The sequence below is a fragment of the Pelmatolapia mariae genome, linkage group LG2 (genome assembly GCF_036321145.2).
Source record: "Pelmatolapia mariae isolate MD_Pm_ZW linkage group LG2, Pm_UMD_F_2, whole genome shotgun sequence".
Taxonomy (NCBI): Eukaryota; Metazoa; Chordata; class Actinopteri; order Cichliformes; family Cichlidae; genus Pelmatolapia; species Pelmatolapia mariae.
The window spans coordinates 18,871,466-18,943,554 of record NC_086228.1 but is presented as its reverse complement, the minus strand read 5'-3'; the positions used below and the strand labels follow the sequence as shown (position 1 = coordinate 18,943,554).

General features: G+C 40.0%; 3 protein-coding genes and 1 gene segment (V, D, J or C); 3 read left to right on the top strand and 1 right to left on the bottom strand.

The window, feature by feature from the left end:
* Window positions 1-8,967: 8,967 nt before the first annotated feature.
* LOC134633705 (uncharacterized) lies at window positions 8,968-10,125 on the bottom strand. The gene is made up of 3 exons (XM_063482688.1): window positions 9,768-10,125; window positions 9,236-9,592; window positions 8,968-8,972 (listed from the first exon to the last, which is right to left on the bottom strand). The coding sequence occupies exons 1-3, from the start codon at window positions 10,123-10,125 to the stop codon at window positions 8,968-8,970; spliced, it is 720 nt and encodes a 239-aa protein (XP_063338758.1).
* A 15,949-nt stretch (window positions 10,126-26,074) lies between these two features.
* LOC134633697 (uncharacterized) lies at window positions 26,075-28,904 on the top strand. Its single transcript, XM_063482676.1, has 4 exons — window positions 26,075-26,126; window positions 27,300-27,695; window positions 27,822-28,166; window positions 28,813-28,904. Exons 1-4 carry the CDS (start codon window positions 26,075-26,077, stop codon window positions 28,902-28,904), a joined length of 885 nt encoding a protein of 294 aa, XP_063338746.1.
* Window positions 28,905-39,814: 10,910 nt separating this feature from the next.
* Window positions 39,815-55,293, top strand: LOC134635907 (uncharacterized). Of its 3 annotated transcripts, none has more exons than XM_063485602.1 (6): window positions 39,815-39,859; window positions 40,676-40,943; window positions 44,974-45,996; window positions 53,426-53,581; window positions 53,880-53,972; window positions 54,406-55,293. In XM_063485602.1, exons 3-6 carry the CDS (start codon window positions 44,980-44,982, stop codon window positions 54,727-54,729), a joined length of 1,590 nt encoding a protein of 529 aa, XP_063341672.1. In that variant the 5' UTR covers window positions 39,815-39,859; window positions 40,676-40,943; window positions 44,974-44,979; the 3' UTR covers window positions 54,730-55,293. The 3 variants fall into 3 exon arrangements, with proteins under 3 accessions (XP_063341672.1, XP_063341663.1, XP_063341655.1); XM_063485593.1 differs by having other exon boundaries at window positions 39,818-39,895; XM_063485585.1 differs by lacking the exon at window positions 39,815-39,859 and having other exon boundaries at window positions 40,409-40,943.
* Window positions 55,294-58,082: 2,789 nt separating this feature from the next.
* LOC134633695 (Ig kappa chain V region K29-213-like) lies at window positions 58,083-58,845 on the top strand. The segment is given in 3 exon segments: window positions 58,083-58,290; window positions 58,418-58,762; window positions 58,841-58,845. Coding segments are annotated over 3 exon segments (558 nt in total).
* Window positions 58,846-72,089: the final 13,244 nt, after the last annotated feature.

Below are 72,089 nucleotides of genomic sequence, written 5' to 3'. Positions count from 1 at the left end.
TGCTGAGAGCAACACATAGCAGAAAGACAACGGTGTTGGTCTTCTGCAAATCCCAATGATGGACAACTGAAACTATGTTGAAAAAAGCTCTTATTTAATATGAAGTAATATTAAAATGCAATACTATTTATAATTTATACATATAAATTCATCAATCAGTATTTGTTGATAGACTTCAACAAATGTCCTCTAGTCAATATTGACTAAAATATGAACATTAATTTATAGAAAAACACTTACCTTCAATATTGAGTTTTGTTCCATTTCCAAACAGTATCTCTCCACATGTGGCCACAGCACAGTAATAAGTTCCTGTATCAGAGGAGCTGACGTTCCTGGAGAAGCTGTAGACACATTTCTGTTGGGAGGGAGCCTCAGGACTCTGCTCACAATAATTACCATTGTCTCTATGACTATAAATTAAACTAGGATGAGATTCATCTGGTTTGGCTCTGTACCAGTACACACTGTGATCTTCTGTACATGTTCTGTTCTCAGAATTAGAGAGGACTGAACACTGCAGAGTTACTGGGTCTCCTGGATGGACTGGATTAGACAAAAAGTCTTGAGTGACACCAGTGATGCCTGGGTCGGGTCCTATGAAATAAAAATAAAACAAATATGTTTCATTAAATACTGTTGAATTTAAAAAAAAATTCAAATATATTAAATAGTGTACATTTAGGAACTGTGAATTGTGCAACAAAAGTACAAGAACTGCAAATAATTTTGCTGTTGTTGGCGCATTAGTGTTTCTCTTTCACTTACCTTTGACTCGAAGAAAAGTTCCTTTCAAAAATGTCATGGTTAGCTGACTTTCTTTGATGCAGTAATAAACAGCTGTATCGGTTAATTGTGCTCTGTTGATATGTAGAACAAAAGTTCCAGGCTCTTGCTTTGTTGTAATATGATGAGTCTTTTCAATAGTCGGAGCATCATGAGATATTGTTGATCCTAAAACTTCAGGAAAGCTCTGAGAAACAAGTCTGATCCAAAATAAGTTTGTTAAAAGCCAACGATGATCCCGGGAACAATTTAGAGTCACATTTTGCCCAACAGCAACATTTTTGGTGTCAAAGATCTGATGATCTGAGCATCCTGAAAATTAAAAGCAGAATCATGGTTACCAACAGTGATGTAGTCATATAATCTTTATATTAATATAAGCGGCGACAGTACAGTGAATACGAATTCTATACTTACGCCCAAAATCGATCAGGAGCAGTATATAAAAAATTGTCAGCATTTTGTTTTTTTCCTCTTGACACAGCAGGCATTTGAAGCTGCATTATGAAAGGATTTGTCTACATTTAACCGTATCGCATGGGAGGGAACAACTTTTAGAGCAATCTTATTGGCTTCTCATTGTAGTGCTGTTTCACTGCACTACCACAATGGAAATATACTATATACAAAGCTTAAACACATGAAACAACACCAGCAACACACTCATGGTATTTTATGTTTGACTCTCATATTGGTTTTCTTACAGTGGGCTGTTTACAGTAGACAACACATACTTTGTTGACAACAGTTTCCTCATATGGAAATCAAAACAAGAAAATGTGAAGACTTTGTGTAATGTTAGTTAATGTTCCAGATTCAGTGTTACCCTATTTTATTATTTATTAGTTTCACACTTAGGACATCTACATAAAATGTGCTGTAGTGCATCAGTTGTTATTGGGACTGGGAGCTGAGCAAGCTTTTTCTCATTCTCATTTCCATTTATATTCATATTTATAGTCATATATTAACCCAAACCACATCTTAGCCCAACCCTTAAAGTGCGTTTTGGTGCTAATGAATGCAAACCTCAAAACTGAGTGAAAAACAAACCAATCAGTGAGTGGAAACAAAGAGCAAAAAGTGCCAAATTTAAACTGCAGTCGACTAGTCGACAAACTTCCTGCTCCACTTCTTAATCTCCTAAAGCCCTTTGCTGAACTTTCTTTGCCTGAATTTAATAGATATTGTTGAGAACATTTTACCCTCATTCAGAAATAACTGTTATCTATTTGCAAAGTAAAATATTAGTAGACATACAGTAATTGTGAAACTTCATCGGCTGATAATTGTCTTACCTTCATAATACCTTTTGAACTCATCATGAAATAAGACAAATTTAGGTTAGATTCATGGTTCTGTGTTAACGAGCTATATATATATATATATATATCATCATGCAATTTACCTTTAATACACACACATAAAATTGCACCCAGTTCTCAGAAAACGCTCTGATTATTGGACATTTTTAACATGTCCTTTTCACCTGAAAATATGTATATGGCAGTCACTGTTTTACCATAATCACCTCTATCAAAGTGAATAAAACAGTGGATAACTGTGACTGTACACGATTAAACTTCTTTTGATTGAGTACTCAAAATTAATTTTGGTTCTCCTTACATTCAAAAAATACCTTTTTATATTAAATTAAATTAATTGAATAACAATGAATGTGAAGATCATAATGCAAGTACATGTCAGTTTTGTGTGTGTAATGATAAAATCAATTTGAGTTTGACTTTTTTCCATACTTGTTTTTAAAATGCTACAGTGGTTAATTTAGACTTAAGTGGTTGAACAAGGGACTTAAATATATGGGTGTGCACACAGACAAACACTACAAGTAATGCAAATATAATGAGTTTGATTGTGGTCAAGTTGTCAAATTTGAAAACCTATTCCATACGATAAGAGACAAGGTACAAACACAGGAGTCCAAGTTATTGCTAACATATAAATACAGATAACCATTCACGCTCACACTCACACCTACGACCAATTTGAAACCATCACTTAGTCTAAACCCACGCATGTCTTTGGACTGTGGGAGGAACCAAGTACCTGGAGAGAACCCACGCAGAGGCAAGGAGACATTCAAGTTCTACACACAAAAAGTCCCCAGGCTAGATTCAAGCCAAGGCCTTCTTACTGTGAGCAATAGTGCTAGCCAGCACTGGTGAAACATTAAGTTAAAAGTAAATAAGAGGTGACTGATCTTTTGCAAAATTGTTATCAGACATGTTTCCCTGTGGGCAGATGGAAAAAACAATTATGTGAATAATAACATGTACCTAGCTGACTGAAAATCAAATTCTTCAACTTTGCAGAGCAATGTACAGGGCATATCACAAAATAAAAGCCAGAATAGCTTTCAGTATTTTTTTGTGACTTGTCATATTTGAAATCTGTGGCTAGTGTTGGTAGCTCTCCACTAAACAGCATGTCTTCATGCATACTGCTGTTCCAGCAATAACGAACAAAAACCAGCAGCAATGCACCATTCGTGACATCAGTGGACTCGTACAGTTGCAAACAGAAAAATGAACTACTTTTTATTCTTTCCAGAGGCTGATGCTGTATGTCTAAGGCCATGATAAGGTGGTTCACAGTGTTGTTTGAAGGGGGGATGGTCAGTAGCTTCTTTGCAGCAGCCTCTCCAGTCATCTCATGCCTTTTGGTTTGATTTATATTTAATAACTAAATCAAATCTACTTCATTTCAACAACTAAAACCTTGTCAAATAAAAATGATGATAACATGATGCAATGTAATAGACATTTATTTATTATGTGTATGTGAACCTGCACATAAAACAAAATGCCAAACAGGCTAACAATTCATGGAACAAAATCAATTCCTCTGGTGTCATCGGATTGCATTAGTCCACTGACCACACATTGGGATCTCGCTCCACCTACTTTCCTCCATTCAAAAACCTTTACTTCAGGAAGTCAGTGCTGTACTTGCAGAAAAATGTTGCCTTTTGGAAGGGGGCCTTGTCACTTTTATCTTCATTTTTGCGTTTTAAGAACTTCTGCATATATTTTGTTAACTGCAAATGTCGGGGAGAGTGTTTTCTTCTGCTTGCTTATTGAGGCTGATTAAACAAATATGACCAAGTGGTGGGAAGCTGTATTGTAGCTGAGATTTTCATGGATAACAGTAGTCCCTGGTGTCTTCAATTAATAACTTATGATGTCCCGCGGCCCTCGCGGCCCACAGGTGTAAAACTAAAAAATGTTTGCGGCCTTCAAGGTGTGGCTCTTAAGAATCACTGTTCTAGACAGGTTGCCAATCTATTGCCTGGCTAACACATAAATACAGATAACCATTCATGTTCACATTCAGACCTATGACCAGTTTGGAACCATCAGTTAGTTTAAACCCACGCATGTCTTTGGACTGTGGGAGGAAGCCAAGTACCTGGAGAGAACCCATGCAAAGGCAAGGAGAACATTCAAGTTCTGCACACAAAAAGTCCCCAGGCTATAAGCCAGGACCTTCTTACTGTGAGCAATGGTGATAACAACCACTGGTGAAACATTAAGTTCAAAGTAAATAAGAGGTGACTGATCTTTTGTAAAATTGTTCTAAAAGACACAAAATGTGCCAGAAGAGTAGATTAAAAAAAACTTATTTTGTGATGGACCTAGCTGACTCAAAATGGAATTATTTTATTATGCAGTATTTATCCCAAAACCTAAGTTACAAAAAATTGGATTATGTTTTAGTGATTTAACATATTTCATAATATACAGCAGTGTGATAAATGAAGAACTGTGTAGTTTCATTCTTTTCTTTTTCATTTGAATATTTTACTTAAGATGGAATCAAAGAAATTTACTTAACCGATTCCATCAAGTTTGTACTTGATGAAAGCTGTTAATGGTTCATGCTCTTATTTAGAAAATCGAAGTAAATGATTAACTTATTCAGATACACATGTACACATATACAGCAAGCTATTTCTGAGTAAGCATGTTACTAGAGGTTTTGTGAATCCTCACTTCATATTGTAATTCACAGTTCATTTATGCAGTTTATAGTTAATTCAGGATTTAGTGTGACCTCATTTACAAAGTCTTTAAAAGTGAAACAGAAAGGTCAGCACTAACAGTCAGCTGTTGTCACAACAGAAAAAAGAAACAGACCAGTGTTGGGTAAGTTACTTTAAAAAAGTAATTAATTACTATTACTAATTACTTAGATAAGTATTTTAAATACAATATTGACTAATTACTGTGTCAGAAAAGTAACTTAAGTACTACATAAGTATTTAACTAAATACTTCTTAAAATCCATATAAACCTTGAGTGGACAAACAATAGAAATTAAACTCTTTAAATAATAAATTTTTTTAAAGACGGACACGCTACAGTACACAGCGGTAGCATCTGTTCCACAATGTAGCCTGGCAGGGCTGGACTGGGACAAAAAAAAAAAAAAAAAATCGGCCCGGGCATTTTGACTAGAGACCGGCCCACCAGGTATTATAGGAAAAGCCATAAAGCCTTTGAATGAAAACAAACGCTGTTATCACAGTGATGTACACTGTCTTGTTGGTATAAATGTATCAATCTAATAAACTTAAACCTACACCATCCTCCCTATTCTGGTATTGGTCGAGTTAACCTCCTGAACTATCTACAACACATAGTGAAAACCTGAAAGTAAGACAGAGAAGACTAGAGGTGAGACATGATCATTACTGATTACTGATGACAGATTTAGATATATTTTCATAAATCATTCATTTGCCACATCAATAAACAGCATGGCAGGGCAAAATATTTTTTCTAACATGGCAACCTTTAAAAAGTGAAAGGAGACAGAGAGACAGGTGAGAAAGAAAAACTTAACTGACTTTTTGATGGCATTTCACACACAGTACTGGTACAGAATCTAGAAAATGTGGGAAAATGCTGGCACCATAAACAGTACTTAGCTACTTCTGAAGAAATTATGATGGGACCCTAAAAAAATACTATGTACAATAATGGATTTCTATACATTTTACATCAGATGAAAACGTTTGTTGTAAGATTCAGAGCGATAAACAAACAAGAGAGAAAAGCCGATCAGCTGATCACTGATCAGTTTCATGATTGAAGTAGAAACAGAGGGAGATCACCATCGGCCCACCGGGCAAATGACCGGTATGCCCGATGGCCAGTCCAGCTATGTAGCCTGCAGTCATTTTTTAAGCTCACCTTCAGACGCTTTCTGTGCTGCTGAAGTAAAATCACGTTTTGCTGCTTAGCAGGAGTTTCCGCGGTGTTATCCATGGATGATGAACAAGGATCACTCAGAAGTGTTCGTCTATGCTCTGTGTCAGGCACTTCAGTAGATTACTCGCGCTATTAACAGCAGCCGATAGTTTTTTCTCCCCAGCACATAGCTTACATGTTGCTGTAATGTTCTTGTCTGCTTGTTTCAGAAACGTGAAGAGACGGGAATATGTCCATTTTGTAAAACAGCCACAGGCTTCAGCCGAGTCCGACGTCTTCCGCTGTAGAATACGACTATGCAGCAAACTGGCGCGAAATGACGTGCAGCTGCACTACAGCGATGTTAGAGCGGCAGAGTTTATTTTTACCTTTAGAAGATAAATTAATGAAATTAAATAATGATATTCAGCGAGTTTAGTTACTTACAATGTAACGCAAGTACATTGTAAGTAACTGTATTTAAAATACCTAAAAATGAACAGTAATTAGTTACTCTACTTATTCAGTGGAAAAGTATTTTAAATACAGTAACGCGTTACTTAGTAACGTGTTACACCCAACACTGAAACAGACAAAGCACAAAGTGACACAGGAAGATTTTGGGTTATACAAAAGTAATTTGCCTAATACAGAAAAGATGTTTGACCAGAGTCTAATTATATAATAGGGTTTAAGACAGAGAGACAGACTGAGCAGCTGCAGTCACAGTTGACTTTAATTTAAACATACTGAAACATCTTCATGTTAGAGTGAATTGTTAAATGTTTGTCATTTTTATGCTTACCATCCATTTCTACATTGTTTAACTGTAGGATGAAAAGAATTCCACAGTCCCCTCCACAGATTCTCGAGGTTCTGGGTGAGGGGCTGTAGTCTTTTATTGTAGATACATCCTATCTGAAAGATCTGTTACTTGTGTTGTAAGCTTCCTGCTTTTATGACCCTTTTGGTCAGCAGGAGGTAACACACACACACACACACACACACACACACACATTCCTACTTACATATAGAAGTTCACACATATACATACAAAGCCTTGTCTTAGAACTATGTGGGCGTTACTTTTTGTGTGAACTGTCTCTCAATAAAAGGCAGCGAGAGGAGGCCGGATTTGGGGTCATTTTCGTGCTGGACACAGATGAGGCCTCCCTTGCGCAAGTAATCGATCGATCGCTGACTGTCTTGTTTTCTTTCATGGTGAATAAGTCTCTAGAACTATCGGGGTTTGTGGGAACAGACCCAACACTTCATTTAAAATAGAACACGAATAACGTAATCACTAAACAATACCGAGTATTTCACAGAGCTTCACAAACAAGTGTAAAGATCACAAACAGTATGTATATTTAACTGATGAAAGCTTTGCTCCCTTGTCACAAGGGATCACTCAATAATGAATGGGAATGTCTGTGGGATGTTTAAGAGTTTGCAATATTTTTTTGCTTCTTCCTGTGGTTCAGCTTTCCTCTGGTTAATTGTCAGCTTATTGAAGTCAGTTAGCTAGCTTTAGTCAGACAAATCAGAAAATTAAGTCAGGCTCAGTTCCAAAGTGCACCTGAATTAAACAAATAAGTTGTTTTGTGCTGTTTTTAAAAAGGTGAACTCAGCTGAATAAAGAAAGAAAAATGTGTGTGTGATTTTAAAGTGAATATTTAAATTGTCTTATTATATGGAGTAATGATTCAATCATAACAGAATAGATGAAAATGACTTTGTCATTTTAATGTTGTACTATCAAAGTTAAAACATAATTTTGTGCTTTACTTGCATTTTATGTTGGATGTATTTAATTAAATCCATTTTCAGAGCTCTTGTGTTGCACATTAACAGACTAGCATCGCACTAGCATTACTTTGCAACAGGAAGCTGTGGACCTTATACGTAAAGTTACTTCTCATATATACAAATTAATTATAATCTATGGAGGAAATCTGAGAAACCAAGCATGCTTCAGATATCATTTGAGTGTTTTATTAAAGCTTCAGCAAGATCCTACTGAACATACATAAAAAGCATTTCATGCAGGGTGAAAAACTTGAATCACAAACCAAACAGGTCCAAAAAGGTGCCAAATAGTTGTTTTCTGAACACCTGACATAAACAGCTGAAAGATACAAAGTGCTCACACAACAAAATGGTATTTTAGAACTTTCTATGCAGTGTTTTGTATCTCTATTACAGTTGTCACAAAGCAAAACAAAAAAAGTGAAGAAAATAGGACATGAATTAAAAAAAACACTAAATACAAAGATTTGATGTTGTAGTTGTTCCAAAGCACATTTTGTTTTTGATGACTTACTGGATTTATTTTCACATAGTCATCATTTCAATGTCTTTCTCTTCTGCTTTTAATATCCAGACTCAGTGAATGAAATCTGGGCATGCCAATATTAAATATCAGTCCAAAGTGAAGAAGAAAGGGAGATGAAATACAAGCTTTGCTTAAGCATCACTTTTTCCACACTCAAAAGCTCTGACATCAGAGTAAATACAAAGTGTCTCTGTTGCTCTCGCATTTGTTCTCTCTGCTTTGCGAGTGTTTCTCTTGGTAAAGGTTGGTGCAGCATAAGTCAATGAGTCCTCATCTCTCTGAGAAATACATTAAATTTTATCAACTGAAATGCACATCTGGAGACTATCATTAAAAACTGCTGGATTTATTTTTCTATCAGGCTTTTAATTGCAAAATTTCTTACTTTATGAATTTGCCGTTCTTCCCTAGTTGTTTCTGTATTTGTTTGTAGAGAAGCAGCAGCTGGATTAAAACAATGTGAAAAGTGATCAGAAGCAAATGTTTCACTGTATTTTACTTTACAAATCAGTTGTAAATAAGTATGACTTAACCAAATACTATTCAAGAAATCGATATAGAAGTAACTCTTCTTACCCGAGGTTTTGTTTTTTTCTTTGATGGTGTAAATGAGGAAGGCTATGACAATCAGGCTTATACTGAGAGCAACACATAGCAAAATGAGAACTGTGTTGGTCAAATCCCAATGATGGACGACTGGAACTATATTGAAAAAAGCTCTTATTTAATGTGAAATAATGAAATAATGAAACTGAAATGTAATAATATTTATAATTTATACACATAAATTCATCAATTATTATGTGCTGATATACTTCATCTAAATCCATTGTAGTCAAAACTAAATAAAATATAAACTTTTATATATTTTATTTTTTATTTTAATACAAAAAACACTTACCTTCAATATTGAGTTTTGTTCCATTTCCAAACAGTATCTCTCCACACGTGGCCACAGCACAGTAATAAGTTCCAGTATCAGAGGAGCTGACGTTCCTGGAGAAGCTGTAGACACATTTCTGCTGGGAGGGAGCCTCAGGACTCCCCTTACAGTCATAACCATTGTTTCTGTGACTGTACATTAAACTTGGATGAGATTCATCTGGTTTGGCTCTGTACCAGTACACACTGTGATCTTCTGTACATGTTCTGTTCTCAGAATTAGAGAGGACTGAACACTGCAGAGTTACTGGGTCTCCTGGATGGACTGGATTAGACAAAAAGTCTTGAGTGACACCAGTGATGCCTGGGTCGGGTCCTATGAAATAAAAAAATATGTTTCATTACATTCAGTTAAATACAAATATATCATAATAATAATAATAATATATTGAAGTAGTGTGTCTTCAGGAATTGTGCAAATAAACATATGAAAACGGTAAATAATTTTGCTGTGGTTGACACATTAGTTTTGCTGTTTCTCTTTCACTTACCTTTGACTCGAAGAAAAGTTCCTTTCAAAAATGTCATGTTGCGCCTTCTTACTTTGATACAGTAATAAACAGCTGTATCAGTTAACTGTGTTCTGTTGATATGTAGAACAAAAGTTTCAGGCTCTTGTTTTGTTGTAATGTGATGAGTCTTTTCAATAGTCGGCGAATCATAAGACACTGTTGATCCTACAATTTCAGGAAAGCTCTGAGAAACAAGTCTGATCCAAAATAAGTGTGTTGAATGCCAAAGACGATCCCGGGAACAATTTACAGTCACATTTTCCCCAACAGCAACATTTTTGGTGTCAAAGATCTGATGATCTGAGCATCCTGAAAAATTAATGACAAACAGAATCATGGTTACCAAAAGTAATGTAGTCATATAATCTTTTATGTTAATACACAACGGTGACAGTGCAGTGATTAAGAATTCTGTACTTACGCCCAAAATTGTTCAGGAGCAGTATATAAAAAATTGTCAGCATTTTCTTTTTTTCCCTCTTGACACAGCAAGCATTTGAAGCTGCATTATGAAAGGATTTGTCTACATTTAACCGTATCAAATGGGAGGGAACAATTTTTAGAGCAATCTTATTGGCTTCTCACTGTAGTGCTGTTTCACTGCACTACCACAATGGAAATATACTATATACAAAGCTTAAACACATGAAACAATACGAGCAACACATTTATGTTAATTTATGTTTGACTCTCATTTGATTTTCTTACAGTGGGCTGTTTACAGTAGACAACACATACTATGTTTACAACAGTTTCCTCCGGAAATCAAAACAGGAAAGTGTATTATGGCTTTGGTGAGACTGTGTATGATGTTAGTTAATGTTCCACATTCAGTGTTACGGTAATTTATTGTTACTCATTAGTATATTAGTTTTTATGTAGCTGATACTTAGGGGATGTGTATCAGCTTTAGTCAGGAGTTAGAGAATCAAGTCAGGCTCAGTTTCAAAGTGCACCTGGATTAAAGAAAGAAGTTAAGTTGTTTTGTGCTCTGCTTTCACACAGGTGAATTCGGCTAAATAAGGAAAGAACAGGGCGTGGTCTGCTTATCTGCACAGCAAAAACTCAGATCACTTCAGGGTACGGAGGTGATCAGGTTCAGGGGTGGCTTGCCATCTCCTTCGCCCAGAAGAATCCCAAAGCTAATGGCATTTTCATGGAATCTTAATTTTATATAAAACAGAGATGTTACTGCATCAAAGAAATAAATTCAATAGCCACTACTAAATATAACATATGTGTGGATTTCGTGCTCCGACTTTATGATAAAAGTTGCGTTTATATTCATAATGGCCACTGAATCTTGGCATTTCTTGATTTAATGCAGTAACATCTCTGCTTTATACAGCCTGTGGTTTTCAGACTCCAATGATATTCCATTTGCTTTGGTTCTCCATTATGAAGTAGATAGGAAGAACATGGTCATCAACCTGATCACCTTTTTACTCTGAGGAACTGTACACAGTTTGCATTGTGCTGGTGAAGGAGACCAACCATGACTTTGTTCATTTCATCTGAGTTACTTGTACGAAAGAAATTTCAAATGCTCAAATGTTGCAAAGACATTTTGCTTCACAGTTTAATATGATGGATACTATGTAGTGTTTACACTGTATCGCTTTATGCTTTGCCTGTTTGTTGTTTTGATTTTCGTTTTTTTGTTGTGAAACCAGCTGAGACTTGTTTGTGTCTTGAGGTCCTGTTCACCTCTCAGTGTCATTTATAAATGCTTTGTTAGACATAGACTTAAAATGACTTGAATGAGGTCACACAACTAATTCACTTGTTTGGGGAAAATTGTAAAGGCAACAGAAGGGAAGAGAACCTCCAGGAAGAAGATCTCTTCTGCTGTCGTATTTTTTTTTTGTGTGTGTGTTTATTTTGGTAATATTCCAGGAGTTAATAATAACATTAACACTTAGAAATACTAGAAATAATATATACTACACGATTTAGAGACAAATGTTACTTTTAATTGTATTTTTTTTAAATCACAACAAAATTATTTTAAAATGATAAATCAAAGGAATTTATATTTAAACAGGTATCATTTGATACCATATGGTCTTGATACAATGATACCGAAACGCTACAATGACAGTCTTATCGCTTTTGCATTTCATTAAATACTTTTTAATGAAATTTGAACTCCTGTTATGGAGGTTAGACACGCTTCGTACCCGCCTATAACCATTGTTCTTACACTATACCTGGCTAAAGTAAGGTAACTACGCATTTCAGGTCTGAACTTTGACACCAGGGCACCTGCTCCACCTCACTCTTCAGCCCTTCACCTCTTCTGTTCAGGCCTGAAAAATGTTTGATTCGGTTGTTCTGCTCTGGATTTCTTTCTTTAATTGCTCGAATTAATTTTCCACACTTGGGACTCTCTGCGCAGTTCAGCTTGTTCTCTCGCTGCAGAGCAAGCAACCTAACCAGTGTGCCATGCACCACAAGTGTTGTCAAATTAATAATACCTAATGATTAAATGCAAAGTGGTCTATAAACACATAATAAGTGAAAAAGATGAAAGTGAAAAAAACACTAAGTGGATCATGGTAAACCCCTAGCAACCTAAGCACAGCCTAACTAAGGGAGGATTCAGGGTCACCTGATCCAGTCCTGACTATGAGCTTTATCAAAAAAGAACTTTTAAGCCTAATCTTAAAAGTAGAGTTGGTGTGTGTCTCGGAGCTGGTTACACAGAAGAGGGGCCTGAAAGCTAAAGGCTCTGCCTCCTAACTACTTGTTACGGCTCTAGCTGGGCCTCCTGAAACTGCCCTTGTGTGGGTGTGGTGTTTTCTCTCCACCTCTTCCTCTCTTGCTCTTCTCTCTCTCCCCTGGACACAGCTGCTGCTCATTGGCCTCATTTACCATCACCTCATATATAAGCTGGGAATGAACTGCATGTTGGAGGGTGTTTTTTCTCTGGTGTTCCCACATTATGTGTCGAAGGTGTCAGGAGAGATCCTATAGTGTGGAGTTGTGGAAGCAGTGTGCAGTGTGGCTGCTTCACGTGAGTAGTGTGGGCTTGTGGGCCTCGGCAGCAGTAAAGCTAGCTGCTGCTAGTGACAGGGTGAGCTGGTGGGCCCCTGGAAGTGCCTCCTCGTGGTGTGGAGTTTTTTGTTTGGTTGTTGTGTTCTTTGTTGTTGCAACCTTTTTCCAAGTGTTAATGGTAAAACGGCGTTGCCGGCTCTTTATGTTTATGACTATTTTATTTACTAAAAACACCTGTCTGTTCCCCTCTCATTCTGTTCTGGACCCATTTGTTACTAGTCCCCTCACTCGCATGCCTAGACCCCTTCGGGGGGACGTAACACTACTTGTCAAGGTCTGACTGTGTGACAGGCAGGATAAGGACCAAAGTGCAGGACTCTGGAGACATAACGTGGACTTAAGCAGCTGTATTGCTGTGAACTACAAACTAAAATACAAAACACTAAAGTCTTGGCATGGCAAGGCATGAATTGGGTACTAGAAACTAGACACAAGGGAGCAAAACGTGGAGTATAAAGCACAGGAGGAACATAATGGGAGTAGCATGAAGACTGATGACGTGACAAGGAACAGAGAAAAAGGACTTAAATACACAGGCTGAAGAGAGGGAAATCTGGGAAATAATCTAACTGACAAAACAGTGGAAGGAAAACTGAATGCAAACCACGCTGGACAGGGGCTATCAAAATAAAACAGGAAACACAATGAGACGCAGACTAAGACAACAACTTGATGAGGGCAGACATGAAAGAAGAAGAGGAAGCGACAGAGAGACCAAGACACATAGGCCCTTTCTCAATTCTAAGTACGCGAGTATGTACTCGTGTTCTCGTCGAGACCGGACTTGCCGAGACCGCACGGGATTACGGACTTGCCGAGAATGCGAGCACGGACTCGCGATTTGTACAATTGGAACGCCAGCGTACTTGATGATGTCACAGGTCCGGAGTTTTTACTGCCATCCCCTCTTAATTTAACTGTGAGTAATATGTTATGAAGCTTAACTTTAATCACAGCCAAACCGATTTACTCAGGAATAAATAAAACACTGAAATAAACCAAACATTAACATTTAGAAGTGATCTAAGTTACTTATATATCATGTTTAACCTCAGTAGTGAAATCTCTATTAATAAAAATAGTGTACAAGTATGTCTTAATAAAAACAAGCAAGTGAGATGTTAGAACGCTTTTATTTTAATTTAGTCGACACTCAATACAATAGCTGCTGGGAAAACACCGCCGGGGGGGGGGGTTGAAAACGATGTGCCGGGAGTCCGCTGTTCTCGCCGGCTCTACTGATCCTCGACCTCTCTGTCTGCTATGGAGCTGGCGGCTCATAGGCGTCTCCGAAAACGTCGGCGCATGTTTGGAAATATATGATATCTTGATAAATAGAGCAGATATTTGAAGTTTACACAGCTACATTTTCGCTTGAAAATAACTTAAGTTTATTTTGTGACCCAGAAAGAGTAATATTTAAAAGTTTTTAGCCCTGCTCGTTTGAGTTTTGGATGAAATGCATTCTGGGATATTTAGCTGTACCAAGTCCACACAAGTCACCACCGATGCATGCTCGATAAAACAGGCGGAGCGAGAACACATCCGGGACTTTTTCGCGTTCTCGGCTTGAGAACGCAAGTACGCATATTGAGAAAGGGCCATAAACTTTAAGATAAGATGGTAACTGACTATTCAAGAACTTGTATGTGAATAGAAGGATTTTAAATGCGAGACTAGATTTAACAGGGAGCATACGAAGAGAAATATGTCAGTACTCTTGCTGTAGCATTTTTGATCAATGGAAGGCTTTTCAGGGAGTTTTTAGGACCAGTCGCTTCAGCCTGATGATAATACATTACAACAGTCCAGGTTAAAAGTAAATAAATACAGGAACTAGATTTTCAGCATCACTCTGGGATAGGATGTTTTTAATTTTGAAGCTATTGCAAAAATGCAGAAAAGCAGTCGTCTATATTTGTTTAATATGCACACATCTTGGACATATCCTTGTCAAAAAGAACTCCAAGATTCCTCACAATATCACTGGAGGTAAAGGTAATGCCATCCTGATTAAGTACCTGGTTAGACACCGTGTTTCTTAGATTTTTTTTTCCACTTTAAGATAAACACATCAATTAGTGAGATTTAATCAGAATAAGATTACCTGATGTTTTGCATTAAAGTATGGTAGCTATTGGCTGCATTTTATGCTAAACACAATGAACTTTACATTCATTGCTTAGATGCACAGGAGATTTTCCATGTTTTAGCCAATGACTGTGATTTAAAAAAAAAAAATATATATATATATATATATATATATATGTATGTATGTATGTATGTGTGTGTGTGTGTGTGTGTGTGTATATATATATATATGTGTGTGTGTGTATATATATATATATATATATATATATATATATATATATATATATCTCACAGCTAGAGATTGACGAGGTACAACATAAATGCTACGGCAAGGAGGAGTCAGGACGCCAGGTCAGGGGGGAGATATCATCACCCCCACCCGAGATTGGGTACATAGCCCCAAGTGCGATAGGAGAAGGATCGTTGAATGCGAGAGGAACTGACCTGAAAGAAAGGATCATGGCCAAGCTTGAAACCTGGATCCCCCGTAGCCGGTTACCAAGATTACGTGAAGTACCCTCAGAAGGTCTGCTAGATGATGTTAATGCAGCACTACGGACAATACCTACGACCACGATTACCGACACTTACAAACTGATCTACACTACGGCAGCAGTGATCAGTGAGATGCTTGGCTACAAGTTGAACAGCCACAAGGGGCAGTACCCTCCATGGAGAAGGAGGCTAGAGGGCAAGATCAAAGTAGCACAGGTCAAAGCAGCACGGAGGGAGGTTAGCCAACTAACGGAGTTGCAGAAAGGCGAGACAAAGAAAGTGAGAAGGTAAGAAATACAGCAAGCTGTCCATACCTGAGGCCTTGGAAACTGCCAAGCAAAGACTCACAGCCTTGGCCAGCCGCTTGAGGAGGTACACCAGAGAGATAGAAGGCAGGAGAATAAACCAGCTGTTCTCCACAGAACCAGCAAAGGTGTACTCTCAGTGGCAAGGGAACAATAAGAGAACAGCACCACCAAGGCTGGAGACGGAGCAATACTGGAAGAGCATATGGGAGAAGGACGCAACCCATAACGGCAATGCTCAGTGGCTAGTGGATCTGAGGGCAGACCAAAGCGACCTCCCTGAACAGGGAGGGAACCATCACAGTGGCAGACATCCAAGAAAGGGTCTCCAGTATGAAGAGTTGGACAGCACCAGGGCCCGACATGGTTCACGCCTACTGGCTGAAGAAGCTGACTGCACTGGCAGCACAAATGAACCAGCTGCTAGTTAACGAGAGACACCCGGAATGGCTAACAGAAGGTCGGACGGTCCTGATCCCCAAGGACCCCAAGAAGGGACCGGTCCCATCCAACTACCGACCAATAACCTGCCTCAGGACTACATGGAAGCTCCTGTCAGGCATCATATCGGCTAAGATGAACAGGCACATGGGTCAATACATGAGCGGGGCACAGAAAGGGATTGGCAAGAATACCAGAGGCGCAAAACACCAGCTACTGGTAGACAGAACAGTCAGCCGAGACTGCAAGACCAGACTGACCAACCTGTGCACTGCCTGGATTGATTACAAGAAGGCCTATGACTCAATCCACAGCTGGATACTGGAATGCCTAGAATTGTACAAGATCAACAGGACCCTAAGAGCCTTCATCAGGAACTCAATGGGGATGTGGCATACAACACTAGAGGCCAACTCCAAGCCATCAAGTGCGGGATCTACCAAGGAGATGCTCTGTCCCCACTGCTGTTCTGCATAGGCCTGAACCCCCTCAGTGAGATCATTAACAAGACTGGCTACGGATACCGACTACGAAACGGAGCGGTTGTCAGCCACCTCCTGTATATGGATGACATCAAGCTGTATGCCAAGAGTGAACGAGACATCGATTCACTGATACACACTACCAGGCTATACAGCAATGACATTGGGATGTCATTCGGGCTGGAGAAGTGTAGTCGGATGGTAACAAAGAGAGGGAAGGTAGTCAGAACTGAGGGGATTGAACTACCAGAAGGCAACATTGCAGACATAGAGGACAGTTACAAGTACCTGGGGATCCCGCAGGCAAATGGGAACCATGAAGAGGCCGCTAGGAAAGCTGCAACCACCAAGTACCTGCAGAGGGTCAGGCAAGTCCTGAGGAGTCAGCTGAACGGTAAGAACAAGATCCGGGCTATCAACACCTAAGCCCTGCCCGTGATCAGGTACCCTGCTGGGGTAATAGGCTGGCCAAAGGAGGAGATAGAAACCACTGACATAAAGACAAGAAAGCTCCTGACCATGCATGGAGGGTTTCACCCCAAGTCCAGCACCCTGAGGCTGTACGCTAAGCGGAAGGAAGGGGGCCGGGGACTGGTGAGTGTCAGCACCACAGTCCAGGATGAGACAAGAAACATCCACGAATACATCACGAAGATGGCCCCAACTGACAGTGTGCTCAGTGAATACCTCAGGCAGCAGAAACCCAAGAAAGAGGAGGAAGGCGAGGAACCATCATGGAAGGACAGGCCCCTGCACGGTATGTACCACCGGCAGATAGAGGAGGTGGCTGATATCCAGAAATCCTACCAGTGGCTGGACAAAGCTGGACTGAAAGACAGCACAGAGGCACTAATCATGGCAGCACAAGAACAAGCTCTGAGTACAAGATCCATAGAGGCTGGGGTCTATCACACCAGGCAAGACCCCAGGTGCAGGCTGTGTAAAGATGCCCCAGAAACAATCCAGCACATAACAGCAGGGTGCAAGATGCTAGCAGGCAAGGCATACATGGAACGCCATAACCAAGTGGCCGGCATAGTGTACAGGAACATCTGTGCCGAGTATAACCTGGAAGTCCCGAGGTCAAAATGGGAGATGCCCCCAAGGGTGATGGAGAATGACCGAGCTAAGATCCTGTGGGACTTCCAGATACAGACGGACAAAATGGTGGTGGCTAACCAACCGGACATAGTGGTGGTAGACAAACAGAAGAAGACGGCCGTAGTGATCGATGTAGCGGTTCCGAATGACAGCAATATCAGGAAGAAGGAACGCGAGAAGCTGGAGAAATACCAAGGGCTCAGAGAAGAGCTCGAGAGGATGTGGAGGGTGAAGGTAACGGTGGTCCCCGTGGTAATCGGAGCACTAGGTGCGGTGACTCCCAAGCTAGGCGAGTGGCTCCAGCAGATCCCGGGAACAACATCGGAGATCTCTGTCCAGAAGAGCGCAGTCCTGGGAACAGCTAAGATACTGCGCAGGACCCTCAAGCTCCCAGGCCTCTGGTAGAGGACCCGAGCTTGAAGGATAAACCGCCCGCAAGGGCGAGATGGGTGTTTTTTATTTTAGTGGTGTCAAAATTAACGCAAATTAATCCGCCATCACGGTCAAAGCGATAACATTTTTTTACGCATCTGGAGTGCAGACTGACTCAAAATCCCTGAAATGTTTCTGTCAACGCATTTCGGGCAGTTTGTCCAAGTAGAGTTACCTTCGCACATGCGTAAAAAGGCAGTTGATCTGGTAGTCACGGGCATTATCACATTAACGCAAAGCATACATTAGTCGGGGATGCTGGTAGGACTTTGGCTAACGCGTCACCCAGCTTGCGACAAACCACTCACGAAGCATCGGGGGCTCAGTAAGTCTTTTTTTTTTTTTTTTCTTTTTTTTTTTTTTTTTAACCTGTCCCGTTTGGTTCTTTTGCCATCAGAATTATTGTCTAAAGGCGAAGAAAGATGCCCAACGGATTTACTTTACCAAATGGACCATCCCAGCCTTACCGTAATGGTCCATTTGATTTACCTTTTATTGTTTATTTTATTTTATTTGTTTATTTATTTTTTTTACTTGCTAGATACGGGACAGGGGAAAAGAAAAGGGAGAAAGAAAGAGGGGGAAGAAAGAAAAAAAAACAGCGAAGAAGAGGGACGGGGATAAAGGGCAAAAAACAAAAACCAACAAAATAAGCAGACAAAAAATACATATATCGATCACCTGGATCACCTGTTGGGAAAGAAAAAAGAAAACAAGCAGAAGAAAACGAGAGTAATAGAATAAACAACATCACAATGATATATGGCAATATAACGCTAAATACTTAATATTAAACATTATTGTGCAGCACGTAAGATCGACAGCGCACAGTGTGCTTTGAGGTAGGAGCCAAAAAGGGTGTAGTTTGTGTGTGTGATCACCTGTGTGTACACCTGTGAGCATGAGCGCGCTTGTATTTAAAAGGTTCCTTAATGTAATGATCTGCTAGAGGGTGTGGGGGGCCACAGTCCCATCCTCCAGGGCATGAAGCAGGTATGGAGGAGATCAAAACTCCAGACATCCAGAGGCCCCCAGAACACAAGAGACCAAGGAAGACCAACAGAGGGGCAGCCGCGCCACTGTCCCAGAAAGAGCTGAGGAGAGTCCCAGATGAGGGATCACTCAGCAGCCGCGGAGCAGAAGCCAGGGGGGGTTGCAGTGACGTGCCCGTGAGCTCCGCCGGCAGCCAGCTGTGCCTGAGTGACCGAGCCCCAGGCCGAGAGGCCGAGGGCACCCCACCCCCGAAGTGGCCCGAGCGAGCCCCAGGTTCCAGGCCCCGATAAGCAGCCACCAAGGAGTGAGCCGGTGGGTACCCGGACGCCCATCCCCAGACACAAAGAACCACCAACGCATCGATGTCTGAGGGCGTCTGCCACCGGCAGGGGAAGTGGTGGGGGGAGATAGGCCTCCAAACCTTGGAGGGCCTGAGATGTCCCCAGAGAGGTGGCGTCTGATACCCAACCTGACATATAGACACAGACATACAGGCACACTCAAATACAAACATCCATTCCCACCCTCATGCTCTCATAGGCAATTACTCCACACTCAACCAACGTGGAGACAGACATAAAGAGACGCTGTACACACAATCACACTCCCCAAGCGTACTCTAAGAACCGGGTCTAGGTACCCTTGCCCCTGGAGGGGGAAACTGCACCCAGACCCAGGTGGTGTTACCCTTTTCCCTGCAGTGGGGAGAAGCAGACTGCCCCGACTCCGCAGCAGCAGGGAGGCCCCACACACCAGACCCCAGTCGGACGGCCAACTCCTCCTCCTAGCCCCCCCTCTCCAGCAGGCTGCAGAGACCGGGGGTGTGAGAAGACTCCAAACCTCCCTCTACCCGCTCATATGTAGTGTTGATGTATATGTGTTCTAAGGTGCAATTAAAACCCAGGAGGGCATGGAGCTACCTGCCAGAGAGCAGCAGGTAAGCGCATAGCCCCTCCTGATAGCCCTCAATGTCTACGTGTATTTAAAATTGAGAGGTGGGCAACGACGCCAGGGGTGAGGTGTACACCCTGATGGTAATTTGGAGTCCGTGTTGTGAGCCCACCCCCAAGATCCTATATGTATGTGTTATGAGAGTGTGAGTAATGTGAATGTCTAAGTTGTGAGATAAAATTGAGGCAGAGGCAGCCAGAAGGGGACAGAGGGGGGGGATGCCTCCTCTGCACCCTGGTGACACACCCCTACCCCAAGGCCCTGCATGTGTGGGTGATTGTGGTGGAGCGGGAAGAGGGAGGCAGCTGGAGATGGGGAGGGAAGAAAGGGAGGGGCAAGTGACCCCTCCCTGGGGCCAGCTCCCCCGCTGACCCCAATAGGCACCCCCATGCTCTGCAACCCGCCAGGGAAAGGGGGCCCAGGCCCATCCGGACCAGGGCCCAGTGCAGCAGCGCCGCCCGGCCCCACAGAGCCCGGGACAGCCCACCCGACCCCACTACAGAGAAAACTGCACCCACCCCATCATCCACTCATCTTCCAGACTACACAAGACAATAGACGCCCAGGCTGAGATCTTCCTCCACCTCTCCTATATCTCCCCCTCCTGCAGAGAGTATTCCTGAGGAGAGGAAAGCTCCTGCAAGATGTGACAACCTCCCCCACCAGTTGAAGAGTCCCCCAGGTGGCTCGATGCACTGGCGGCGCCCTGCGCCAGGACTGGGCCCCCATATACCCACCCGCCCACAACCCCAGCAACACACCAACCAGGACCCGGGGGCTCAGTAAGTCTACCTCGGACATATTGACTGACACAATGCCAAGTGGACTACAACAAACTGCAGACCTATTAATATTGTTAAGAACACGTGCTTTACATAGCTTTGGTTCATCGTTTCAAGGACTTGAAGTGCCTCTCCAAGAGTGACAGAGAGAGCGTGGATAAATGTTTACAGAGTTTTTTGTTAACATGAATGTGCAAGATGTTCAATAAACATGTTTAGTGCGCATATTTTCCCTTTTTTCTCAAATCTGTTTGCTCATGCAAAATGAAATACGATTAATATAGAATAAAAATGAAAATTTAATCGTGATTAATCAAAATTAAACCACAGTAACCCTGTGATGTGTCATGATCGGACGGTCCTTCCTGGGGCGACCTGCCTGTGTGTGTTTCTCTCTCTCTCCTCCTCCCTACCCTTGCTGTCTCCACCCAGCGGCTGACACACCTGCACCTAATCTGCCACCCAGCTGTCACTAATCATCCTTCGTCGTGAGCTAAGGTAATTAACTGTGTGTCCAGACGGCAGTCGACGCTGGATTGTACTTGAAGCTCGGTAGTAAAGAGTGTTGTTACTTGCAACTTAGCTTTAGCCGGCTAGCCTTCTCACCTGTTGTTTTTCGCTCATTTGTAGGAGGAGGAAATACAGAGCAGGAGGTTGGAGAGAAGGAGCCCGTGGAATTAAGCTCTCGGAGGAGAAAACACACTCGGATAATCACTTTGGAAACTCACCTGCGCACCACTGGGAGTTGGAGGAGATCACTATTGGACTTTGCACTTCGCTTTGTGTTTTGAGACTGTTTTTTGGGCACTGTAAATAAACGCACTGTTTGCTTTGCATCCTGAGCTCTGCGACTGAGTCCATATTTTCCCATTACCCGTGACATGATGAATCAGATTAAACAATTTAATTGTTTGACAGCACTAATATATGTTATATATAAGTGTATACTTACCTATTAGTATATAGGTTTGTTTGTTTGTTTGTTTTTTAAAAAAACTTGTATTTCACAGGAGAGAACCTGTGCTAAAAGATTGAAGAAAACTATTCAAATTCCATTTGAATTTAAGCATATGTTACAGGTCCCAAGGATGAAGACCACGATGACAAATATGTTACCTGTAAAGCAGGTGAAGAGTGGAGTAAGGAAGACACGATGCGTCTCTGCTTTCCTCCAGAACTTGTCTGAGTCTGATTTATTTCACACAAATAAATGCTATATAAACACTAACATGAGCTTTCAATATACTTTTCAGCTGGTTCCTCGTTCACATAAACTACATTCACTTATTTCTCAACCTCATTAAAATATGCTCTCTTTAAACTGGTTCAGTTTCTCAGATTCACACTTCTTTCCATAAAAGTTACATTTCTTAATAAACACATCACATTGTCTTCTACAGTGTCTTACTGGCTAAACAGTTATATTCAATAACAGCATCAGTAAATACATCACATTTGTTCCCTTCAGTAATTTACTAGCAAAATCACTATTTAGTGCATCATGGAACCCAGCTTGTTTAATTAACCTGTGAATGCCTCTGTTAGCTACACAGAGTTGCTCAGAGTGCTTGTGTTACACTAGCTAATCTACTCAGTCACTTTAACGTAACTATTAACATTCACATCTCACAGATGTGATTTGATTGGAGCATTACAACACGTTTGCACAGAGCATAGAAGCGCACTGACTCTGCTTCACGAGCGCTCCACCTAACGGGCGGGGCTCGCGATGCGGCCGCGCAGGACATTCTTCTGGTTTCTCCCGTGTTTACATATCAATAACTCTGGCGGACCGCCTTAAACTCTCTCATTCACATTAACGTGGGTAACCATGGTAACAATAAACAACATTTTCGGTACGAGCACCATTTACCGACCTGTAAAGCAGGTGAAGAGCGGAGTAAGGAAGACACGATGCATCTCTGCTTTCCTCCAGAACAGCTGTGTCCCAATTGTGAGACCGCACGCTTGAAGTACGCATTTTGAGTGTGATTACGTCACCGCCACGCGACTACGGCTGTCCCAATTCGAAGTGTACTTCAAACTCATACTCCAAATGCGCTGTCGATTTCCCCAAATAGGGCTTTGGAGTTGACGTCACGCCGAAATGCATTGTGGGAGCGTGGCGCCATTTTCGGGGTCTACGAATCAAAACAAACACACTGTGTTGGAACGACGCCGACAAGAAACATGCTTAAAAGCAGCTCAAAAGAAAACGGACGGTATAGAGACTGATTGCGTCCAGAGGCGAAGCAGCGGTACTTGAAAAAAAAATAGAGTGCATCGCAAATCTGGACCCAAATGAAATACGGCAGTGGAGTAAAGACCCAGACGACTTATCGCCACTGTCCTACCCCGATATCTTCACGTATCTTGTTTGTGAAGTAAGCGCTTACACTGCGAACCAGTTTCGTAATTACAAGTCACTGGAGGCGCACATCCAATTTACAAACGGCTGGATGCAAGATTTGGCTATTTTCAAGCCGCTAAACTGTGAGTACGTCGTCATTCATACCAAGGTAAGTCAGCTGGAGTGCATGAACATAGCACATATGTCTGCAAAGTCACTCCATTCGATGTTTGATCGCAATATCTATAACTTCCGACCACCAACGATAATATTATTCAGCTATAAAGTGTGATATGAACATATTTAGAACTTACCGGAATGAAAATGTCTGGAGCACACCAACTGATATCTGGAGATGTAACAGAACTTGATATCAGCTCGTCTCACGGCTGCTATCCAGGCTAGACGCCTTCATTTGGTAACATCCGATACATAAGCTCCTTCATGTTGCTTCCAGGTTGGGAAAGCATAAAAAGACAACCCAAGATTCCCGTGCCGGTTGTAAGATCGAACATTGCAGCCGACCACACAGCAAGTACTCACTTGCGCTTTGCTTAGACCCCCAAAATGGCGGATCGGGCCAAAATCCTTTCCACGCCCACCCCCGTGACATCACGCTCCAAAGCCCTATATCAAGCGTGGTCTGATGCACGCTTCGTGGTCCCATATATCCCACAATTTATAGCACGGCGGTGGGTGTTGATAATTTTGCCGCAAAATACGGCAGACGGCAGAAGGGAGCGGCCGAAGAGTGAACTGGCAAAAGTAAGTACTGAATATTATGTCACTTATTTATGTGCGAATGTTTAATAATGAAGAACATTAAAACAGTTATGTGACATTAGTGATGTTTGTACTTTCAGCGTTAACTTGGTTTTAAAGCCTTTACTTCTAAACATATATATATATAGTCGACCTTAATCTTACAGAGAATGTGATGATTTTATGGATAATTAAAGTCATTCATATATCCACAAACACAAAAAGCTGAAAGTCAGTGATGCTGCTCGGTTTGCAGTCCTGAATATCACGGCACAAGCAGGATTCACTGCACTGTTAATGTTAGCTATGTTATATTGCTGCCTCTGTTCGGTGGTGTCGAGCCAAACGGACTTTAACGTGTGTTTGAACGAGCTGACGGTTCACCCGTTAAGCTGGAAGAAAGATGCTTTAATCACAGGAGTCACACATGTGTCCCCTGTACCATCTGGGAACTCTTCTTGTTTAGCACTCGTAATAACACAAACACTAAATCTTCCTTCTCGTGCTGTTTTGTAGCAGTGTATACACCTGAGACTGTCACCTGTCTGTCTGTCCTGCACTCTCTCTCTGTTTCTTTCTCTCTGATTGTGGAATAAAAGTATGAACATGTATTTATAAGTTACACTTGTGTTTGAATCCTGCAGCTTATCACACATTTGATTTCCATGTGTGACAACTGCAAGTGTCCAGAGTAAGGACAGACTGAGGGACCCACTGCTGCACATCATCTGTGAGGCTTTGCACCCCTGATGATCCACCAGGACAAACTCAGCAGTGTGTGAGGAAGAGGAGGAGGAAGAGCCAGCAGCAGCTGACAGATGGAGAGAATAGACAGACTGTTCCCTGTTTGTGAAGGACTGCTAGGAAAGTTTAATATAACTAATTGTCTGTCCTGAATCAGTCTTATTAGGTAATGTTCAAATAATTTTATCATTCCAGTGTTTTCAGTGTGGGAGAAAGTACTCAGGGCCTTCAAGTTAAACACTATGAAAGGCAGCAACAAGTTTAATGTTCAGAAACCTAAAGTATGTATCAGCAGCAGAATGGAGCTGAAAATAAATGTTTGTTTCAGTTCTATGAAGCTTTGAGTATTTTGGATTAGTAGTACTGCTGTGTTTGTTGCATCATATTGCTGTCATTGTTTATATGCTTTATATATTCTGAGCTAAGTTGATCTATAGTGTTACATCATATTCTATAAGGATGTTATGTGTTTGTTTACTTTCTGCCCAGTTTGACCCATTTAGCAGAAGTCAGCCTGTTTAAGGCTCTGATATCTATTCTGTATGACTTAAAGCAGTTATGACAGGGTCTGATTTTCTCACCCAATAAAGGAATATTTAATATATCAGTCTACTCTTCATTCTATCAGAAACAGTTATCACAGCTTGTACATTTTGTTTTTACACATATATGTAAGCATTGAGCCAAATGTAATAATGCCAACATATTAAACGAACAATATTTGTCTCTTATGTATAATACATCTGTATATACACTGTCAAAGATGCTTGTCTTTGAGTGAAGATTTAAGGTGATAGGACATATAAATAACTGCAACTTGAATCTTTGACCCAGAGTTCAAGCTCACTGCTGTAATATATCCTGTAATATATATGTATATATACCATAATAATCTGACAATACATATAATATTGGCCATATTATATTTACATTACCACAGTGAGATGATTTTAGTCTCATGAACAACATTAGCTGATTGTTATTTACTAACTAATCTTGAAATGACTGTTCAGTACAGAAATGAAGCCCAACAATCATGTTTTACAGTCCCGTGGACTCAGCCTCAGATACTCAACTAATCAAAGTGATGTCATAACAAAAATGAATGACCAACAAAACATTTTTTCTCCTTCATTTATGTCACACAATGCTGTATATAACGTTTGTCACGGTTAGTATCATGGTTGCTAGGCAACCTGAACAGCGCGACGAAGGCTAGACCGTCCCATTTCACAAGCCTCTCACTTCCACACTTCTCGTACTTATAGTACGCACAGTACATAGTGCGCGTACTTCAAGCATGTGGTCTCTTAATTGGGACACAGCCAACGTGTCTGAGGAAGCAGCGGAAGGTGGGCTCAACTTACTGCACCCCGAAATCCTGAAGCAACCACCAAATTTCCGCCCTCACTGCTTTCTAACATAAAATGACTCCCTTTTACATGGATTTAAAGAAACTGAAAATAAATGCATATAGTAATAAAAAATGTCCCATAACACAAATGTTTTACACAAAATAATATTAATGTGGCCATTCCCTCATAGAGGTGCCACACATACATTCTTTGTGTTTATTCTGCATTTACTTCATTATATTGCATAGTGTCAATTACAAGCTTAAATATAAAGTTGGAAAAAAAAGTAATTGCAACCAGGCTATTGATCAACTTATTGTGATTAATCGCGATTACTTACAGAAAATTGTGAGAATAATTAGTGTATCAAAGAGGCCTGAAATGGAGAAATTCATATAATTAATAGCTGGTGTATATTAATTTAAAACATACATAAAAAGTCATAAAGACAAGTGAGACCATTATGTATAAACTAAAACTACATAGGTGGTCTCTGAGAACCATGTATTTAAAGCATTTTATTGGCTATTTAAAAATGTTACAGATTACAGTTGTTGCTTTAACACTGTTTGAAACTGTAACAGGGCTTAATGGAATGCAAATAGATGTAAGTGTTGTCTGTTGCTCCTAAAAATGATGAGCTACATGATGTGATACAAGTATTACTTACAGCAGTGTGTTACTTTCAACTGATTGTTGACCTCAGACTTAGAACTAAATACTAACTTTAAGTCTAAGATCATTAGGCATTACATATAGTCAGAACAAATAATGATTAAACATTTTATTACCTGTTACTGTGCTTCATTAATCATTATAACATTATGATGACTGAACATCAGTAATAGTTTTAAACAAAAAAAATGCATTTTGAAACATCATCCAGTCAAACAACAGTAACAAAAAAAAACCACTTTCGAGGAAGTGTATTACCAGCATTTCAGCCAATCAGCGTGATTTCTACTTGCAACACTTTGATGATCTTGTGACTAAACTTTCATTTAAGTAGGAAGGCATCTGTCATGCAAGACAAAGGTGTTTCACCACAATGATTGGAGTACAGACTGCTTTGATTCTTTTTACTACAATAGGTAAGTAAAAGATGATGTGGTGTTGTTACACAGATTTTAACAGACACCATATAATGTGAAAACAATACTGTTTAAAAAGGAGGATTTTTAACCTTTACTGGTTTTATCTCTTTTTGTCCTGCGTCTTTAGCTATGATTCAAAGCGCAGATCCTGCCAGCCAGATCCTTTTGAAAGAAGTTGAAGTTGGTGGAAATGTTACTTTGCAGTGTTCGGTTACAGAGAAGGAAGGAAAATTTGTTCATTGGTTTAAGCAGTCTCCTGGATATATGATCCAGACAGTTGCTACGGGATCTTACACAAAACAAACAGTGAGCGAAGAATTTAACAACGGTCGTTTCACAGTATCAGAGGGGCAGGCTCTGTATTTTCTTACAATAAGAAACGTCCATCAAGAAGATGAAGCAACATATTTCTGTCAGTATGGATCAGCTTATTCACAGACCTTTAATACAAGCGTCTACTTGGCTGTAAATGGTAAACTATGTGATATGTTCATTTTTTTCTACCTCACTTAGTAATCACAAATGTTTTGAGGAAACCTGGTATTATATTTTTAAATATTTTAATTCCATTATCACTGCTTTTTACTGAACAACCCAGGTCACAGTGAGCAGAAATCAGTCAATGTGAAACAAACTCCGGAGGCAGTGTCAGTCCACCCAGGCAGCTCCGTGACTCTCCAGTGTTCACTTTTCTCCAATAACAAAGAGAACATAAGCAAGTGCCCAGATGAACACAGAGTGTACTGGTTCAGAGCAGGATCAGGACAATCCCATGCTACCATTATTTACACTCACAGAAGCTGCAGTCAAAAGCAAGAGGGAAGGCGTTGTGTCCACAGTCTGTCCAAAACTGTTCAGAGCTCCTCTGATGCTGCGATCTACTACTGTGCAGTGGTCTCATGTGGAGAGATCGTGTTTGGTGAAGGAACTCAAGTGGAGACAAGTATGTAGTCACCGATTTATCACTATAATTTATTCATAATTTATTTTTTAAAAATGTTGTTTACATTTATTTAAACATGTAAGGTCATTTAACCTCCTAGGACCTGGCATCCACAAAGGTGGACATCACATTTTGGGTTGTCTAGATCAAAATAGTAAATTTTGCTCTACAAGGGCCTGATATCCACTTACGAGGACATTATGCTGCCACTGTCCTATCGAAATTTAAAGCGAATGTCCTCATGTGTGGATCTCGTTTTTTTCAGAAACACAAATCAGGTAAAAAAAAAATCACGTAACTCTTTGTTTTTACATTCATCAGGTTCATAACTCCCAGCCCAAATAGCAAAGAGAAATTTAAAAAGCATGCCATGAAAGAGCACGGGTCTTAGGAGGTTAAGCTTGATTTTATTTTTTTTTTTACAACTAAACCAGAAAAACAAAAAGTTTAATTTGATCTTTGCAGCAATAATTACTTGATGTTGTTTATTATGAACTATTTAATGAGTCTTTAAAACTCACTCCTTCGGTGAAATTACTTTTTCTTGGTAAATTTACATAAAATAATGTTAAGTAAATAGTTTGCTTTCTAATTTTGCGTTTGCAGAAATACAATATAATATCATATCTGTGCTTTTTGATTCCAGGACAAAAATGGGACCCTGTTATCATTGTACTTGGGACGCTGTTGGCTCTCTGTGTAATTGTTATTGCAGTCCTTATTCTATCAAGAGATTGAAGGTTTATTTCCCTTTTCTCTTCAGTTAAGCACCCAGAATATCTTTATCTAGAACACAGAAATCATTGTAATTGACCAAAGGTAGAATTTACTAACAGCACTGCCATTAATATGTATTATTACATTTTAATATCTGCAAAAAATAAAAAACAAAAAGAACTAAATGCATGTATTTAAGCATCCTGAACAATTTCACAGCATGGGTTTTGTGTTCTTCTTCACATTGAACAGGTCAGTTATTATGTATCACTTGGCTGTGAATATCTGAATCAATGACAGTTCCATAAGAGTAGAAACATGTTTTATAACCGCAGCAAACCCTATCGCTTACCATTATTTTTATTAGATTACAATGTTTCAGTCAAGGTGACCTTAATCGCTAAGGTGAAACAATGTTTACACAGCTACTTAATTAAATAACTCCCATTTACCAATGCAAATTTACAATCAACCAACTGGGAAATAGCAACTATTAGGCACATCACAGGTGTGTAGTATTGGTCAAATAATTTAACTCAATAACAACATTAGTTTTGTAATCGACCCTCCAGAAACAAAGGAAAGAAAATGAGAACACACCTATTTTTAACATTTCATTTGTCAATAACATACAGATCCAAAGAAGGACCAAAAATATATATCACAAATTCTAAAAAAAACTTAATTAGTTAAAATTAGTTTGTATCTATGCTAAAAACTTTCTTTCATCTACTCGGTGATGTGTATGACTAAAAAGAATGCAGTTCTTTGGGTGACAACGTCTACAAAGTAAATAATGTTCAATAATAAATCATAGTCTCCTGTCCTAGATGGTGCTGGACTGTGTTCAATGCCACAAAATCGTAAGGATGTTGTATCATGTTTTATGTCATTAAAGTGGGCTGCTAATGGAAAATTTCAAGCCAGTAAAGCGCACTTGTATGTTCAGTTTTTGTTTTAATTTTTTGACAGTTTTACCTATATATTCTAGACCACAAGGACAAATATGTTGTTTTGCTAGTGTTGTGATTCTGGGCCCAATTTCCACATCTGTAATTTCCATTAAAAAGAGGACATAGAAGGGTCTGACTCAGGGATGTGTCGAGTTATCATAGGGCTTCCATGTAGCCATGTCACATTTTGTTATAGATAAAATCAGCTTGGACCAAACGGCCTCTTAAATTTTGAGGTGGGTCATCAAAAAATCTGAGACAATTCAGCATGTAGTTTCAATATATAATTTCAATGTTTCATTTATGAGGTACATATTTATTGTTATGAACAGTAGTAAAAAATTCAAATAGTCCATTCAAGTTCTAAGTGTCTCAGGAAGTTATAGTGAAACTCACATACTCAAACATTACTTTTCAATCACACCAATTAGAACACTGGAGAAAAAATGCATATATAATTCAACTTCCTGTTGTCGCAGTTAGTGTGTACATTAAAACTACATGACATTTTATGCTGACAGCATGATGATGTACATTCCAGTGTATGAAGTGCTGTGAACAGTTGATCAGATCGATAAAGCTGGATTATCATGTTTTTGCTGTTGCATGCATTTTTACATGATTTCTAAAAACCATTTAGTGGAAGGAAGCTCCTTCACTCTCTCATTTGGTGTAGTCAGTCTTGACCCATTAATTTGCACTGCTCTGGGTAGATCAGGTCAGTCATTAATGGAGTGGACGAGTTACTTATTTAGAAAAGTAAATCTGGATCCAGATTTAACATTCCAGGGGTCTGTTTTACAGACTTCACATCAGTCAGTGTGAGCTCATTCCCCCAAGTTAAGCATATAAATTTAAAACACAATAGTGCAGGTCCATGCTTATAGACAGATCTGGTGCACAAATTTTTTCAGTCTTTGTAAACTGTGTTATGGAACTGACACCAGGATCTTTCAATCTACTTCTGTAATATACATAATGTAGTCATATATCACCATTGGGCATGTTGCAGCTGATGATGCTGTTCTATGCAATATTGTGTATTGTATGAATACCTGCTTCGCTTTTAGTTTTGATAAAATTCTCATGAGTGCTAATGTTGCTTTAAAGTAATAATTATTAAAATATCTATCCATATAAAATAAGGCTATATGTTTACAGTCCACAAACTTAATGTAATTGCTATTCTTTTATTATTGTGCCTCTGCAGCAGTGTCCATCTTTACTGTTTCTATTATCAAAGATATTGCAAGAAAACAACCTCACTGGGTCATTTTTGACCCACTTATGCATATAAGGGTGTTAAGACCCAGGTCATGATGCTGTGTGTTGTTGGTGCTCCTCACACCTGAAGGTGGCGTTGTTCGTTCTCTCTGTTGTTTGTGCTCATGTAAATTCCAGGTGGCGGTGGACCATTGGCTGAGAATGGAATGAGGCTAGATATAAAGTGGGACCTGTCAAGACCAGCTGCCCTGCCTACTTCCTACTTCCAAACAAGCTGTGCATTTAGCCCTTTGTCTTGTGTTTAGTGATGTGCTTTGTATAGTGATGGGCAGTAACATGTTACAAGTAATGCATTACTGTAATCTGATTGCTTTTTTCAAGTAACAAGTAAAGTAAAGGATTACTGTTGCAAAATAGATAATTAGATTACTGTTACTTTCCCGTAAGCACGCTGCGTTACTGCATTACTAAACCGTGATTTTGTTTGCAAGAATGTCTCATGACAATGCCATAAGCACGTGTGACTTTCGTGGTAACAGACGTGTGCAGATCAACAATAGATAATATATCGAGTGTGGGAGAGAGTATGACCATGCAGCGTTTAAAGCGTGGAAGTACTGACCTTACTTTCAGTTTGATTCCGTAAAAAGTGACAAAAACATTAGCGTCTGCTTCCTGGGAAGATCCCAGACACTGACATGATCACTGCGGCACACCTGCACCAGGGCAAACCTCCGCCTGCTCCACTCCTATGGGCTCAAATTGCGGTCATAAATATTTTGTACCTGTAAAACAAATGCGTATTGGTGTACTTAGTTTTGTAACCTTGTAAACCAAAATGTCTGAAAGTTTTACATGTGTGCATCTACAGATGAGAGTTTGTGTTTGTGTAAAAAAGATTTTTGTTTGTAAAAAGCATTTACAAGAGTTAAAATTTTTTTCGTTAAGGTCTGGTTACAGATACAAAGCAAAAAAACTACATGTAAAACTCTACGCTCAGGTTCCCTAGCTCCTTGTGGATTTCAACTTACAAGTACAAATTTTGACCCGATTTTTCTTCCTTTCAGCTGATTGGTCAATGTTATGTCAATCACAAATTTAGCAATCCAGTCAGAGATGGGCTTGGCTGTTGGAGGGGTTCTTTACTGAGCTTCAGGTCCTGGAAGGGTAATACAGTTTGAACCTGGAGGATCTCTTTATAAATGTTGCATCTCCACGAAGTGGTCTAGGTGTGTGAGTGTGGAGACCAGTAACAAATGGGTCCGGAATGGAATGAAAAGGAAACCAGACAGAGGTGTTCTATAATGATGTTGATGTAGTTTTATTACAAATAACCTTAACTTGAAGTTTAAGCTACTCAGAAACACAGTGGTGTTTCTGAGTAGCTTTTCTGCTTAGCAATTTAATTAAAAACTTTTAGATACATTCCTTCTTCATAGTATAATCTTCACGTGCTTCATCTGAAGCACCCTTTCTGTGTACTCACTACCTAATTTATAGCCAAAGTATTCACTCACTGTCTCTGTACTGTTTCGCTAGCTTAGCTCGTAGCCGACTCTTTAGCACCATGGCTACTTCACCTGTCCCTCCTGCACTTTCCTGCTCATTGTGTCAGATGTTTAGCTACTCCTCGGCCTCCTTTAGCAGTAATGATACCTGTAACAAATGTAGCATATTTGCAGCTCTGGAGGCCAGGATTACTGAATTGGAGACTCGGCTTCGCACCCTTCATTCACCCGTAGCTAGCCAGGCCCCTGTAGCTGGTGCAGCCGAAAATAACGTAGGCCCCGCTAGCTGTACCCTGGCAGACCCCAAGGAGCTGGGGAAAGAGGGCAGTTGGGTGACGGTGAGGAGGAAGCATAGTCTTAAACAGAAGCCCCAGGTACACCACCAACCTGTTCATGTGTCTAACCGTTTTTCCCCACTCGGCGACACACCCACCAGGGGTCAAACTCTGGTAATTGGTGATTCTGTTCTCAGACACGTGAAGCTAGAGACACCGGCAACCATAGTCAATTGTCTTCCAGGGGCCAGAGCAGGCGACATTGAAGGAAATTTAAAACTGCTGGCTAAGGGTAAACGTAAATACAGTAAGATCATAATTCACGTCGGCAGTAATGACACCCGGTTACGCCAATCGGAGGTCACTAAAATCAATATTGAATCGGTGTGTAACTTTGCCAAAACAATGTCGGACTCTGTAGTTTTCTCTGGTCCCCTCCCCAATCAGACCAGGAGTGACATGTTTAGCCGCATGTTCTCCTTAAATTGCTGGCTGTCTGAGTGGTGTCCCAGAAATGATGTGGGCTTCATAGATAATTGGCAAACCTTCTGGAGGAAACCTGGTCTTGTTAGGAGAGACGGCACTTTGGATGGAGCAGCTCTCATTTCTAGAAATATGGACCAATTTATTAAACCCCCCAAAATCTGACTATCCAGAGTTGGGACCAGGAAGCAGAGTTGCAGTCTTACACGCCTCTCTGCAGCTTCTCTCCTCCTGCTACCCCCCCAAAAACCCATCTCCATTGAGACTGTGTCAGCTCCCAAACAGACAAAAAACAAACTAAAAACCAGCAATAAACAATTTAAACATAAAAAATCAAAAAGAAAGAACAATACAGTATCCACATCTGAACCAAAGAGTAAAACAATGAAATGTGGATTATTAAATATTAGGTCTCTCTCCTCCAAGTCTCTGTTGGTACATGACTTAATAATTGATCAACAAATCGATTTACTCTGCCTTACAGAAACCTGGTTGCAGCCGGATGATTATGTTAGTTTAAATGAATCAACACCCCCGAGTCATTCTAACTACCAGAAACCTCGAAGCACAGGCCGAGGGGGCGGTGTGGCAGCAATTTTTCACACCAGCCTATTAATTAACGAAAGACCTAGACAGACTTTTAATTCATTTGAAAGCCTGATGCTTAGCCTTGTCCACCCCAGCTGTAAAACTCAGAAACCAGTCTTACTTGTTATCATCTATCGTCCACCTGGGCCTTACACAGAGTTTCTCTCTGATTTCTCAGACTTTTTATCTGATTTAGTGCTCAGCTCAGATAAAATAATTATTGTGGGTGATTTTAACATTCATGTAGATGCTAAAAATGACAGCCTCAACATCGCATTTAATCTGTTATTAGACTCAATTGGCTTCTCTCAAAATGTAAAAGAACCCACCCACCACTTTAATCACACTCTAGATCTTGTTTTAACATATGACATAGAAACTGAACATTTAACAGTGTTTCCTGAAAACCCTCTGCTGTCTGATCATTTCCTGATAACATTTACATTTACAATAATTGATTACACAGCAGTGGAGAGTAGACTTTATCAAAGTAGATGTCTTTCTGAAAGTGCTGTAACTAAGTTTAAGAATATAATCCACCCACTGTTATCATCTTCAATGCCCTGTACCAACATAGAGCAGAGCAGCTACCTGAACGCTACTCCAACAGAGGTCGATTATCTTGTTAAAAATTTTACCTCCTCACTACGTACGACTCTGGATACTGTAGCTCCTGTGAAAACTAAGGTCTCAAATCCGAAGTCCCTGACTCCGTGGTATAATCCTCAAACACGTAGCCTAAAGCAGATAACTCGTAAACTGGAGAGGAAATGGCGTGTCACAAATTTAGAGGATCATCATTTAGCCTGGAGAAATAGTTTGCTGCTTTATAAGAAAGCCCTCCGCAAAGCCAGAACATCTTACTATTCGTCACTGATTGAAGAAAATAAGAACAACCCCAGGTTTCTCTTCAGCACTGTAGCCAGGCTGACAAAAAGTCAGAGCACTGTTGAGCCAGCCATCCCTTTAACGTTAACTAGTAATGACTTCGTGAACTTCTTCACAAATAAAATTTTTATCATTAGAGAAAAAATTACCAATAATCATCCCACAGATGTAATATCGTCTACAGCTACTCTTAATACCATCAATGTTAAGTTAGACTCTTTTTCTCCAATTGATCTTTCTGAGTTAACTTCAATAATTAATTCCTCCAAACCATCAACATGTCTTTTAGACCCCATTCCTACAAAACTGCTCAAAGAAGTCCTGCCATTAATTAATGCTTCAATCTTAAATATGATCAACCTATCTCTAATAATCGGCTATGTACCACAGGCCTTCAAGGTTGCTGTAGTTAAACCTTTACTCAAAAAGCCATCTCTAGACCCAGCTGTCTTAGCTAATTATAGGCCAATCTCCAACCTTCCTTTTATATCAAAAATCCTTGGAAGAGTAGTTGTCAAACAGCTAACAGATCATCTGCAGAGGAATGGCTTATTTGAAGAGTTTCAGTCAGGTTTCAGAGCTCATCACAGCACAGAAACAGCTTTAGTTAAGGTTACAAATGATCTTCTTATGGCCTCTGACAGTGGACTCATCTCTGTGCTTGTCCTGCTAGACCTTAGTGCAGCGTTCGATACTGTTGACCATAATATCCTATTAGAGCGATTAGAACATGCTGTAGGTATTACAGGTACTGCACTGCAGTGGTTTGTATCATATCTATCTAATAGACTCCAATTTGTACATGTAAATGGAGAGTCCTCTTCACCCACTAAGGTCAATTATGGTGTTCCACAGGGTTCAGTGCTAGGACCAATTCTATTTACATTATACATGCTTCCCCTAGGCAGCATCATTAGAAGACATAGCATAAATTTTCACTGCTATGCAGATGACACTCAGCTCTATCTATCCATGAAGCCAGGTAAAGACATAAAGACCTGGATGGCTGCTAACTTTCTGCTTCTTAATTCAAATAAAACTGAGGTTATTGTACTTGGCCCTGAAAATCTTAGAAATATGGTATCTAACCAGATTCTTACTCTGGATGGCATTACCTTGGCCTCCAGTAATGCTGTGAGGAACCTTGGAGTCATTTTTGACCAGGACATGTCCTTCAACGCACATATTAAACAAATATGTAAGACTGCTTTCTTCCATTTGAGCAACATCGCTAAAATTAGAAATATCCTGTCTCAGAGTGATGCTGAAAAACTAGTTCATGCATTTATTACTTCCAGGCTGGACTACTGTAATTCATTATTATCAGGATGTCCTAAAAACTCACTGAAAAGTCTTCAGCTAATCCAAAATGCTGCAGCAAGAGTACTGACAGGGACTAGAAAGAGAGAGCATATTTCTCCTGTTTTGGCTTCCCTTCATTGGCTTCCTGTTAAATCCAGAATTGAATTCAAAATCCTGCTCCTCACATACAAGGTCTTAAATAATCAGGCCCCATCTTATCTTAATGACCTTGTAGTGCCATATCACCCTATTAGAGCACTTCGCTCTCGCTCTGCAGGCCTACTTGCTGTTCCTAGAGTATTTAAAAGTAGAATGGGAGGGAGAGCCTTCAGTTTTCAGGCCCCTCTTCTGTGGAACCAGCTTCCAGTTTGGATTCGGGAGACAGACACTATCTCTACTTTCAAGATTAGGCTTAAAACTTTACTTTTTGCTAAAGCATATAGTTAGGGCTGGACCAGGTGACCCTGAATCCTCCCTTAGTTATGCTGCAATAGACGTAGGCTGCCGGGGACTCCCATGATGCATTGAGTTTTCCTTTCCAGTCACCTTTCTCACTCACTATGTGTTAATAGACCTCTCTGCATCGAATCATGTCTGTTATTAATCTCTGTCTCTCTTCCACAGCATGTCTTTATCCTGTTTTCCTTCTCTCACCCCAACCGGTCGCAGCAGATGGCCGCCCCTCCCTGAGCCTGGTTCTGCCGGAGGTTTCTTCCTGTTAAAAGGGAGTTTTTCCTTCCCACTGTCGCCAAAGTGCTTGCTCATAGGGGGTCATATGATATGATTGTTGGGTTTTTCTCTGTATTTATTATTGTGCGATCTACTGTACAATATAAAGCGCCTTGAGGCGACTTTTGTTGTGATTTGGCGCTATATAAATAAAATTGAATTGAATTGAATTGAACTTACAGAGCCGGCAAAGCCGTTTTACCAATAATGCCAAAGAAACAAAGGAAGCAGTCGCAGCAACAAAAGAAAAAACTGCCAAACAAATACGGGAGGCACTTCCCACTTCTCACACTTCTTACTTAACTCCTCACTATGGGGAGACACTTCTGGGGCCCACAAGCCCATCTACTCACTACTCAAAGGAGCCTTTCCAAAACCTAGTAAAAAGCGTGTAGAGCCCAAAGGGGAAAAAGAACACCTCCCACACAGTTCAACCCCATCTTAACCTTAGCGAGGTGATTGCTGACTCGGCCTAGGTGGTAAACGAGGCCAATGAACAGCAGCTGTATCCTGGAGAGAGAGAAGGGTGAGAGATCTAGCTGTGTCCCAAAACATAGGCCGCATCCTTCGGAGCACCCGGCCTTTGCGGACTATGTGGGCCGGGTCCTTCGAAGACCGAGAAGGCCGGAAGTACGAGGCTGTGAAATGGGATAGTCTAGCCTTCAGATTTGCGTCACCGCTGTCTCGGTGGAGTTTAATAAACTCAGCCATCTGCTCCTTGCTATCTAAAATATAACAGGACACTGACGTAAATTCTCACACTTCTGTTTAATCAGTTTTCTGTTTGACATTTATTCAGCTGTGTGAAAATCCTGGAGGAACCCACCCAATGGATTAATAAAGTTTTATTTAATCTAATCTAATAACTTTGATCTCAGCCAAACCGATTTACTCACGAACCAATAAAACAACAAAAAAAGCCAAACAATAAAATTTTTAAGTTACCCGAGTGACTTATATATCATGTTTAACCTGAGTAGCGAAAGACAGTGGAGGTCTGAAAACAATGAAGCCGGGAGTCCGCTGTTCTCGTCGGCTCGAGTGACCATTGAACCTCCCGGCTAACTATCGAGCGGGTGGGTAACAGACGTCTCCGAAAATGTCTGACCACTTTTGCAAATATGCAATGTCTTGATAAACCAAGCAGATATTTGAAATTTACAAGGTTACTTTCTTGCCTGAAAATATGTTAAAAGTTTATTTTGTGACCCAGAAAGATTAATAAGAGTGATATTAAAACTTAGTAGCGGCCGCAATGGTTGGAAACTGGAATTGGCTAGGCCACGCTATGAATTCTGGGATATAGTGGGCCACGAAGGACACACCTTACCCATCCTTCAAATTTGGGGAAATGAAGCACGCATTTGATGTCCACATTTGAAGGAGCCGATGAATTGGGACAGCCTTCGTCGCCTGGCTGTGACGTAATCAGCCTTCAAATGCGGCCTCCGAAGGATGCAGCCTACATTTTGGGACACAGCTAGAGACAGAGGGGTAGGAGTGGCAAGAGAGGAGGAGGCGGAGAGAGCAGGCAAACACCCGAACCAAACACTCCCACAGCCTCACAAGATGTAACAATAAATATCTCATAGAATCTAGGTCCCCTAACTTTTTGTAGCTGTTGAAAGGATAAAGTTGTGGTATATCAGTGGGTAGAAATACCATTATTACTTTAGGATTAGTTTAACACAAACTCAGGGCTGACCCGGGACCATTGCTGTGAGTCACAGTCCGCAGCATAAAGGCCCTTTCACAGCGGACGCAACATGTGCTGTTAATGCTAACTGCTAACTAAAAGCCAAGGATCCAGAATGTGTTGCGCTGGCTGCTGAGCTCTGTGGGTTTTTGTGGCAGCTCTATGCATACTAGATGCGCCTGCTCCTTGTCGTTTCTGTCTCTCGCTTTATGTCCTCTACAAGAGTTCATGTTGTTTTATTTTCAAATGATCAATAATAACATTTGAACATGTCTAACTATCCCCACTAGTTAAGACTGTGTCATTTCCACAACACTGCTTTTTTACATACACACAAATTCACAAACATAAAACATTCAGATATTTTGGTTTACAAGGTTACAAAACTCAGTACAGAAATACGCATTTCTTTTACAAGTACAAAATATTTATGACCACAATTTGAGCCCATACACTCCTGCTAAACAGGTGAAAATAGATTTAAGATTGACAGGACTTAGTGCCGCTGACTTTTTGATTTTATTTATTGTCTGCTGTGTTTTACTTTCATCTATTTGAAAGAGTGAGTCTAAACACAAAAAAATATTTTTATATGCTGGAATATGCAGAAAAAAGGTTTAAATGTTCAACAGTTTCTTCAAGTCAAAGATTGTTGCATATAATTAAATTTTTGCTTGATGCAATGTGCATAAAGTTAAAAGATTAAAACTAATAAAACAATTTTTAATTTTGTTTTAATCTTGTTATAGGTAAGTCAGTTCTGTTTCATTTATAGAGTATTTTGTTTGTTGTTTTGACCATGCCCTTAGGCTTGCTAGCTTTTGAGATTAATAAAATATCTGGTTGTTGTGAAACTGCAGTCCTTGGCAGCGTTGGTCTTTCCTTGGGAGCAGAGAGCGAGGGCGTTATCTTTCTTTTTTTTTGCTTTGTTTTTTTTTTTGTGTGTTGCTGCACTCCAGTTTCTTCTAGACCAGGGTATAATAAAGGGTCACAGAAGACATTTACATCTAGTACACTCTAAAAAGTGTATTTCAGCAGTAGTTGAAGTTACGTAAAGTTCAGAGTGAGTTTCATTAAGATTTCTGCTTTAGTGGAGCCAGTCTACATTTGTGGAGTATATCAACTTGTTATTACGTTGTGTTCCCTCAGTACACATGTAACCTGCTATTCTCATTAGAGTCAACCTGCATCAATTAGGTTTCTCGTGACGCAGTGCGTCTGATGTCATGACGTCTCCGCCTTCTCCAGAATTTTCTACCTGCGGTTGAGAACAACAATTTGAGAGGCACTTGGCTGCAGGCAGGACCTCGTGAACAATTTGGTCAATAAGGTAACGAAGATATTACTTTTTCCATAGTCCTTGAAGGTAAGTCAAATGTAGAACACATATTTTAATATATTAGATATAAAAATATTCCAACTGTATTGTTAAGTTTGTTAAGTGTTTAGTAAACTGACCTGACCAAACCGCTATCATTCAGCCCTGCTAACATTAGCGAAATGTCAGACCTGTTGGTAGTTTGTGCTTGGACATGTAGGTTAAGTTAGTAGTTTGCCGGCGGTACTCTCTTGTTTTAATATCGTAACGCTAGCTTAAAGTTGTGTATTCATGCAGTGTGTCGGTGTTGGCTTACTGTTAGTTATTCATTAGCATTAGCACATTATAGCGGCAAGCTGGGCCGCGGTTCTCTTCAGACTACGTTACTTCGGGCGCGCGCATTTATACACGAGTGGTTGTTCGCAGTATGCCTGTCGGCGCGAATAGTTCATGCGGTCACGGCCACGGGTGATGTAGGAGGTAAAGTTTAGCTGTGGTGGCTCCAGGAAGCATGCATTTACTGCCGCTTGCATTGCTTTCATTGTACATGACGTTAAGAAGGCGAGGAGAAAGGGTGCGTGCAGCGCTCGTACACGCACGGATCAGCCGTGTGAGAGGGAGATGGTGTGCGGCAGAAAATCAAAATTAGAAATCATAGAAGAAAGTATTACGCTATTGAACACAGAAAATACAGCCATCAGATTTCTTGTAGACCTAGCACACTTCTGGTCTGTGTCTGAATACATATATAAGTACATAGATGCAGATGAACACTGTAAACATGATGAAAGATCGACAGACTAACTCGAACATATCTTTAATCTTTAGGACTTTGGGTAGCGCTTCCTTTCCTTCCTGTCAACCTCTCCAGAGGGGTGTCTGCTGATGGCAGAAAGATTACATCACCTCTGGTTGGAACCCTGGACAGTGCCACAACCTTTGGCTTGGTGTCCAATGTGATGCCCCATCGCCACCTTCTGACCTAACTTCTTCTCAGCTCTGTGACTACTTCAAGAGGGGCATTCCTGTGTGGAGGCGTGCCAGGCAGCTCGTTTTACCTGTGAACTTGCGTACTTTCACTTCATCAACAACAAAGGTATGCAAGTTCAAAATAGTAATGTCTCATTTAAACTTAATTCAGTTTTACACTGAACAGGAATCGGCTTTATATATAAAACAATTGCAAAAAAAAAAAAATGTACCTATGGGCATTTGGGTTTTGTTTTTAAACTTTTGTTTTGAACTTATCCCTTTAAAATCTAATTAGAGAGGGCTGGCTACATTTGATGAATACATTTTGTGTTTAAATGATTCGCTTTGTGTTGGGCAATGTGGCAAAAAGCTGAGATGAGATCTAGTCTCATATCACCATATTGATATATTGTAATATTGCCCAACTCTCCCTCTGTGTTTTTCTCAAATTATTTATATACACCCAGTAAAGCGTGTCTCTTTGTTTCTCCAGTGCTATGCTTCATGTGGAGATGCAAGGACTGTGGGACAACATTAACAAAAAGATCTGAATTGCTCAAACACTACAAACTGATTCATAGGCATTACGGACGAGGCCACTCATATCTATGCACTTATTTAAATTGTGCATGTAGGTTCAAGACTTGGAACGCCCTACTGAGCCATCTATCAAGAAATCACCCTGCCCAACAAGCAGTCTCCAAAGCTGCGTCCACATTCACTTGCCATATTTGTGGCCATAATCAACTCTCCACAGAAAGAGAATATTTTCAACATATCTATCAGCATCTTAAAAATAAGGAGACTGTAACATGTGTGTTCCAAAACTGTGAATATAAAACCAATGTCTATGAGAACTTCAAAAGTCATAAATACAGAAAACACTCTGGTACAGTGAACACATTTAAGCCTGGAATAAGTTCTGTTGATGAATCTTGTGCCAGTGTTGCCAGTGATATTTCAGATGTGGAAATTATAGAGAGTGATGTAAATTTAAATTCTGCTTTTGACAATGGGTATTCTGAAAACTTAGAGAAGGATATTGAGCTTAAAATTGCTTCAGTGCTCCTTAAGTTGGAACACATCTTTCTTGTGTCTAATGCAGCTGTAGATGAGCTTTTGCAGGAGTTAAACTATTTGATTGGTTCTGTTTCTGTGGCGATTACCCAAAAGACTATTAGCCAAGTATTACAAGACAATGGATGCCAATTTGACCAGTCAGTTGTTGAAAAGCTAGCCGGTGTACTCTGTGAGACAAACCCTGTAAAAAAAGCAATTGGAGATAAAGGTCCACTTTCCAGTCCTTGGAGACGAAAAGCATACTATAAGAGCCACTTTAAAGTAGTGGAACCAGTGGAATATATACTTGACCGAAAAAATAACAAGTCATTCCAATATATTTCAATTTTAAAGTCTTTGCATCATATTCTTGACTGCCAGACAATCTTGGATCAGGCTGTTAATTTGAATACTGTAGATAATCAGCCTCAAAAAACTTCTGTGCACTACAAAACTATCTTCGATGGTGACTTCTTCCATGAAAATGGACTGTTGTCCAAGCAGGAAAGCATTTCATTGATATTATACATTGATGAATTCGAAATATATAATCCCCTTGGTACATCACGGAGGAAGCATAAAATTTGTGGATTGTACTGGGTTTTGGGTAATTTGCCACCAGGCTGTAATTCTGCTTTAACCTCAATCTATTTGGCTGCTTTAATCAAAAGTAATGATCTGAAGTGCTATGGGTATGAGAAAGTGTTAAAACCTGTAATTAATGATCTTGTAATTTTGGAACAGAGTGGGATATTTCTGTCAAAGTTGGGCAGAACAGTAAAAGGCACTGTTCAGTGTGTTGTTGCCGACAACCTTGGTGCACACAGTATTGCTGGATTCTTTGAAATCCAGGGACATACGTATGTAGATTTTGCACTGCAGAAACATCAGAGTTCCAGACTATTGAAGTCAGAAGTGAAGTCGTTACTTTAAGAACAAAAGACATTCATGCAGATCATTTACGAATTATTGAGGAAAACAAATTGCCCAGTTATTATGGTGTGAAATCAAAGTGTATTTTGTCAAAGCACCTCTCACATTTTGATGTTACCACTGGGTTTCCACCTGATGTTGTACATGATCTTTTTGAGGGAATTGTTCCTTTTGAACTTGCGCTTTGCCTCAATTTGTTAATCAAAAAAAAGTATTTCACATTATGTACATTGAATGAAGCAATATCATCTTTCAACTTTAAGTGGGCTGACAAAACAAATCGACCTCATCCTGTGGCTCTCAGTTTTGCATCCAAAAAAAGTGTAGGAGGGAATGCACACGAGAACTGGAGTCTTACCAGATTTTTGCCTTTGTTCGTTGGGCAGAGTGTACCCTGTGAGGAGCCTGCTTGGCACATCTTAACAGACTTGAAGGACATTGTTGATCTTGTTGTCAGTCCTGTTCATACTGAGGACTCCATTGCATATCTTGGTTTTAAGATCTCCGAGCACAGAATCAAGTTTCAAGAGGTTTTCCCAGATGTTAATCTTAAACCAAAGCACCACTACTTGGAACATTATCCATACTTGATCCGTAAGTTTGGGCCACTGGTTGCACTATGCGATTCGAAGCAAAGCATAGTTTTTTTAAAAGAGTTGCAAGGAACATCAGATGCTTCAAAAATGTACTTCTTTCCCTTTCACAGAGACATCAGTATCAGATTGCATATCATTTGCATGCAATTAGCTTTGCCAAACCCCCACTGGAAGTAACAGATGTTTCCACTGTTCACATTGATGTTCTTAACAAGGACATCTCAAATGCACTGAGACAGAAGTCTCCAGATATGGACAATGTGTGCTTGGCTAAAAGTGTAGCATATAATGGACTAATCTACAAGTGTGGGATGATCTTGATCCACGGCTCACTGGGAGGACTGCCAGAGTTTGGTGAAATCATCCAAATGGTGATACTGCAGGACAAACTAATCTTCATTCTGAAAAAGCTTAGCGGATGGTATATGGAACACTACAGAGCTTATGATCTCAAAACATCACCAAGCAAAGAAGTGGAACTTGTTGAGCCACAAGAACTGCATGATACCTACCCACTGGCAGACTACAAAATTAGAGGGATGCGTCTTGTCACCTTGAAAAGATATGTCCATGTTTAAAGGGTGAGGCCTCAAAATATGATAAAGTATTTTCTTAAGTGGGAAAACAAAACCCAGACCCATACAATACTAATGTGTTCTCAGAACATATTTATTTTATACTGCAAGCCAAAGTGGTGTGATGATGTGTCAATAGAAAATTGTCAGTATAATCTTTTAATAATATAAGTTTGCATATGATAGACTACTGCATGATGAACTCTTTATAACTCAGACTGTTTTGATTCACTGTGACCCGTTATCATACAGGGAAGGAGCAGTACCTGCTAGATAAGAGCTTAATGAGCAGTTTCACTTTGTACCAGGAGAGGAGCCTCTCCTGGCACACGCACGCACGCGCACACACACACACACATATATCCGCACATGCTCACTCATCAACATTCCACTGAACAAACGTATTCACTGTTGTATTACTCTTCTTGTGTATAAATAAAGACCAGGGCAGTGGCAGAGCGCGAGTCTCGGAGCCCTCACTCCAAGTGCAGGTGCTCTGTGGCTGCCCTTGCATGCAAGTAAAACTGTGTGTTTCTCCTCTCTGATTCTCAGCTGAAAAAGTGTCTTAGAGTACATCTCTTGACATGATGTCATTGGCAATTCATCAGTTATGTCATTTTTTTAATGCAGGTTGCTGGATTCCAGTCAGTGAATGCTAATCCTATGCTCTCCCCCCTTTTGCTTCTCTTCTCTTTTTCTTCTTTCCTCTCCTTGTTGTCTCCTATATTCTCCTCACCTCCTCTCCTTCTCTCTTCTCTTCAATGTCTCCCATATTCTCGCCATCTCTCTTCTCCTCCCCTCTCCTCTTCGGTTTGCCTTCTCTCCTCGCTGCCTCAGCTGATCTCCACCTCTCCTCTTCATTTTCTCCTCCCCTTTCCTCCTCTCTTTGCCTTCTCTCTTTTCCTCTAGTTTGACATTAAATTCTCCTAATTGGAAATGTCAGTGGTTTACATGTTGATCCTCACTAACTGTGCTTGTGCTTTGTTCTCAGACCACCATGGCTGGTTCAACACCTGCAAGACTGAAGGTGATTTTAGGAGAGAACAACATTGAAAAGCTGACTCTTCCAAATGGCATCCCAGAGTCACTTGAAGACCTTCTCAGCACGATAAAGACTACCTTTGGGTTAAAAGGTAACTTCAGACTGCAATACATGGACCAAGACTTTGGCAACGACTTCTTCAATCTGAATTCTACCACCGAACTTCGGAATTTGGGGACAATCAAAGTGATCCACCAGCAAACAAATCCACCTTTGATCAGTGCCGATCAGTCCACTTCATCTCTGTCTCTTTCATTTGAGTCTGATGACGGTATTTCGGTGGCATCAAATGACACAATTATCCTCTCATCCCCTGAATCTATGTCATCTCGAACACAACAGTGGCCAGAAGACTTTGCAATTCCCCAATTTTCATATGACACAGAGCTACAGCTAGAGAGGGGGAATACTGAGTACCGTGTGAGCCAAAAAATGTTGACTTTAAGCGCCCGAATGCTGTCTGATATCCTGAAAAGAGTTGCAGAAGAAATTTACCGTTACAAGGCCTATCCAGAGGATGCACATTTCTGCGCAGCTGCAGAGGCCCTTATCAAAAAGCACCCATGTTTGAAAGAACCTGGATCATTCAATGGCTGCTACGGTTGGAAACAACGACTGAAGTACAAAATGGCAAACTACAGGACCCAGCTCAAATTACAGGGGTGTCCAGAGCTGTGTGTAAACTCACTGAAATCTAAAGCTACTACAGATGCTTTCCCTGCTAAAAAAGTGAAGAAGCCAAAACGTTCTGAAACTAACTTTTATCCATCATTTCCTACTGGTGAGACTCTGGACAGCATGGAAAAAGTGAGACTAGAACTTCTGACAGAGATCGGGATAAGGGACAATGAAAGGGTCATCGCAGACAAAATGGCTAACACGTTTGCCTACAGACGACATGAGGTGGTAAACCAAGAACCAAGCATTCAGGAACTGAAGGACAGATGGCCTGCACTCTTCACACAGAAAGAGGTAAGAATGGAACTGTGTACTGTTATCGCTACGTGTTGGATACACTGTGTATGTTAACGCAGGTCAACAGCAAGCCAAACTCAATTTTCATGAGCCAGGAAACTGAGCGTCTTGCTCCTTTATTACGGTCTTCTCAACAGCTTACAATCTGTTACAATTGTGGCTTGAATAGCTCGATGAAAGTGCTGAGTGAAACTAAAAAATAAACCAGAAAATAAAATATCCTTTAGCCTTTGACATGTGAAATAAATGCACAAAAAGAAATATCTAGTGATAGAAAACATGTATCAAAGTTAGGCTTAGCTGCTAAGTAATGATAAACAGTAGTTTTAACAATCCTCTGATATGCAAATTAGATCGCTAGCATCATTGCTATGTTAATAGACCATGCTCTAAGCAAAATCCGCTTCTGGGATAAGGCTAATTCCTGGTACAAACACATTCACAAAACGATCTCTAAATCAGTTGTTATAAACATATAAAACAAACCAGAACATGTAATAAACTTACAGCCATTGCTTTCGATGGTGTATATAAAGATTCAGGCCATAGGAGATGAAGTTTAAACACAGATAGGCAGGTTTTCTGTACAATGTTGTTTCCCAACTGACTGCAGCTTCTGCTTCCCACAATGCATTGCGAACACAGATTACTCCTTCAAAATAAGATACAGAAAAACTAATGCTGACTGTATAGAACATATTTTTTAACTAAATGACTCTCTTTTTTTAACATAAATTACCACAGATGAAATATGACATTTTTATCTCTAAATTATTATGACTCATTTTTTTAATCTTTTACTTGGGACAGAACACTCCCCGCCTGGCATTACTGATGCCACTACTGATGATTACTGATGGAGGGTGTTGAGATATTCGTTTCTCCAGCGACTCCAGAAACCATTGGCGAGTGCTTGCACTTGTTTCCACTGGTTCTTGAGCAAGTCTTTTCCACAAAAGTCTCCTAGTGGAGAAGGAACGCCCTGCTTTTGGGTCAGTATCATTGCAGGACAGAGTATGAATGGTGAGGAAGGGTCAGTTGAAATAGGGACCAAGGGCCTTGCATTGATTATTGACGATACCTCAGCCATTAGGGTACAAAGCACCTCATGTGTCAGACGGGTGTGTTTGTTCTGCAAGAGCATAGAATCTAATATTCGGCGAGTTACCCCAATCATCCTTTCCCAGACGCCCCCCATGTGGGAAGCATGTGGGGGGTTGAACTCCCATGTGCAACCGCTGGCGTGAAGATGGTTGACAATGTCGGGAGGGTTCTTGTTTGGTTGTGCCATGCCAAGCTCCACGCTTGCTGTGATGAAGTTGGTGCCCCTGTCTGACCGCATTTGTTTGGCTGGGCCTCTTATTGCAAAGAATCTGCGGATTGCATTTATGCAGCTGCAAGTGTCCATAGATTCAATGACTTCGATGTGTACACCTCTTGTAGTCATACACGTAAAAAGTATTGCCCACCTCTCACTTTGTGCGCTACCTCGTGTGCGTCGAGTGACCACTGACCATGGGCCAAACACATCCAACCCGACGTATGAAAATGGAGGGCATGTTTCAAGTCTTTCAGGCGGGAGATCTGCCATTTTTTGAGTCTCTAGTTTCCCCCTGAGTTTCTTGCATGTTACGCAGCGGTGGATGATGGATGAGACCAGTCTTTTGCAGCCTGCAGTCCACAGTCCAGCTTGCCTAACTGCACTCTCTGTGAACTGTCTTCCTTGATGCACAACCTTAGCATGATAGTGCAGGACAAGCAACTTTGACACATGATGCTTGCTTGGCAGAATTTTTGGATTCTTTAACGTTGGGTCCAATGAAGCATGTTTGAGGCGACCTCCAACTTTGATGAGGCCTTCATCCAAGAAGGGGTCAAGGGCCACAATGGGGCTAGAGCTGTGGATGGTTTGACTGGTTTGGAGAGCAGCATACTCATCAGGAAAGGCGTCCTTTTGAACAGACTGGAGAATGAGGTTACTGGCGGCATCCATCTCCTCTGGAGTGCGTGGTTCTCTGCATCTATGCCAGCCCCTACATGAATGATTTGACGAGTTGCTTGATGAGTGAGAACGAGCTTGGTGAATTAAGAAGGCAATGGCACGTACCAGTGACGTCCAGCTTGAAAAGCGTTGGAAGCGTTCTGGTGTGAGTCCGCTCTTCTGAATCTGAGTAATGAAAGTACCAACTTGTCGGATTTCAGCATCCACTCCAGGTTCAACCAGCTCAAACGATTCATGTGTCTCTGGTTCATGTAGTTTGTAAAGGAAGTCTGGTCCCTTAAACCACATAGTGTCCATGAGCTGCGATGCAGGTACTGACCTGGTTGCTAGATCGGCTGGGTTTTGCTCTGATGTAACATAATGCCACTGTTCAGGGGATGTGGACTGGCGTATACGATGAACTCGATTATGTACGTAGACATAAAAGCGCTTTGAATCGTTGCAAATGTACCCAAGAACCACCCTGCTGTCACAGTAGAATTTGACAGTGTTTGGTTTATGATCAAGTTCATCCAGAATGAGCTCCGCCATCTCCACCGCTAGAACTGCTCCACAAAGCTCAAGACGAGGTATTGTGGGTTCTGGTTGGGGTGAAAGTTTTGCTTTCCCAAGCACAAATCCAACTTCACATTGTCCTTCTGCATTGACTGTTTTCAAATATGCTACTGCTGCAATAGCCCAGCTTGAGGCATCACTAAAGACACACAGTTCAGTGTAAGTGGACTTGGAAAGGGAGGCTGGTACATAGCAGCGCGGCACTCTGAGGCTGCTCAGATCTTGGAGGGACATTTTCCATGTTTCCCATGCGTCCATCTCCTCTTGGGGGAGAGAAGCATCCCAATCTTGGACTCCATTTGACATTTTGCGTAACAAGAGTCTGCCTTTGATTGTCACTGGTGATGCTAGTCCCAAGGGGTCGAAGATGCTATTAATCACTGAGAGAACCCCGCGGCGGGTATAGGGTTTGTCATTGACAGCTACCTTGAAGGTAAATGAGTCAGTGTTAATGTCCCAGCACATTCCTAGACTTCTCTGGGCCGGTAAAGCATCGTCGCCGAGACTCAAATCTTTGATGCCGGAGGCCAAATCCTCTGGCTTGAATGCCTGCATGACTGAGACACTATTCGAGGCGATTTTGTGGAGCTTGAGGTTAGACTCAGCTAAGGATGCACATGTGCGCTTGAGCAGATCGATGGCTGCAGACTCTGTGGGAACTGAAATCAGCCCGTCATCGACGTAGAAGTGTCTCTCGACGAAGTGTCTTGTGTCTGCTCCAAACTTTGCCTCACCTTCCTGGATGGCTCTTCGAAGGCAATAGATGGCTACCGCTGGTGACGGGCTATTACCAAAAACATGTACCCGCATGCGGTACTCCTGCACCTCTTTTGACAAGTCATTGTCCTTGTGCCACAGGAACCTCAAATAATCTCTGTGGTCTGGTCTAACCAGGAACCCGTAAAACATCTGCTGGATGTCAGCAGTGGTTGCAATGAGCTCTTTCCTAAACCGAATCAGGACGCCAAGGAGGGTGTTATTGAGATCAGGGCCCGTTAATAACACTGAATTGAGTGACACTCCAGACTGCTCGGCACTAGAGTCAAAGACCACCCGTATCTGACCGGGCTTCTGGGGATGATATACGCCGAAAATAGGCAGGTACCAGTACTCAGTGTTGTCATCAATGGGTGGAGCAATCTCTGCGTGATTGTTTTTAAACAGCTTGTCCATAAATTCTGAAAACTGCTCTTTCATTTGAGGATTTTTGGTTAAGTTGCGTCTCAGTGAGTTGAGTCTAGACAGCGCTTGGTCTCTGTTATTTGGAAGTGGCAAGCGAGGGGACTTGAATGGTAAAGGAGCAATCCAGTTATTGTTTCCATCCTGGTGGACTTCCTTTTCCATTATCTTAAGGAAGGTCTCATCCTCAAAGGACAGGGCATGCTGGTTGTCATACTCTGTGCGCTCAAAAACTTTCTCTCCAAGCTTTTCTTCTGCTGCGTTAAGTTTGGAACTGCGTTTTAAGAAGCTACTCTTGTGCTCCCCGCCATAGCATGGTTTTTCTTTGATCTTCATGCTGTTAGGACAAGGAGTGAGGAGAGATGGACGTCCGTTGGAGAGCACGTGAGTTTTATAGGCATTGACCGTTGGCCAGTGAGCATTGAGGCATACTTCCCCCACGATTACCCAGCCTAGGTCTAGGCGCTGAGCAAAGGGAGCGTTGTGGGGTCCGTTGACTTGTTGTCGTGCCTTGTGGACTTGTATGATGTCTCTGCCCAGTAGAACTGCAATCTGGGCAGCTGGGTCGTGCTTAGGTATCAGAGGAGCCAGATGTTTCAAATGGGCATGGGCAAGAGCGACTTCAGGTGTAGGTATTTCGTCTCTGTTAAATACTATCTCATCACATTCAATGAGAGGAGGAAGGTCTAGACGTGGGCCTTCACCTACAGGCTCAATTTGGAACCCCACTGCTTTCCTGCCGAGCATTTGAGTTAGACCAGCACACGTTCTCATATGGTATGTCAGAGGGCTACCCTTGATTCCAAATAGCTCAAAGAATTCAGGACGTGCCAGCGAGCAATTGCTCTGATCATCAAGAATGGCGTACATCTTAACAGACCGTTCTGGTTGACCTTTAGGGAAAACTCGAACTAGACATACCTTGGAGCAAGAACGCGGAGGACAGCCTTCACCACAGATCTCAGTGCATCGTGACGTCACCTTGGGTAGAGTGTTGTCTTGAGGCTGAGGCTCTGGTTCAGGTGCATTTTCTGGCTGGGGTTTTTGACTCGTGTCAGGGTGCATGGCAGAGCAATGTTTTTCACTTTGGCACTCCTCACACTTGACCCTCAGGTCGCAGTCCTTTATAGTGTGCATGGGAGAACAACAGTGAAAACATCGTTTGTGTTCTTTGAGTATGTTTCGTCTTTCTTGTAGTGGTTTGATCCGGAAAGCTCTACATTTGGCTAGAGGATGCGTTTTCTTGTGGACTGGACAGTAATGTGTTAGATCATCCTCTCTGATACTAGCAGAAGCACTTGTATCAACCTCTGTTCTATTTACAGTTAGAGGTGATTTGTAGCTAGTTTGTTTGAATGGTGGTCTCTCACCTTTGTTGAGGGGTTGGCTGCTGCATGACACAAAACTCGGATCGTTTCTTGCTTTTGCCTCCTCTTGGACAAACTTTACAAAGTATGAGAATGGAGGGAACGTCACATTATATTTTTGTTTGTATTTTGAACCAGTGTGGAGCCATTTATCTTGTAAGCTTGGAGGCAGCTTTTCCACTATGGGCTTAACCCCACGTGGTGTGTCAAAGTAAGCGAGGCCTGGGAGGTAGGCTTCGTCTTTAGCAACCTGCAGCTCTAGGAGCAAATCTCCTAGTTCCCTAAGTTTAACATTGTCTCTGTTTGTAAGGCGAGGAAAACTGTCCAGTTTTTTAAACAAGGCATTCTCTACTACTTCGGGTGTAGCATAACACTCCTCCAGCCTATCCCATGACAACTGGAAGGCAGCTTTGGGTTTACTGGTATAAACAGCCCGGATTCTTTTAACATGCTCTGAGGACTCTTTACCGAGCCACTTGACTAGGAGATCTAACTGCTGGCTGTATGTAAGATCAATGCCTCCAGTTGCATTTAAGAATGAAGACTGCCATGCTCTAAAATTTTCAGGAGTGTCATCAAACTTAAAGAGCCCTGTTGTGATCAACTCTCTGCGTGCAAGGAACCTAGCGAAGTCAGCCATAGGTGCATCACTATTGTGAGGAGCATGGTGACTGTTCGGCTCGACATACTCTCTTGCTGGGCCAAAAGTTTCCTCCTCTATGTACATTTTTGAGAGTACAGGTGGAGAGGAGGTTGGTTTCCTTGGAGTGAATGATGGTGCCTTTGCTGTCAGTTCGACTTGAGGTGTTCCTTCTTCAGCCGGATGTGACTTTAGCTGGGTTTGATGTTGCACGTACTCCATAGTTCTCTGTCTGGTAACTTGTGGTGGGACTGAACTTTTTAAACTTTCTCCTTTTTCTTGTTCAACAGCTGCGGCAGCTTCTAGAACCTCTGCTTTTGCCGTAGCGGCTGCAGCTTTTTTCTCTATCTCTAACATCTGTAAATCCATTTCCAGATTTGCTTGCTGCTTTCAATTGTCTCTTACTGTACAAGGCTTTGGTGTTTGTAGCTTCAGCAGAAGCTCTTGCAAAGATGGCTGCTTCCAATACACTGGACCTTGAGGACAACTTGGAAGATGAGTGCTTGGAGCCAGAGTGTTTGGATCGGGAGCTAGCCTCTGATGATGCTTTGTCTCCTGAGTTAGCCATTTCTTCTGCCTTCTCCCCGGGTGCATCCATCGCTGTGGCATAAACTTTATCTTCCACCAACTGCTGACCTGGCTTTTCACTGTACTGTTATCGCTACGTGTTGGATACACTGTGTATGTTAACGCAGGTCAACAGCAAGCCAAACTCAATTTTCATGAGCCAGGAAACTGAGCGTCTTGCTCCTTTATTACGGTCTTCTCAACAGCTTACAATCTGTTACAATTGTGGCTTGAATAGCTCGATGAAAGTGCTGAGTGAAACTAAAAAATAAACCAGAAAAAAAAAAATATCCTTTAGCCTTTGACATGTGAAATAAATGCACAAAAAGAAATATCTAGTGATAGAAAACATGTATCAAAGTTAGGCTTAGCTGCTAAGTAATGATAAACAGTAGTTTTAACAATCCTCTGATATGCAAATTAGATCGCTAGCATCATTGCTATGTTAATAGACCATGCTCTAAGCAAAATCCGCTTCTGGGATAAGGCTAATTCCTGGTACAAACACATTCACAAAACGATCTCTAAATCAGTTGTTATAAACATATAAAACAAACCAGAACATGTAATAAACTTACAACCATTGCTTTCGATGGTGTATATAAAGATTCAGGCCACAGGAGATGAAGTTTAAACACAGATAGGCAGGTTTTCTGTACAATGTTGTTTCCCAACTGACTGCAGCTTCTGCTTCCCACAATGCATTGCGAACACAGATTACTCCTTCAAAATAAGATACAGAAAAACTAATGCTGACTGTATAGAACATATTTTTTAACTAAATGACTCTCTTTTTTAACATAAATTACCACAGATGAAATATGACATTTTTATCTCTAAATTATTATGACTCATTTTTTTAATCTTTTACTTGGGACAGAACAAACTGAAGTGATCGAAGTCTGTATGCTTCAGGATTTATTGCAGTTAACTTTCATGAATCGGTCATAACTTGATGTGGTTGAGATTTTATAACACTGAACTTAATGAAAGAATTTACATTTTGAATTTCCATATATGTTATACTTTTTGGGATATAGACATTTTGGCATACAATCAGTTTCAGCATTTTGTTCCATAATACAATATCTACTGTCATTTGTGTTTTGTTTTTAGATAAATACAGAGTTCCAGAGGCTCATGGCTGTTCCTCTTGAGTGGAAGTTCATGGCCCAGTTAGACATGCACTCAAGTCAGCTGATCAAAGTCATACGTGCCAAAGGAGGAGCAACACGCCAAAAGATTGCGAACATCATGGACACATTGGACCAGGTAAATCTGTACCATCAAACAAGATACTTCGTAACTAAGAGGGCTGTCAAAATATATCTGAATCCTTCATAAAGACAATATGGGCAGGCCAATGCTAATCATGGCTTTCATATGCATGAATGTTTTTAGCGACTCAAAAAATACACCACTGAACTCATCCCCTTTTCTTTCTGTAATGAATCTCTGGGCTTGTGAATTACTGTTTTTAAATAAAGTACATGTAAGTTAAGTAATAAGAGTAAGGATGTCTGTCTTATGAAATTTAGAGTTTAAAATTAATCAACATTTGTTGTTCTAGACTGTGGACATTAATCATCGGAGGGAATGTGTGCTGAAAGCCCTCACCATCTTCCTGGGAGAAGATGCAGATGGCCTGATCAAGGAATACCTTGTAAGTTTCAACAGTTTGTCAGCACATCTTGTCAAAGGGACACAAAAAAAGTTAACTGTTAGAACAAACATAACACGTGAACCATAGTTGGATTGCTGACATGTATTTATTATCATGACCATATTGGACATTATGTAATTCCCAGCAACAACACATTACATATTGGATTGACTTTGTTTTAAGTAAGAAGGGCTTACTTGATTATTTAAGTTCAAAGGAATAGTTTGACATGTTGGGAAATCTTATCTTTCTTGCTTACAATTTGATTAGAGTCAGATTGATACACCTCTCTCTGCTGTTTCTGGTGTGTGATGACACCCAGCCAAGAAATAGCCCAGCACATAACACATATTGGTACATCACCCAAACACTTAATCACAGTAAGAAGTGAGGCTAATGATGATTTGTGTTTGTGTCTTGTACCCCTCTGTAGGACTGTGGAGCAGATGATGTTCAGAGGGACCTGGAGGAGGTCACCATGGCAGTGTATGTGATTCGGAAGGAGGGGGAGGGACTGCAGGAGCCACCTGAAGACATTGGCATTGTCATTGAGGGTGTGGAAGTGTTGCATGAACTAACTTCGGTTGCCTCAGCTTGTGCCCTGCTTCTAGGTTTGATCTATGCACTCAACCTAGCTTATCCAAAACCCTTTCGCTTCACTTTTGAAGTGCTCCAAAAAATCTTCATGCAGCTTGATCAGCACAAGATGTCCCCCAAAGTCCAAAATCTGTATATCAAACTTCAAAGCTCCCAGTAATGACACAGAACAATGACCAACAAATGGCCTTGTGCCATAATGCGAAGGAACAACTGTGTTTGGACATATAGCATGTAAAATATGTAGTCTCTTTTGGATGTTGGGCATTTTTTATGCTCCAAGAGACCTCAAACCACAATTTAATGTGCTTTTATACATACTTTGTATGGTATTTTTATTTATTTTTTAATTTTTTTTCAGACATATTTGCCTTCGTTTCAAGGGAAAGGTTGCATTTCAGGTTTGATGTGCTCAGTTATACAACAAACTGTTGTGACATTCTAAAACTCTAAAGGAGTGTTTATATTTTTTCATCCCCATTGGTCAGCTACACTGTTCAGATATTTATTCATTGGCTATAGCTGAAGAGAAGTTTCTGTATACTCTTGGGGCACTTTTTCATAGTTGACACTATATGTGTTGAGATTGATATTTGTGTAATACTGTGTTGCACTTTACACTTTGATGACAACTTTGTGGTCCTACTAAGCGTTACTTGCATTTTGTGCATATGTGTTTTAAAAAGGACAAATGTGTAATGTGTTTGACCAAAAGCTGTGTTGGTTGCCATAAAGGTAATACTTTATTACATTTATACAATAAAGTATTTAAAAAAAAAACATTGGATTTTGAATTTTTGAAAAATATTTTCAGCCAACTTAAAATTTTGATTTAAGCTTTATTAAAAACAAACTAAAATTTCATTTTAGAGTCACTACAAAAAGTAATTTACACTAAACCACATTATTAGGTTAGCAAAGAGCAATATTTTACTTTTGGGTTATGCAAATTATTGGGTTGGAAAAACTGAAAACTTTAAGTTGAAATGTCTTAATTTTAAGTTGGATTAATGCAAAATGTTTATTTGACAACAATTAATTTATTAAGTACATGTAACTTAAATCAGTTGTGTTAATCTAATGTATTAACTTCATTTCAAAGAACTTAATTAAATTAGGTGTTACCAATTGAAATAATTCAATTAAGTTGGTTCAACTATTTTCTTTTTTCAGTGTAATAAACCCCTAGTTGGGGCTGTCTTCTTGCAGGTGGTCCCGAGGCGTGGTGCTCAAAGTTCTTCTAAGAGGCTTCCTGAATGAGAGAAATGTTTTTAAAAACCTGAAGTCCAGCTTCTTCTTTTTTAAGCTCTCAAAACCATGACCTGGATGACTGAGAACCTGTACAAAAAATAACCACATGCATAGACAAGGGTGAAAGAAGCTGTAGTTAGGTTTATCATAAAGTGATACAAAGTCATGGACGTTAAGTTTTTGTATAGCACTTGTCTGAGGCTTACTGCTTTTTATTTTCCTTTTATTTCTTTTTGTCGTTAGCTGTTTCCTTCACTCATTCAGATATCTGAGGCTGTTTATGGTTTGTATACATTCATGAATAAATAAATAGTTTAGAGTTCATATAAGCAATACATATAGATAAAATTTCACGACACCCTGCAATAGGCATAGTGGGTGTTATGTTATGAGCATAGCCTGTCACACAGACTGAAAATGATAGAAAGCACCAGGTCTACATTTCTCTAGCATTCCAAAAACCCAGAATAAAAATGAACATTAATGAACACGTTCAAGTCTATACATTAAAACAGTGGCAAATATGACTTAATAAAACTATGTTACTCACAGGAGACACCTGAAACCTGTCCCATGCGAGTGCTGACTGAGAGTAAGTAGTATTGTGTGCACTTCCTTCCATTTCACTTCCTTATTCTTTTTTTTGTGTTATTGTTGTCAGCCCACGTGAGAACAAAGAGTACTCACTAGGGAAAAAAGTTGTGAACAAAATAATAAATTAGCCCTTTAAAGAAAAAACAAATTAATTTAGTTTAGTAATTTTTTGGTTAGTATAAATAAGCACATAGATTTAAGTGAAATCCAACTAAAATTAAGCTGTTGTAGCTCTTTCTTCCTCTACACCTAACCTCACTGCATATCCTGTTAAAGCCCAAAGTGTTCAGTGTCCGTAAACCAGTTCTAAAGAATAGAAAGGGGAAAAAAGCAGTAGAAGACACAGTACATCACAGAACAATGAAATATTTCTGCAAAAACTGACATAGATGTAACACTGTTTTTAACATGTTTAGCACCTTCTGACAGTATGGAACATGATGCCATGTGATTGCTTGGTTGCGGATAATAGACTTACATTAGTTTGTGTAACTAGTGACAGAATCAATAACTCAAAGAAAAATAAGGACACAAAATCAATTTAAGGAAATCACTTTTATGTTGTCTTTGGCTGCAACAATAAGTTTTATGTTAAAACCAGGGATACACTGTCCACTTTCACTCTCTGTCTCTTTAGCAGTAATTGGCTTTTCACAGTTTGATCGTTAGGATCAATATTTTGTTTCTATCCTCTAAGTTCAGTATGAAGTCCACTGAGTTGTGTTAAATTATGATCTCTTTGGAATAAGAAAAATGCTTTAAGCTATGGAAAGTGTCTGAACTCTTTTGTGTTGACTGCCACATCTATTTTATTTATTTTGTGTTAACAAATTATTGTGGAAAATCACTGTTATTTAGTGGTCATTAAAATCTGTTCAGAATGTGATGATAATTAAACTTATAAATCATGACACACTGCTCTCCCCTTCATAAACTGCCTTTACAGGTTTAAAGTATTGGCACCAGCATTTGTATCAAAACTACTGGCCTTATGTTTACTTGGTATCAGATCAATACCAAGATATGCAGAATTGTGCAGCACTACTGAAAATGTTGCAGTCAGGGTTAAACAACATTATGATGATCACTGTCACATTAAAACAAAATCTAAGTTGCTACCTTATCAAGTCGCAACTTGTGTTTTAAACTGACAAAATAAAAAAAACACTAGCTAATGATACATATGCGTCTAAGAGTAACTCAAAATGGATCATGGATTTGCTGAACATTGGAGGAGTGCATTTTCTGTGTTTCAGCCAATCAGGATGATTTCTACTTTGTACACTTTGATGATCTTGTGACTAAACCTTCATTTAGGTAGGAAGGCACCAACCGTGCAGCAAGCGTGTTTCACCACAATGATTGGAGTACAGACTGCTTTGATTCTTTTTACTACAATAGGTAAGTGAAAGATGATGTGGTGTTGTTACACAGATTTTAACAGATACCGTATAATGTGAAAACAATACTGTTTAAAAAGGAGGATTTTTAACCTTTACTGGTTTTATCTCTTTTTGTCCTGCGTCTTTAGCTCTGATTCAAAGCGCAGATCCTGCCAGCCAGATCCTTTTGAAAGAAGTTGAAGTTGGTGGAAATGTTACTTTCCAGTGCTCGGTTACAGAGAAGGAAGGAAAATTTGTTCATTGGTTTAAGCAGTCTCCTGGATATATGATCCAGACAGTTGCTACGGGATCTTACACAAAACAAACAGTGAGCGAAGAATTTAACAACGGTCGTTTCACAGTATCAGAGGGGCAGGCTCTGTATTTTCTTACAATAAGAAACATCCATCAAGAAGATGAAGCAACATATTTCTGTCAGTATGGATCAGCTTATTCACAGACCTTTGACACAAGCATCTACTTGGCTGTAAATGGTAAACTATGTTATATATTAATTTTTTCTACCTCACTTAGTAATCACCAATGTTTTCAGCAAGTGTGGTATTATATATTTTTTTATATTTTAATTCTGTTAACACTGCTTTTTACTGAACAACCCAGGTCACAGTGAACAGAAATCAGTCAATGTGAAACAAACTCCGGAGGCAGTGTCAGTCCACCCAGGCAGCTCCGTGACTCTCCAGTGTTCACTTTTCTCCAATAACAAAGAGAACAGAAGCGAGTGCCCAGATGAACACAGAATGTACTGGTTCAGAGCGGGATCAGGACAATCCCATGCTACTATTATTTACACTCACAGTAACTACAGTCAAAAGCAAGAGGGAAGTCGTTGTGTCCACAGTCTGTCCCAAACTATTCAGAGCTCCTCTGATGCTGCGATCTACTACTGTGCAGTGGTCACATGTGGAGAGATCGTGTTTGGTGAAGGAACTCAAGTGGAGATAAGTATGTTTTAAAGTCAGATCTTAAAATCTCATAAGTAAGTCTTAAATCGCTTAACCCTCCTGTTATATTGCGGGTCAGATTGACCCAGAACAGAAGAGATGTCACATGTCATCTGCATCACTACAGAAAACGAAAAAATCAAAATTACAAAAGAAAATTGTAAAAGAATCAATGCCAGTGTTTCTAACACTTTTGGATGAGTAAACCTGCCCTGGGTCAAATTGACCCAGGAACATAATCGGTGTTCATGACATTTCAGATAATAAGAGGGTAGATCTTAAATGTTTGCAAAGGAAATATAAATGCATTAAACTTCTTATACATCAGTAATATGGACATATACCAGGGCAACTCTAGTGTGATAAATTATACCATCATTGGCTGCATTTTTATTAGCTGTTCCATTCTCTTTAGCTGGTAAATAACTACTGCATTATGCATTTAAGCATTTTATAAAGAATAAATAATGTCCTATTTGTAATACTCATTGTAGTATGAGTATTACACATATTACACATTATAATACATTGTAATGTATTATTCACTGATGAATAGCAGTCACAAAAAGTCTGTACATTTGTACTATATTTAATAAAATGTTCTCAAGAAATTGTTTTGCAGCCAAAAATATCTATTTTCTATCTATATATTTTTTTCATGTTTTTACCTTTACGTCAGTCTTAAAGCATATATTTCATTTCCATTCAGTGGAAAGGACATTTATTGCTGTCCTTTACACTGAATGGAACTGGAGCCTCGTCGTCTCATCTCTCTTTATACTGTACTGTATATAGCAAAGATGAAAATAAAGTTAACTTTGACTTTCAGCAAATTTGATGTTGTGATTTCTCCATACCTAACGTGAATAATTGTGAATATCATGTGTGTCTTTTTCCAGAAGCAAAACTTAATCCAGTTGTCCTTGCACTAGGCTTGTTGTTGGCCTGTAGTGTGACTGTGAATATCATTTTTATTTTCTGCAAAAGTCAGAGAGTGTTTAAAAATGGCAAAGGTACGTGCATTTCATTACATTACTTACATGGTGTTATTTTTGTGCCTCTATTCTGAGCGCACATAAAAAGATTTTGCAAGCGCAAATGTTGCATTTTAAGGAGAAAGTTATTTTGAGCAAAGAAAAGTTTAATTTGAGCAAACAAAATCCATTGCTGCATGAAAGAAATGTATTTCTGTGTTTGCTATTATCCATATACACACACAATAACAGCCCTCGCTCAGTTCTTGGCATTTGCTCTTGCTCAGATCTCTGCTCTGTGTGCTCACAGACATCTGCGGACCTGCTCTCAGTGTGTCGTTCGTGCTCACAACATCTCTGCTCCCTGTGCGCTCAACTCTCTGTACATCATTATAATTGTGCCACAAAACCAACCAGTCACAGATTTGGATGCAAAAATTCTGATTGGCTGTTACAATCAGCTCACTAGCTACTGCATTCGGAAACACAGTCCAGAATGTAGCTAAATCCAGTGGAGTGGTTTGGTTTAAACTAGATTAAAACCAACAATGGTCTTAAAAATTATATATTTTAAAATAAAATATTAAAAATACTAACCGTAAATGGATTTAGCTACATTTTGGAGAGTGTTTCCGGAATAGTGTAGCTAGCGAGCTAGATTATTCCTCATGTTTGCCATGGACTAAATACAGAGAACTGGTTTCTCAAATGGGGACCAGTTAAGATATCCTTAACATTTTTCTTTTCTTTTGAGTAAAATAAAATAGCAATGCATCAGTTTGAGCTTGAAAGAAAGAAACCATTACATGAATGAGACTTTTTCATCTTGAGATGAACACATAGTTTATTTAAAATTTACACACAGAAGTACTGAGATACTTCAGTATGAAAAAATAAAGTGATAGAACTACATACTAAGGAAAGGTTTAAGCTCATAAAGCAAGTTTACTTGGCCAGTGAAGTATGTTGAACCTTAAGCCAGAGTTTTTCAAAGTCACTCATAATATTACTTATGCTAGTCACACAACTTGTCCTGGAGCGGTTATCTTCAAAAGAAATATATTATATATGCAACCTACTGAGCTGTAAGATTACTGACTGTAGCCATGCGGTAAAGCAGAAAAAAACTTGCATGCATCGTGTTGTAACAAGCATTTACAGTTCAGCTAGTGATACAGAAAATGGATAAATATACTTTTATATGTGGTTTGCTGCCAGTGAATGTAGATTAGAAAACAGTCTACTGTATTTATAGCAATAGTATTAATATATTCAACTGACAATTGTGATCACAATGTGATTACTTCCACTTCATTATATATAGCAGCATCAAACCTGAAGACACTTCTTAAGATAATTCTTGGTATCTTGAGTATCTGAAATTAATCTGCTTTTAGGTTTCATAACTCTAATCTGCCCATGCTGAATAATCTATGTCTCCATGTGCACACAGATGGTATGCACATTTAAAGTAATATTTATTGAAAACTAATTTATTCTCCTTTGCATTGTGACATCTTTTTAGATTACTGGATTTTAAGGTCTGCTTTTATTCTATTGCTATTTTCACCTTATTTTCACCTAATTTTATCTGATCTTATATATTGTCTTTTAATTCTGTGCAGAAAAGGTGCTTTATTTTATTGGATTTTAGTTTCATTTTTAGTTTGGCTATATATTTTAATGTGTAGCACTTTGGTTGTCTGCCTTGTATGAAATGTGATTCATAAAAAAATTTGACCATTCTTTTTTTACTGAACACACAATAAGTATAACTTTTATTCCAGGTCCCATTTTAACCAGATACTTCACCTCTAAATGCTGGCAAATTCAGATGTCTGTACTTGAAATGAGTTTTATTGTTAATATCAGGATGACATATTATAAAAGGAACACAAATCATATAGCCAGTTTTGACTTTCTGAATCTCTTTGGTTTTCTCAACAGGGACAAAGAATCCTTCTCACATTTCAGAAAATAACTTGTCAACTTTGGACCATTTAAATGACATGGTAAATGTTCCGCTTTTTCACATATCACAATTCAACATTTTGTCTCTGAACTTTGATATGGCAGAGTTGACTTGAGCCCAGATACATAGGCCTAAAGACCAGTTGGTGACCTGGTGGCAAACCACTGGTTGCTAGGGAAAATGTATATATATAGGTTGCTGCCAAACACGAGGTGAAACTGGTCACAAAAAACCTTCTTGCAATTGCTTTGGTCACTAGCGTGTAGTCATGCTAGTGCACAATTTGCATGAAAGGAAAGCACTTTGTAAAACATGTTGACTGCAACAATAAGGCAATAATTTAGTAAGTAACCAAAGATGGCAATCAAAGCAATCACGAGGAGGTTTGTGGTGAGGTACTATCTATGACACGATCTTTACCTCGCTGACCAGTTGGGGAAATACCCTAGTGATCGAAGATTGCCTTAGGGTCGCTGAGTGATGGGGGCCTTAGCTAAAGCGCAATAATTGTTTTCTCCTTTCTTCAATCATATGTTGTCTCATAATAATCATTGCATCATATTTAGTTAATTTTATCTCCCATCGTTAAAGATTTTAAAGGTTTTCTTCAGCCAGGCTGACAAATATGTTGACAGCAGCCTTGTTTTGGTTTTGTTTTACTGAAATAATAACTAAATAATTGTTATTCACAGGATGGTGATTCAGACGCAGTAAACTATGTAGCACTGAATTTCTCCTCAAGAAATCGAGTGAAGAAGAACAAGATAAAAGAGTCACCACAGGAGTGTGTGTACTCTGCTGTGAGACCATATAATCATGCATTGTCTCAAACATCTTAGTAGGCAGAGCAGGACTTGCAAATAAAAGACAGCCTAGTATTTCTTTATGGCGGTAATTTTTAATCAAATATTTGGTTATTATATTATGTTATATTATATTTGAAGTTAATCCTATGACAAATTTCAGCATGTGAGTTGTTGAAAGCATTACATTGCGCATGTTTAAGGGGGGAAATATGCTGTGTTCAATCTGGGTTAAACAAATGTTAATGCTGTGTTAGCTTATAATAAAGTGGCTTTTGTACAATTAATTGTAGAACCTAAAATGCATTCCTATAAATGACTAAATACAACTTGACGTTACACTACAGCAGTAGTAATAACATCATTTCACTCAGCAACTCAGTACTATATCAGTATTGCATTTTTTTGTGTAACTGTGGAGGATCAATGAAGTGATTGAGGTCTGTCATGTAGCAAGCATCAATGTGCATATCAACGACTGATAGCTGCTGCTGCTTCGTCATATTTTGGGTGAGATGTTTTTGTGTTTTATGATGTTACATGGTTATAGTCCTTTTAGTGCCATCTACAGTCTGTAATGCTCCTGACCCGTAATGTACTATATTGGAGTTAATAAAAATTCACACCCCACACTTCCGGCCAAATATAACACTAGTACAACCTTATCAAAAACAATTTGGAAAAAGTGACATTGACTTTTAACCTTTATTTTACCTACACACATACTATTGAAGCTTCCTATGTGTGGTTTAACTTTCTTATAGCAGCGAGATGATGCAACAGACCAGTAAGTTTCGTTTCATTTGGTACGTTTTCCTGTTCAGCCTGACGAATCAGCAACATAACTTGGTTTTGTACAATTCACAATAAAAACAACCAAAATACCCAACTGGGACTTTAATCACGTGTTAAATTTGCCACTTGTAAGTCAGATGATTTCTAGGCAAAATAAATGTGACAAAAAGTATCAGAATGAGAACAGATGAAGAAAGACAATCAAAGTGCGGCAACAAAAAACCTCGTTATGATTGCTTTGGTTCCTAGCACAGTTGTCTCTAGTTTTTTCCATTTATCTGCAAACACTTGCTAGCTACTAGCCAAGGGACAGAAAAACTTGAAAAGGTGTGATACACACTGTAAATGGAGAAGTTTCACCTCTCAATGTAAAGATTTTGCCTCAGAGCTGCAGCCAACATGTTGCAAAAGCTCAATTTTTACTGTGAGCGCAAATGGGAATTATTTTACCACCAACTGCCATCAACCCTCAGAAGGCACTTGCAACCGGTCTGTTACAACAGGTAGTACAGAGTGAATTGTTCATCGTCAGCTATGACTGTCATTCATCCTAAATGAATGTCTTGTGGTTAGTGGTCACAAACCTCAATTACAAGTTTCAAAAAACCATCAAAATAATGAATCAAGATTTCTAAGTGGGCTCACATTTACATAGGCCGTTTATCAATGCCCAAGTACGCGAGTATGTACTCGCGTTCTCGGTGAGTACGTACCCGCCGAGAACGCACGGGAGTACGTACCTGCCGAGAACGCGAGCACGGACTCGTCGGCCGTTTCTCAATTCTCAAGTACGCGAGCACGGACTCGTGATTTGTACAGTCGGAACACCTGCGTGCGTGATGATGTCACAGGTCCGGAGTTTTTACTGCCGTCCCCTCCTAATTTAACTGTGAGTAACATGTTATGAAGCTTAACTTTAATCACAGCCAAACCGATTTACTCAGGAACAAATAAAACACTGAAATAAACCAAACATTAACATTTGGAAGTGATCTAAGAGACTTATATATCATTTTTAACCTCAGTAATGAAACCTCTATTAATAAAAATAGTGTACATGTACATACGTGTACATACCTTAATACAAACAAGCAGGTGAGATGTTAGAACGCTTTTATTTCTATTCTAGTGGACACTCAATACTATAGACAGCTGCTGGGGTTTCTTTAACCTGAGTAGTGAGAAGTCCGCGAGCGGTTTGGGGGGGGGGGGGTGGAAACGATGTGCCGGGAGTCCGCTGTTGAGTTTTGGACGAAATGCATTCTGGGATATTTAGCTGTCCCAAGTCTACACCGATGCATGCTCGATAAAACGGGCGGATCGAGAACACATCCGGGACTTTTTCGCGTTCTCAGCGTGATGCGTACTTCGAATTGGAACAGTACTTGGTCTCCGACTGATGACGTATCACGAGTACACGAGAACGCAAGTACGCACAAGTACGCATATTGATAAACGGCCATTATTTTCTGGATGCAGTGACTTTGTATATTACAAAACACAAACATGGAGTGATGGATGCATCAAGGGCAATGATGAGTCGAGCCACATTCATAAGAACATTAACCTAAAACATAAATAATTAGCTCATGGCAAGTATTTCCGGTGTCGGTTAATCCATTCCAAAAGCCTTGACGGCTGCATAGATCCTTTCTCGCTCCAATGCTTTTGTATTTCTTTTTCTAGCACTGTCAGTTTTTATCGTTGTAAATATGACAGCAGAGTAAATGCATGTGTCCTTTTCTCTCTGGAGAAATGTGGGGGGAAAAAATGAAATGGTCAGTGTTAATAACAAAGAATAATTACTTTTTTTGATAAGTTCATCTTACCTTCACGTTTCTTTTTTCAATATTTTCTTTCAGGGAAATAGAAGCTAGAAAAGAATAAAAATTAATTTACCAAAATCAATATTAAATTAGTATTTGTGACAGTAATTGTGACAGATATATGAAATAAGTAATATTACCATTGCAGTCACACTTGTTATGCTTGATGATGTAAATAAGAATGCCAATTGCAATCACACTTATGACCAAGACAGCACACAACAGCAGAAGAATTATATTGCCTGTCAGTAAACCACCAAAGGTCCCCAAGCTGGTTTCTGACAGAAGAAAAAAAAATTAATCACATTTTTTTTTACTTCTAATTAAGAGCAACAGTATCATGAGTGTGTGCCAAACTCACCTTTAATATTGAGTTTTGTTCCATTTCCAAAAATAACCTCCCCACAAGTGACCAGAGCACAATAATAAGTCTCAATATCTGAGGAGGTGATGTTCTTAGAGAGTCGATACACACAGCTTTTTGAAGACGAGGTTGACTCAGGTTTCTTGTTACATTCATTGGATCCTTTTCCATCAATGTAAATGATGCTCGCAAAAGATTTATCTGCTCCAGCACCAAACCAGTGGACACTGTGTTCATCAGGACAAGAACTGTTGCCAGAGCTAGAGATGACTGAACACTGGAGAGTCACTGAGTCTCCTGGCTGAACTGGATCAGTTCCTGCCGGCAACTGAACAACAGTGTAGTTTGACTGAGTGTTTTCTATAAAAAATTATAATAACATGGAACTTTAAAAAGGGCTGCAAAGGGTGAAAGTGTATAAAAAACTCTAAAGAAGGTTAAAAAAAAAACAATGAAAAGACATCATTACCACTCAGAGACAAGTAGGTTGCATTCCAATGATCTTTACTCCAGGTAGAGGCTGCACAATGATAGAGTGCTTCATCTTCTCGGACAGTTGTAAAAATGGTCAGCATGCTCATTACTTGTGTGCTGTTTGCATCAAATCGTGACTGAGAAAAGCCTTGTTCAAATGTTGGCTTTTCAGTAGCTTTCATCAGCGTTGTAATTAGTTTAAGGCTACCACCAATGTTCTGTTTGTACCACTTGACTCGTGTGTTACTATACTCCAAATCAGGGAACCAACATGTGAAGGTCACTGAGTTACCAAGTTGACATTTGGTCACTGAGAGTAGAGCAGCTGTAGGAAAGCACAACAGATATGTAGATTATATAAATGCAATTAGATAAGAATCATAATATTGTGGATTTGGGAAAGAAAAATAGAAGAAAAAAATCTGTACATGCATACACATCATCAATCTTATGAAACAGCATATCCAAAGGCAAAGCATAAGTGCATTACTTGCAATTGGAAGGCAAATTGAACTATTTTACTACAAAAAAAAATGACAATTGGGTAAAACCTCTACAAAACACTAAAATGGGACATAGGTAGATTGCACTTACATCCTTGACGAAGTAGAAACACTGTAATCCATAAATACAACATCTTGATGCTTTTTGTGATGTGGGCTTTGGTTTTTAAGTGAGTGATGCAAGATTGATGTGATAGTCCTAACTGTCAAAAGAAGCCACTTGGTAGCTGCTTTCAGAAGTTCATTTCCTGCATTGTGCAACATGCCTTTGGAGGTTTTTGTGGTTTGCTCAAACAGGTCAAACTTTAGCATAAATATTTTAATAATCTAATAATGTCCATAAACATATATGGCATAATAATAATTATGTAAAAAGAGAATATAGCTGAAGTGAAAAAGCTGAGGTGACACCTAAAATATTCAGTCAACAGTTCTGAGGAGTTGTGATCCTGCAGAAATTTACAGATAAATAAAGTAATGAATTTGTTGCCTTTATAAGGCTAAAGGCTCAGTATGCTCACATTCACAATTTAAATAATGCTTCTGTTCGAAAGGTAGAGGTCATTTGCTGTATTAACTGTTTTCAAATATCAACTCTAAAATGGCTTGCTTGTTACATTTGATGAAAATCAATAAAGGGTATTAAGGTATTTTTTTTATACACATATACATTATTTGTAACTGTAAATCAGTGCATCATCTTTTTTCTGGAGCAATGGGTTTTGCACAATTGTTCTGTAAAGTTTAGTTACTCTTTTTAACTTGTATCACGTTTGATTTTCATTTTTGATTTCCTGAGAAATAGGGAAATACCCACCCATGTACTGATCATAATAGCCTTTTATGAAAAAACTTGCATGCGTTCTCCACTGTTAGTCCTGTGGTTGAACCAAATGTGCGTTCTTAACACATACAGCATCTGTAAGTAAACCGAAACTTACAGAACTACAGTCTCTGTATCACTTGTTTTGAGGCCTATAGTTTAACAGCTTTCTCCAATCCACAAGTGTTAACGCTGCAGAATACTTTTTTTTTTCTTACGGTTTTCTTACTGAAGGAAGTCTGCCTCACAGCAATTCAATTTCTATTCAGTTCTATTAACATAGTGTCAAATCACAACAGTTGCCTCAAGTTGCTTTACAATGAAGACCCAACAGTAATGCAGAGAAAACACCAAAGATCAGACAATCACCTATGAGCAAGCACTTGGTGGCAATGCTACAGAAAATCTCCCTTTTAACAAGATGAAACTTTCAGTGGAACCATGCTTAGGGTTGGGCATCCATCTTCCATGACTGGTTGTATGTGAGGGGAGAAATGGAGAAAAAAAAGGAGCAAAAATATCAATATAAGTGTATGGCAAACAGAACAGCCTGTTTATCATTTATTTTAAATTATGTTCCACTTCAGAATAATGTTGAACTGTAAGTCATTTTGCTTTAGAGCGGGGCTGTCTTGTGATTGACACGTTGCTTATTATAATTTATTGTGTAGTGTCCCTCACATTCTCAGTCAGATTAACAGCTGGAAAACAAAAACAAGGAAATACTAACAGTCAAAATTGAAGTTAAAGCTTCAGAATAAGATTTGATAAACCAGTGAGTGATTTGATAATGGTTATATCCATCTTCTGAATGCAGATACTTCTGAATACAGCAGACTGATACCAAGCTGATCCCATCTTATTGCTATGTTATCTCCATTTTGATACAACAAATCCCTTTGAAGAGAGTAGCTGACTACACGTGCTGGCAGACCTGGATCCATCTTTGAAGCAACCATTTCAAAGTCAATTAGACTTCAAGTTAATTGCACATGGCGGCCAGAGAGTGATATTATACCCCTTATGTCAAATATTCATGAGCTTTTTGAGTGATAGGTTCAAATGAATTATTCATGAGCTCCGGAAGTAATAACGGAAGTAATAACGGAAGTAATTAAAATATGATATTCATAAAAATTATGATATTCATCCAAAATATGCTAGTTCATAGCTCATTGCTTTTTCTTCCCTCAAAAACCTACTAATTGATTATTTAGAAAGATTTATTTTATATCAAATAGCATTCTTTTATTTTTAAGCTATTAAAAAAGTTCTTCCTTTTTTTATGCTTAAAAAACGCCATCTGGTGGTGGGTCAGCGCGTGAGCGCGCCCCGTGCGCACCCCCCGCGCCTGTGTCTCTAGGCGCGCTCACGCGCGCGCCTCTCTCTGCATCGGGCCTGTGTCTCGGTGCTCTGTGCTTGTGTGTGAAAATGTGTTAAACTAGTATAAATGTGCTTAGTTAAACTTGTGCTTTGTAACGTTCAGTATGGCTAGACATACAGGGTGCATGCCTTTGGGGAAAACTTTATTTCATTTTATATGCATTTGTTTAATCCGAACAAGGAGATTTAAAATCAAACTCAGAATCGCAAAAAACTCTCGCAATCCCCGTTGCTCCCACCCCGAGCATAAACGCACCGCTGCTCCCAACATAAAAAACTTTCTCAAAAAACTATTTTCTCCCAAAAAACGCACCACAAAAAACCCCATAGAATTACTCGATAAAACTTTCTCCCCCGCTCCCAAACCCAGATCCTTAGGAAATAAGCAGGGAGAAACTCCTGAAAAAATCCTCCATATTTCTATCCAAAAACCCCTAGAATAACTTCTAGGCAACCCCTCGTATACCCTAACCCTTATATTCGATAACAGGGAAAAATCCTGAAAAAAACCCTTAGTCTTTTTTCTTCAAAAAACCAGCCCTCTCACTAGCTCCCTCTAAAATTCCGCGCAGAGTCTAAGTCCTCCTTTCGCTCTTACTCTCACCAAACTGCAGCCAGAGCACCGTTTTTTCCTACTTGTTCGTTCCCTGGCTCAGCAAGCGAATGCTCCATTTGCCTAGTTTGAAATTTGCGCCCGAGCCCAACTCCGCCTCCCAGGTGAGCCTAGCTGCCCCGCTGCCAATCACATAACAAAGGGGCGGCTCCATTCGCACCCCACACAGCCAATCGCGCTCAGCTCGGATTTACCTTCTCAACGATAGGTTCACTAGCTGGCTCTCACTCAGGATAAATAATCTAACATTTCAACTTGAATTTAACTGCTTTTTCTCTCTCAGAAAAAAAACAAGCAAGCTTTCTCTTTTTCACAAACAACATGGCCACCAGACCTACCAACCTCACTGTGGTCTCTCAGACCCCCGTAACCAGCTACAGAGCCTCTGCCACGCCAGCGCAACTCAGAAGATTGCATCTCTGCAGAGTGCAGCCTGCAGCTTCTATCCCGCTGGAGGAAAGATTCCCTCTCAACACTGGTGGGTTTTGGGGCTATGCTTTCAGCCTCCCAGAGAGTGAAATCTATTTCTATCAACTTAAAGCGGGTGAAAGTTTTGGTCCACTCACACCGCGGATCACCTTGACTTGCTCTGACTGGGCTGTTCTCACCCTCATCGCGACCCCTGAAATCCACAAGAGCCTGGGTGAAACGAGTTCGCAAGAACCGAGAACCAGGGATCAGCACACCCAGACCTCTCCGGTTTTCAAAGAAGCGTCTGCGTTTCCACCATTCAATCAGCGCCAGCCTTTAAACACGGCTAGTAAAACTGTGACATACACACAATGGGAGACGAAGAGCACGCCATTTTGCATCCTTTCAGCCTTCAGCTGCTTCTACTCCAGCCCCGAGCCCCTTGATGGATCTTGCTACTCCACCACTGAGTCCCCAACGGGGGTCATCATCTCCGGCCGGTATGCTTGCAGATTCACCGCTCCGGCCTCCATCACCTCAGGGCTGGAATTCACCTAGCCACCCCGCTCTCGGCTGGCAATCACCCGAGCAGACCCCTGTAACCAGCTCAATCTCCGGTGCTTCGCTGTGGGCGTTGGGCGACCCTGTGTGCCGGGCTCTTTTCCAAGAGCCTGAACACAATGATCCACACCCCGGGGAGAGCAGCGGTCAGCCTTCGTCCGTGGACAGCGATGAGGCCGCGACTCTACTCCCCACCGCTGTTTTTGAACTTATAAAATTAACTGTCAAGTACCTTATCATGTCGCTACTCCAGAAGCACCGACAAGATGTATGTCGAGGATGCGAGGTCTCCCACCCCTCGCAGAGACGCCATTCTTGTCTTTTCCCGTTGGAGAAATATTACTTTTTCAAGTACTATGATGAACTCTGTAAAAGATTATGGAATGGACATTTCACCACCACATTATTACAAATTTTACGGTTAGAGGGCTTTTCACCGCCAGCGGCTCAAGTCAGAGGTGTGGCCCAGGCGTATCTCTTTGAACTCAGAGACGCCCGCGATATAGAGGGCACTCTGCAAGAGATCGATGCCAGCATCACAGAGGTTACCCGGACCATAATTCATAAAGTGCTAGATGACAATTACTCACTGTGGCTGTCCTAGTAATATGTTTTTTTTTCTTCTCCTTCCTATTATTTCTCGTTTTAGCTTTCTTGTTTTTCTTACTGTTCCGTTATTTTGTTTTTACTCGTTCAAATGTATTGTTTTCATTAGATCAAATAAATTGTTTGTGGAAAACCGTTACGTCAAAAAAAACATTCTTGGAAAAGCATTGCAAGAATCAAACTCATTATTTGTTTTTACTCGTTCAAATGTATTGTTTTCATTACATCAAATAAATTGGTTTTGGAAATTCTTTACATCAAATAAAAACTTTTTGGAAAACCATTGCAAGAATCAAACTCATTATTTTGTTTTACTATAATCGGAAAGTGTAATGTTTTTAATTACACCAAATATAAAATATTTTTGTAAACTCTCTGCATAAGTAACCAGACATCGTGAAATAAAAACCATAGTTAAACATAACTTGAAAGAACACACATGGCTGAGCAGAAACTATTGAAACGCGCATATTACGAACCATCTCACCCTGGTAGTTTTTGCCGTGTGCAAAAATTGATTAAAAGCGTGCAAGATGAAACTGGTACAAAGATTAACATGCGCACTGCTCAGCAGTTCCTGTCAGAGCAGGATGCGTACACCTTGCACAGAGCGGCACGACTGCGCTTTCCGAGAAATCGCGTGTTTGTCCCCAGGCCTCTGAATCAATTTCAAGGAGATCTTTGTGACATGAGGGCGTTAGCTGAGCATAATGATGGCTATCAATATTTACTTACAGTTATAGATGTTTTCTCTAAAAAAGCCTACGCAAGAGCCCTGAAAAACAAAACAGGAGCTCAGGTCACTAAGGCTTTTGAGTCTTAAAAGATAGCCAAATTCCTCAAAAGCTACAGACAGATAGTGGTAAGGAATTTTTTAATTCCAGTTTTCAATCTTTAATGAAAAAGCATGGTATAAATCATTTTGCTACAGGGAGCGATCTAAAAGCCTCAGTCTGTGAAAGGTTTAATAGAACTCTTAAAAGTAAAATGTTTAGATATTTCACCGCTGCAAATACACGTAGATATATCGATGTGTTACAAGATTTATTACATAGCTATAACACTAGCTATCACCGTTCCATAAAAATGTCCCCCAATGAAGTAGCGGTAGTATTTCAAAACCTATATGGCACTTCTACTATTCCTTTTAGAAAAAACCCCATGAAATTTAAAAAGGGAGATCACGTGAGGCTGTCTAAAGTTAGAGGTGTGTTTGATAA

Bases quoted from the DNA above. Each gene is read 5' to 3' on its own strand.
- LOC134633705 (XM_063482688.1), bottom strand. From the start codon at position 10,125: ATGATTCTGTTTGTCATTAATTTTTCAGGATGCTCAGATCATCAGATC. The intron at 9,593-9,767 runs GTAAGTGAAAGA...TTTATTTCATAG, and splicing joins AACTTTTCTTCGAGTCAAAG to GACCCGACCCAGGCATCACT.
- LOC134633697 (XM_063482676.1), top strand. From the start codon at position 26,075: ATGTGGTCTCTTAATTGGGACACAGCCAACGTGTCTGAGGAAGCAGCG. The intron at 26,127-27,299 runs GTGGGCTCAACT...CTGTTTAAAAAG, and splicing joins GTCTGAGGAAGCAGCGGAAG to GAGGATTTTTAACCTTTACT. The intron at 27,696-27,821 runs GTAAACTATGTG...TGAACAACCCAG, and splicing joins CGTCTACTTGGCTGTAAATG to GTCACAGTGAGCAGAAATCA.
- LOC134635907 (XM_063485602.1), top strand. From the start codon at position 44,980: ATGGCTGGTTCAACACCTGCAAGACTGAAGGTGATTTTAGGAGAGAAC. The intron at 45,997-53,425 runs GTAAGAATGGAA...TTTTGTTTTTAG, and splicing joins CACTCTTCACACAGAAAGAG to ATAAATACAGAGTTCCAGAG. The intron at 53,973-54,405 runs GTAAGTTTCAAC...ACCCCTCTGTAG, and splicing joins GCCTGATCAAGGAATACCTT to GACTGTGGAGCAGATGATGT.